The sequence below is a fragment of the Lutra lutra genome, chromosome X, assembly GCF_902655055.1.
Source record: "Lutra lutra chromosome X, mLutLut1.2, whole genome shotgun sequence".
NCBI classification, from domain to species: domain Eukaryota; kingdom Metazoa; phylum Chordata; class Mammalia; order Carnivora; family Mustelidae; genus Lutra; species Lutra lutra.
The window spans coordinates 48,738,236-48,809,483 of record NC_062296.1 but is presented as its reverse complement, the minus strand read 5'-3'; the positions used below and the strand labels follow the sequence as shown (position 1 = coordinate 48,809,483).

Below are 71,248 nucleotides of genomic sequence, written 5' to 3'. Positions count from 1 at the left end.
TTGGATACAAGACTTGGTGTGTCTCTAAGATAATAAACCTGTGAACTTTGGTGTTGTCTTTCCTACGGGACAGAAATAACTTTCCTTTCTACCAGAAAAAAATCCTTCACAACTTGCCAGCCTTCTCCAAGGTGACTTTTTACTTTACAGAGTGGACCGTAGTCAATAGTGAATAGTCAAGCAGCTTCATGGACAAGAAGTTCATACGTTCTTGAAAGAGTGCTCAGCCCCCTTGACTGCCTTGTTCTCAAGTTTTCTATCATATTTTAACACCTTAGGTAATACATGACAAACCATGCTCCCATGTGCACCTCCATGAAAGAACCTTAACTTCACTTGAAATTTGAAGCCCGATGGCATTACTGTCTTGGTGGCATCTTCTGTGTGGCAGCCAGCAAGGGTAGTACCAGTCCACACATCAGTCCCCAGTCAGTCCATAATGGCATATTACCACCAGACCCATCTTTCAAAGCACAACTTTCATTGTGTTCCTACCACACAGAATTGAAATGACTTCTGGTCTAGCCCGCACTTTGCACACTGGCTCATGGAGGCCTCTGGAATCTAGCGGGATAGAGATTTGGAAAGGAGCTTTCAAATCCCATTGCACTCAGCCCCAACCAGGGTGGTCTGCCCAACTCTTTGCTCTGTCTCAGACCTTTGCTCAGACAGATACTCTACCTTTTCATCCCTGGCCCATTCTTATCCTTTTTTTTTTTTAAAGATCTTATTTATTTTTGACAGAGAGAGAGGGAACACAAGCAGGGGGAGTTGGAGAGGGAGAGGAAGAGAAGAGAAGCAGGTTCCCCGCTGGGAGCCCGACGCGGGGCTTTATCTCAGGACCCCGGGATCATGACCTGAGCCAAAGGCAGATGCTTAACGACTGAGCCACCCAGGTGCCCCCATCTCTTATCCTAATGGGTCTACGGCGTTTTCCCAAATTGTATTCATCCATATGCCACTGTCATAAATTTTGTTTGCTATCTGCTCTCTATTCTCTTCTCTTCTCTTTTTCTTTTCTTTTCACTATCTACTCTTGGGGCACCTGGGTGGTTCAGTCAGTTGAGCGTCCAACTCTTGATTTCAGACCAGGTCATGATCTCAGGATCGTGGGATCAAGCCTCTCCTCAGGCTTGATCTCTGCGCTCAGTGCCGAGTCTGCTTGTCCCTCTCCCTCTGCTCCTCCCCCCTCAAATAAATAAACAAATTGATAAAGAAACAAATAAATAAATCTATGAAAATTAAAAATAATGTACTCTTTCAAAAAAACTTGGGGGCGCCTTGGTGGCTCAGTCTGTTGAGTGTCTGCCTTTGGCTCAGGTCACAATCCCAGGGTCCTGGGATCAAGTCTCACATCAAGCTCCTTGCTCAGTGGGGAGCCTGCTTCTCCCCCTTCTGCCTGCAGCTCCCCCTGTTTGTACTCAATCTCTCTCTCTCTCAAATAAATAAATAACATCTTTTTAAAAAAATCTACTTGCCCAAAGCTGCAGGTTTGATGTGCTTATTAAAGAAAAAGCTTATTTGTGTACTATCTGAAATCACATTTATTTACTGCTTTATTGCGTTGTAATTGTTTGGTATGTTTGGCCTCACTTGAAGATTGTAAGTTCCTCAAGGACAGGTACCATGGCTTTGGCATCCCTCCAGCACACAACACTGATCTAAGCCCTTGGCATGTCCCCACCATGTACCCTTTGGTTGACTCAATGTCCCATCTTCTTTGGTAAGCTTCTCATCAGAACACAGATGGCTTTCCTTTATGTCCCTTCGATGTGCACAGAAACATTGAAGATGTACTCCCAGTCCTCCAGGGACTGATATTCTGGCTGGGGGAACAAAAGCAGGTGTTTGTGTTGAGACAGGCCAACCTAGCTCCCTCTTGGCCACCCTCCACGTGTGTGACATTGAATAAGAAGCCTCCCTAGCCGTCAGTTTCCTCACGAATGAAATGATGACAATAATGATAGCACCTGCCTTGCCTACCTCCTAAGACAGACCGGAGGCTCCAGTGAAGCACTAGTCATGTAAGTGAGTTGTACACAAGAAAACGATACCCATAGTTTAGTCAAATGACTCCATGAAAATTAGTTCGCAGCACAGGATGGCCAAATAAAGGTCACAGGGCAGTTTCCCAAGCTCCAAATTAGTCCCTGTAGCACTCATTCACTAATGGGCGGAAGGATTCCAAAAAGCTTGCTTGAGATGGGTTGTGAGGCATGAGTGGAAGTTCAGTAGAGCTGGGAGTGGGGAGGAGTGGCCTATCCAGGTATGGAGGATGAAGGAAGCAAACTGAGTAAGGGAAGAAAGATGGAAACCTGCTTGGAGCTGGTGAGGAGGCTAATTGGGCCACACAAAGAGAACTGGGAAGGGGCAGTGGGAGAAATGCAAGGTGTGCCCACCTTGTGGAGGCCACCAGTGCCAGGCTCAGGTGTTGGGCCTTCCAGCTGAGAGAAGTCACTGGGTAGCTCTGGAATGAAAGGGCATGTGAGGAAACCACGCTGTAGAATGCAGATTCCTGGGTGCCTCGGTGGCTCAGTCAGTTAAACATCTGACTTTGGTTCAAGTCCTGATCCCAGGGTCCTGGGATCGAGTCCTGCATTGGGCTCCTTGCTCAGTGGGGAGTCTGATTCTCACTCTCCCCCTGCTCCTGCTCTCTCTCTCTCTCTCTTTCACTCTCAAGTGAACTTTTAAAAATCTTGAAAAAAGAAGAATGAAGATTCCTCTAAGATCAGACTTCTTGTCCTCCTCATCATCTATGTACAATTTATGGGTTTTCTTGTGAAATAAAATTCAGGCTCGTTAGACAAAAAAAATCAAAAGTAAACCAACAAGTATTTAGAGTGAAAAATGAAAGTCCACCTTTTTTTTTTTTTAAATAGTGTAGTTGCACATTACACAATGTAGGTTTATTTACTTATTTATTTATTTGACAGAGAAATCACAAGTAGACAGAAGTAGGCAGAGAGGCAGGCAGAGAGAGAGAGGAAGGGAAGCAGGCTCCCTGCTGAGCAGAGAGCCCGACTCGGGGCTCAATCCCAGGACCCTGGGATCATGACCTGAGCCGAAGGCAGAGGCTTTAACCCACTGAGCCACCCAGGTGCCCCAAAAGTCCACCTTTAACTCACCCCTCCCCTCTGCTGGCCAATTCCAGTCTCTTACAAGGACTATACCTGTTATCAACATATTGTGACTCATTCCAGATCTTTTCTTATTAATATACCTACTTGTGTGTATGTGTGTGTCTGTGTCTGTGTATATATGTATCCTTTTTATACAAATGGGTTTCTACTGTACCTTTCACACAGAGCTTTGATGTTTTATAAATTTAATATATCAATGGACATCTTTCTATGACCGGATATCTTTTCTTTCGGAAGGCTGTATAGCATTCCTTAGTAAGATTATGCCACCATTTATTTAACCAGTCCCCTATGGATGAAGACTTCTGCAATTAATTGTGCTTTTTCTTTCTACCTTTATGTCTTCAAAGTAACATATGCACATAGCAAGGGAAACTAAACACTAGTAGAGTACTTAGTGAGAAAAGTAATTCTCCTGCCTATCCCTAACTCTCCACCCAACCTCTATAGCCTCTCTCTCAAGAAGCGTCTATGGTTACCAGTTTCCTGTGTGTCCTTTTGGAAATTGTCTATGCATATACGTGTGGGAGAGAGTATGCGTGCACGCATATGTGTGTATGTGTGTGTGGAGAGAGGGAGGGAGAGAGCAGAGAAAGAGAGAACATTCCATATAAGCACATATCGTGGCTACATGAGTCTTCTTTTATTTTTACATGATTCTTCTTAATGGCCACGCTGCAATATATCGAACCTATCTTCTGTCGAAAGGGCTTATTGCCAGTACACAGCCATTTTGTGTGCTACTGCCATGTATGTCTTTGTTCATGTATCTTCCTGTGCACTGCATCTCCAGTGTAAATTCCTAAAAGTGGCATTGTTGGGTAAAAAGGAATGTGCGTTTATTTATTGTTTTAAAGATTTTATTTATTTATCTGACAGAGAGAGAGATCACAAATAGGCAGAGGGGCAGGTGGGGTGGGGGGAGGCTCCCTGCTGAGCAGAGAGCCCAATGCGGGGCTCAATCCCAGGACCCTGAGACCATGACCTGAGCTAAAGGCAGAGGCCCAACCCACCGAGCCACCCAGGCGCCCCAGGAATGTGCATTTAGATTTTTGACAGGTAACGCCAAATCGGCCTCCAAAGAAGTTGTTCTTGTTGATCCTCCTAATGGCCATGAATGAAAGTTCCTGCTGCTCCGTACCTTCTCTCCCTTTCATGGCACATAATAAAATCTTTCATCCACACTGGGAAGAGGGGGAAAACCTGAGCTGGTTGTGCAGGAGTGTGGTCAGGGAAGGCAGCGATTGCATGGTTGTCCTCCATGAGTATGTTGAGACTATCCGAACAGCCCAATGGTAGACGTAACTTCACAAACATTGTGTCCCCAGGAACTTGCTGGGGGTACCTGGGAAGGACTCATGATCTGCATCCCCACATAGCACAGGTCCTTGACTGCCAAAGAGGTTCTTTTGTTTCCTGACACCCTCTTTCAGCTTCACCCAGAACCTCTTCTGGATCACCTTGTGTGCATCCCCAGCCAGGACTGGGAAGCCTGGATGGCATTCTTCTGGAGGCCCGGCCTCCAGCAAAATGCATTTTCACGACTGTCCTCATGTTCACATGCACACACCAAAAGGATGGGGATGCGGACCTCAAGACCCAGGCTCAGAAGCTCAAGGTCAGGCCTTCTGATGCACAGTCCTTTCAGGGTCTGGGTTCCCAGAGTCTGTAGATCAGTTGGCCTCTTCCAGGTTGCAAGAAGAAGGATGTGCTTCAGTGTCCTTGGGTGGCAGGGCATGAGTATCAGGAGTCACCGGTAAGTGAAGGAGAGGAAGCCATCTTGCAGCCATTATCCTTCACGACTGATGCCTCAGGAGCACTGGACGAGCCAAGCACAGTGCTGCCACTTTGACCACTCATCTCTCTGCCACTGCCTCTCCTGCCACTTCCTGTGGTCTTGCGTTGCACGCTCCCCATGGCCTCTGCTTTTTGCTATCTCCCTGGGCATCTCCTGGTTTCTGGGCCAGCCCACCGCATGGGCTCCTCCATACATAATGCATCACATTGTCTCCCCCAGGAAAGGACTCTCATGGGCTCAGTTGGTCACTCCGAGGTCTGGAACATCCCTATCAGTCTGGGTCCTCATTGCAGAACATTCAAAGACCACTGGGCACTCTCGGTCCCAGCTGAAGATGGCTACCACTGACTCAGGCAAGGGCTCCCTAGTCCATTCAGTCATGACCAAATGCGCAGTGCCGGGCACAGTGTAGACACTCAACATAATATGTATTGAATGAGTGGATAGGAATCCAGAATCAAGGAATCACTCCTGTCCACTTTGTTCACAGGGGGGCTGTAGGTGAGGCAGGCACACAGAGCACTGTAGGAGTCCTTTCTGATCCATTAGGCTAAAGGCCAAATCTGGCAAGTTAATTACCCGGGTTTCTGATATACTTGTCTCCAAATATAGAGGGGTAGTGTAGTATATGGAGAAGAATGCAGGGCAGGGCACCTGGGTGGCTCAGTAGTTAAGCGTCTGCCTTCAGCTCAGGTCATTATCCCAGGGACCTGGGATCAAGTCCCAAGTCAGGCTCCCTGCTCAGCGGGGAGTCTGCTTCTCCCTCTCCCTCTGCCCACCCCCCACTGGTGCTTTCTCTCTCTCAAATAAGTAAATAAAAGCTTTAAAATAAATAAATAAATAATAAAAAAACTTTAAAAAGTTAAACTTTCTGGCTTTATCCACTAAGCTCCCAGTAAATGAAATTACGCTCGCATTTCTAGAGATACATTTGAATTTCTCATGTCAAATCCTATCACCTCCAACACTTCCTCTTATTGATGTTCATTACCAAAGGGGGAAAAAAAGCCTTTCCTTTCTTTTCTTTCTGCTCGTCCTTTAGCTTCGAGACAAGGCAAGCCATCTCATCAATTTGGGAACATTCCTTTTAAATACTCACAAATTCGGTCTCGCTCTGTTAGTGCCACACCTGAGTTCTATTTTATTCCCTGGACTATTCCCCTATTTTTTTTCTTTTTTTTTTTTTAAAGATTTTATTTATTTATTTGACAGAGAGAAATCACAAGTAAGCAGAGAGGCAGGCAGAGAGAGAGGAGGAAGCAGGCTCCCTGCTGAGCAGAAAGCCCGATGTGGGGCTCGAACCCAGGACCTGGGATCATGACCTGAGCCGAAGGCAGCGGCTTAACCCACTGAGCCACCCAGGCGCCCCTATTCCCCTATTTTGATTGGAATTGATTACTGGGAAAGGCACCTCCTCTACAGACATGGGGCTCTGGCCAGGACCCCATGTGGTGGTAGGAAAAGTATCTCTAATACACAGGCAGTTACAAGTCATGTCCCGGGGAAGGGCCTCCTTACACTGCTTTCTTCCAGAGGCTAAGGTATTCTCTAGAGAGTGTGTCCCACAGGTGATTCACCTCTCCACTGATGGGTGTTGAGATTTAGTTCTTAAAATTCATTCTTATGGGGCGCCTGGGTGGCTCAGTCAGTTAACCTGCTTTTGGCTCAGGTCATGATCCCAGGATCCTGGGATTGAGTCCCGAGTCAGGCTCTTTGCTCAGTGCAGAGCCTGCTTCTCCCTCTGCCCCTTCCCCCTGCTCTTGCTCTCTCCCGCTCTTTCTCTCAAATAAATAAATAAAATCTTTACAAATAAAATAAAATTCATTCAACAAATAAGTACCCACTACACGACAGGCAGGAAGTCAGGCCTGGGGATACAGAGGTGAGCAAAACAGACGAGGTCTCCCATTTCCCCTGATTACCAACAGTGTGGCAGTGAGTGTTCTTGTCTCATGTATCTGTGTGTACATGTATGACTATTCCCCTAGTAAAGCTTTATGACAGCGCAGATACTGGATCAAATAGTGTGCCAGTAGTTACTTTGGAAACATACCAGAATATTGCCCTCAAAAAAGGCTTAAAACTTTACATGTCACCTTTTCCCTCGCCCATTGCTCTGCTAGGTATGTATCCTAGAGAAACTCATGCAGGTGAACAGTGGCACATAGATCATGAGTATTCACGACAGCCTTGTTGATGAGAGCAGTCAAGTTGAGAAACAATGGGAGAATAGATAAAGGACGTTATTGTACATCCAAACAGTGAAAGGAAAATGCCTGACCCAGAGCTACCTGTATCTACATGAGTATTTCTCACAGACCTGAAGGTGAGCAAAGAAAGCAAACCACAGGGCAGCTGGGTGGCTCAGTCGGTTAAGCGTCTGCCTTCGGCTCAGGTCACGATCCCAGGGTCGTTGGGATTGAGTCCCTCATCGGGCTCCCCACTCAGTGGGAAGTCTGGTTCTCCCTCTGCCCCTCTCCACCCTCTTGCTCTCTCTCTTGTGCATTTTATGCCCAAGTTTTCATATCCAAGAGACCACCAAAGAGCCAAGCACCGATGCAATCGCACGAGGGTTTATTTGACAAGCTTAAGCTTGGGCCCAAGTATACCCAACACAGCGGAGTAGGGACTTGGACCCCAAACCAGATTACAGTCAGAGTTTTTAAAGGCAGAGTAGGGGTGGACTCAGCGGTGGGTGAGGACAAAGGGGATTAGGGATGGCATAAGTCTCTAAGGACTTTCTGAAGCAAGTTCTCCAGGACCTTGAGGGGCTAGCTATTGTTGGGAGAGAGGTTATTTATTACCAATAATAAAAATCTTCTCTTGAGACCCTTTAGATGTATATCAGTGGGCCATTTACTTGGGAATGATTCTCGACACTATCTTGGAGGCTTAGAGATAAAGTTTCCTAAAGGAATTGTTAAAGTAGACTTACAGGATTCTGGTCGGACCTGTAGGGGTAGGGGGTCGGTCAGGCTAGGATTATCCTTAGTAAAACCTCAAGATGAGGGCAGTTAAGTCCCCAGGGGAGAGCCACTCTGTCTGTTTCAAGGGCTTGTCAGTAGGTGAGGAATTTTAATGATTTTCTTCTGCCTCTGTTTCCCACATCAGCTAAACTTGAGGTGGGATGGCCTTAATTTTCTCGGCCTCCACAGTGCACACACAAAAATAAAGAAATAAAACCGTTAAAAAAAGAAAGCAAACCACAGAAGGATATGTATAGTTCTATAGAATGTATGTGAAATTGAAGAATATGCAAAACAGTACTGTATATTGTATTTTGTTTATGACAATATACAGAGTGCATTTGAAAGCATTCATGTACATCATAGATATCCGATTCAGGAGGACAGCTACCTCTGTGGGGGAGGGAAACATGACTAAGGTACGCAGTGGGCTTCCACTGAACCTGTAATATTTTATTTCTTTAAATAAAAGTTCTGGGGGGCGCCTGGGTGGCTCAGTCAGTTAAGCATCTGACTCTTGGTTTTGGCTCAGGTCATGCTCTTGGGGCTGTGAGATTGCACCCCACTTAGGGCTCAAGATTCTCCCTCTCCCTCTGCCCCTCCCTCACCCCCCTGCTCATGCTTGCTCTGTTTCTCTCTCTCTCAAAAAAAAAAAAATGGAAAGAAAAGAAAAGAAACGTTCTGGGACAAATATAGGGAAATGTGTTTGTTCCTAATACTTTTCTGTGTGCTTGAAATAGTTCATCAACTAAAAAAAGAAGAATAAAAGCAGGGCAGAGGTTCCTGCTGCTCCTTTTTGCAGATGAGGAAACTGAGGCTCAGACAGGTTCACTGCCCAGCACCTCTTGGAGCCCACCCTTTTGTCCAGAGGCCTCATACAGGTACATCAGAAAGACCTATAACCTCTGTGGGAAGAGACCTTGTACCCCGACTCACTGAGAATCCCCTTCTTTCCCAGACTCCAGTATAAATCCTTGGAATGGATTTATGATTCTTTGCTTCCAGGCCCAAGAGGATGACCACTGAATTTTCTTTCTTGCCACTCTGATGCTGGTGCCTGCCTGGCTGTCTGGGGCTTCTCTGGGTACACTCGAACCAAGTGTGATGAGTGCTTAGGGCAAAGGTCAGATCGAATTCTGATTTGGCAATAGCCTTTACCATGAGCCCACCATTGCAACATAGGTACGGTGAGAAGCAACAGCATTGCAGAGCACTTTCTGGAACCGCTCTGCCTCTGGCCAGAAGCATTACCCCAATGAAGTGACACAATGGGACCATCAGACCTTATCAGCAGCACTTGGCCTAAAACAGAAACTAGGAGGGGTAGGAAGGGCTCTCCTCGGTGCTTGACCCTGTTGCCATGGCCCCTGTTGCCATGGTCCCCAAGCACTTTTGCTTATTATTTCTTTCAATCATTTGTGGTGTCCATTAGCAAGCAAGATCTAGAGACTCTTTGAGGCAGACCAGGAAGAGAGTGGTTAACAGCAAAAACATAAGAGAGAGTAGGGCAGTAATTAAAAAAAAGTGTGGGTGGAAAGAATTTGGTGCATAGAAACAGGAGGCCCAGAAAACAGGTTTTTGTTTTGTTTTGTTTTGCTTTGTTTTTTAAGGAATCTTCTTGAGATGTCATAGACTGAGGTGGCTGGGTGAGAATCAGCTCAGAAGTACCCATTTTGGAGCTGCCATATGTTACAAGAACAGCAACTCCGTGCCCTGGATTTTCCAGAAAAGTCCTAGTTTTGAGTATTTGGTTCTGTTTGTCAGACCGGGAATCCTGCTTTGAGATTCAGAAAATAAGGTCACTGTGGTTATAGGAGCTCTATAAGTCATCCAGGAAAGGCTAATTTAGAATTCACTCTGCCCGAACTAGTTGGCAGGGAATCCCCCCAGGGCCTGCCCCTGGGTCCCAAAGACCCGAGCAAAGTGGCCCTTTAAACCAGCCAAGGAATTTCTAAGTGCCTCTGGACTCTGTGCCCCTCCACACCCCGATAGCCCTCCAGGGAGGGTGTAAGCAAGAAAAGCCTAGGTTTGGACCCCCTTGAGCCCCGAGTTTCAACATGCTTTGCATCAACTCCGTCAACTTGGGCAATGCTCTGAGCCTCAATTTCCTCCTCTGTAAAATGAGAACAATACCCATGAAAGAGGGTTTTTCCGAACATCAAATGAGGTGTTAACCTTTCAAGCCTGTACAGATGTTAGCTGTTACAATTCATTCCCCCATTCAACAAATCAGGGTGCCTGGCCAAGGGATACAGCCCAACCCAAGGCCCACACGAAAGACAGGGTCGAGTTTCTCTTGGTAAAAGTTGAGTCTGACTGCCCTGTAGAGTGAGAGCTGGGGAGACGGAGCTGGAGGCCCACTGGGGGGCTTCTGCCGGCCCCAGTAGCCTGGACTTGGGGCGGTGGCAGCGCTGGCGAAAAGCGGTCAGATTCTGGATCTCTTTTGGAGGCAGAAGAAATGGAACTTGATGATGGACTGACGTTTGGCAGCAAGGAGAAGGCGAGTAGTTTAGCTAATTGTGTGCCTAGGGCTTGGGCCACTGGAGACAGAAAGACAGTCCCAAGGCTGCTAGGGAAACCACGTGGAGGCTGCATTTCTCCTCTCCTCCCCTTCGGTAAAGCAGGGCAACTGAATGGTAATGATTGCGAGGCTTCCATCTGGGTGATCTGCCCAGGGTCCTTAAGTTGTGTTCACTTCAAACTTTGGGGTCTGTGTTTCTGGTTCTGAGAGGCTAGAAGAGAAGAGAGCCCGCAAGGCGATGGGAAGACGGGAAGGGTCAAAGACAAGGCTGGATTTGAGAACACAAGTTAACCATGCTTTAGGGTTTTCAGGGGAATTTCACACCAAGTATGTGGGGTCATATTTCGCTAATTCGGGCCCAGAGCCATGTCCTGATTCCCCCAGTCCAGTGCTTTGACTGTTTACCGCACTGCCAGATCCTTAACATTTGGAGCGGCGGGAGGGGGAGGGAAGCGCTTCTCTCCATGAAAAATAAGTTCTAATAGACATTCCAGGCCCTTCTGAATTGCGTCGGTTTGTTCCATTTGCATTGAGAACGATGGGTAAAAGAATATTTGTTCTTTTCCCACACTACTCGTCCCCAACCCACATCAACAGGGCTTTCATTTCTCCATCCTAGCAGGCCCACCCTCCAGAAGCTATTATCTGCTTGACAATCGGGTGAGACCTCCTGTCTTTTTTTCCTCTCTCAATTAAACTCTAAGGACTGAGGTTCCCATCTGCCTTGGAGCAAACAAATCTTTTGTTCTGTTTCCCAGAAACTGGAGCTCTTTCTTTCCCCCCTTTCTCCCACCTCTATAGTTCTCTTTCTCAAAACACTTCACCCTCTTAGTGATTTTTAACTGCAGATGGCAAATTAAATGGGTTTCCCAAACCTAGATCTAGCCGTCTCTCCGAAGCCTGCTGCTTTCACCCTGCCTCCACCCATTCCTGAACTAGGAAAGAAAAAAAAAGAAAAGAAAAGAAAAAACCACACGCACGTTTTCTTAAGTTCTTATTTTTCTCTTTGTCAGCTGTCTTACCTTAACAGGAAGGTAGCCAAGTTGCTGGGGAGAAATGGCAGTGCGCAGTCCCACTGGGGCTTCTCTCCCCACGGTGGATAATGATGTCTGTCCCGGAGCATCGTGCATCATGGCACCTTCCTCCCCTATGTGAAGACAGGGGTAGGGGTAGCGGGAGACGCCAACGTCTCTGCTGAAAGCCGAGCCAGGAGCCGACAGGAGCGGAATGGCTCTCCAGTCACACATTTCTGTGGGATCTGAAGATGACAGGAAGGAGAAGGTGTAGATGGAAGAGTGCAGGAAAGGGGGGGTGAGGAAGTGGAAGGCGAGAGGGGTGTTTGCGAGCAGAAATAAAACTGTGAAGAGAATAAGAGAAACTGAGGTTTTTTTGAAAACCATTCATAGTTTTATACTATCATATAAACTGTTAGAATAAACTATTCCAATATGTAAAATAGAAACCTAAGGAAGGGGGTGCCCAACTGGGTTAGTCGGTGGAGCCTGCGAGTCGATCTCCGGGTGCAGAGGTTACTTAAAATTAAATCCTTAGAAACATAAAATAGGGGTGCCTGGGTGGCTCGGTCAATTAAGCATCTGCCTTCGGCTCGAGTCACAATCCCAGGGTCCTGGGATCAAGCCCTGAGTTGGGCTTGAGCCTGCTTCTCCCTCTTCCCCTCCCTCTGCTTGTGCTCTCTCTTGTTCTCTCTCTCCCCATCAAATAAATAAAATCTTTAAAATAAATGAATAACTAAGTAAATAAATAAATAAAATATAGGTAAAGTTTTATTTTGTAAAAAAATATCACATTTGTTGTTAAAACCTCAAATAATACTGGAGGATTTCGAGTGAAAAGTACAAGTTAGCGTCCTTTCCTCTCCCTCTCAAAGCCCTCCTTTTCTCCCACCAACCCCCGCCCCGGGAAGCCATCTATGGTAACAGTTACTTGTGTGTCCGCAGACTTCTTCAGTGCATATATAAACATATGTGTGCTTTCTTTTTTATTTATAGTTTAAATTTCAAGTAGGCTCCGCGCTCCACGTGCGGCTCACCATCCTGAGATCAAGAGTCGTATGCTCTGCTGACTGAGCCAGCCAGGCACCCCTTGTATGCTTTCTATATGCACAAATGAGATCATACTGTACATGCCGGCCATTCCTTGTTCTTGGTTTTTTTTTTTCTTACACTTAACAATAACACTCTGAAGTTTTCCCAGTTCTGCTCATAGAGATCTACTTCATTCTTCATAATGGCTGCATGGCATCCCATTGGATGGATACCCTGTGGTGTGTGAAACCCATCCTCTGTTGATGGACATTAAAGTGAAATTGAAAGTCCAGCACAATACTATCCAATAGAAATGGAATGTGGACCACAAATTTGAGCCACCTACGAAATTTAGAATTTTCTAGTAATAGCCGCATTCCTCCCCCCTGATTCAAAATGCCACCTTTATTCTACGTTACCCATGTGTAATACACCTATATTATACATTTAGAAACACCCATATATTGGACACCTGGGTGACTCCGTCCATTAAGCGTCTGCCTTCAGCTCAGGTCATGATCCCAGGGTCCTGGGATCCAGTCCCGCATCGGGCTCCCTGCTCAGCAAGAAGCCCGCTTCTCCCTCTGCCTGCAGCTCCTCCTGCTTGTGCTCTCTCTCTCTCAATCTCTCTCTCTCTGACAAATAAATAAATACAATCTTAAAAAAAAAGAAATGCCCCTATATACATGAATTTGTTTTGGACAATTTTATTTCATTTACTGATTTGCCAGTTTTGACACCAGTAACCTGCACTTCCAGCAATAACATGTAAAAAGTAAAAAGAGAGTGATGAAAGTATTTTTAATGACATGTTACATTTCACCCAATATATCAAAAATATTATTTTAACATGAAATCACTATTAAAAATTATCAATAAAGCATTTTTACATTTTTTTGTTTCATATTGTCTTTTTTTCCCCGAAGATTTTATTTATTTATTTGAGAGAGAAAGAGAGAGAGCCCGAGCAGAGGGGAGAGGGAGAGGGAAAAGCACACTCCCTGCTCTCCTGGGATCATGACCTGAGCTAAAGGCAGACTGAGCCACCCAGACGTCCCTAAGTCTTTATTTATTTTTATTTATTTGTTTTTTAAGTGGGCTGCATGCCCAGTGTGGAGCCCAGTGCAGGGCTTGTGCTCGTGACCCTGAGATCGAGATCTGAGCTGATACCAAGAGTCAGATGCTTAACCGACTGAGCCACCCAGGCACCCCTCATATTAAGTCTCTAAAATCCGGCGTTTGTTTTATACTTACAGTGCATTTCACTTCAGACTAGCCAATTTCAAGGGCTTAAGAGCCACGTGTGGCTGGTGGCTACTGTACTGGACGGTAGAGGTCTGGTAGGCAGAGGTCCAAAGCGTCCCCACGTTTGCGGTGGGTGGGAATGGATTAGAAGGGAAAAGGCTGAGGACGGAAACCTCAACTTCACCACTCAGGGCAGCTCATGGGGCCTCTTGGGGCTGTGGTATGTGGACCCCCGGTCCACAAGAGCACAGCTGAGGTGAGCAGGAAAGGGCCTACTCCTGCAGCCATTGTGGGCTCTAGCTCTGTGGGCCACTGAGATAAGGAGAGGGCCCTGAGTGCTCAGGGGGTGATTTTCTGGAGGCTGTCCAAGATTACCCTCCCTTTTTTGGCCTCCAGAGATGTCTCTGTTCACAGCTTCTCTTCGTACTTCTCACTGTACTCAAGTCCCAATGCCCCATTTCCTTTTTTTCAAAAACAAAGCCGTGTGGCAATGGCTGTCTGAGGAAAGCCTGGTGCTGGGGTCGGGGAGGGTGTGGTGGGAGGAACCCACATCGCGGCTTACTCAACTTCGAGGTCTCAACCCGTGGCCCCAGAGCTGCCACGGTCTCTGGCGACAGTGGTGGCAGCCATGGCGGCACAGCCCAGAGCGGGGAATGGTGAGCATGGGCACGATCGCGGAGCACGAGGGGATCCGTGGCGGGCTGTGAGTGAACTTGGGGCTGACACCCGGCTGGGTGCTGGCAGTGTGGGAGGAGGCAGGTCGCTAGAGAGGGCTAGGGACCAGTTTGGGCCTGGCCTGAACATTTGCACTCCGCAGCGGGCCTGAGGGCTCGCTCGCCCCTGCCTTGGCGAGAAGCTGAGGAATGTGATTATCCCCTGAAGGGCAGCATGCTGTCCCTAGGCAAAGGTGGTGGCCACATGCCCACTGCCTGACCGATTTCCAAACCTGCCCTACCCTAGCCTATCCCTCGTCCACTGGCCGGCTGCCAGAACCAAACCCATGGCAGTGGGCTGGACCAAGGGCTCAGAGTGGACTCAGGTGTGGAAGAAAGGAATCTCTTCCTATGGCAGCTTGGGAGGGAGCCCCTCTTTACCAGCCCACCCCCCGGTTTCTCTTTGGTGGTATCGGTGGAGGGGGGCGTGCACCAACATTCCTCTTTCATTCCTACTCCTGCCTCCTCCAGCTCTGTGGCCTAGAAACTCTTCACAGTATCAGACTTCTGAGACACACAGGAGAACCCGGCTGCTTTCTGGCTGGGTGCAGGAGCTGGAGCCTCCCAGCGAGTCGAGCCTGGGCCAGGGGAAAAGGACAAGGAAGACAGAGCCACTTCACAGCAAATGAAAATCCCATATGCATGTCAGGGACTCACCCTAGCTTCCACTGTTCTATCCCCCTCCCCCAGCTGGCCAAAGGGTGGGACCTCTGCTGACTAGGACTCTTCCCCGAATGCTGGTAGCTCAGCACCCTATACAGTTCCCTTAGATGGATGGATGGATGGGTGGGTGGGTGGATGGACAGATGGGACAGATAAGGCAGATAGGTGGATGGGTAGATGAATGGATTAACATGTTCTAAATACCGTCTTTGCTGTACCATGTACTCCCAGTGCTCTAAAACTCAAATTTTTCACATCATCACATCACATCTAGTCTAGGCACCTAATCACTAACCAAGAAAAGGTGAGGAGTATAGCCAGTCAGAAGGTTCCTGAGCATAGGCTGGGGGAATGGTTTCACAGCCTTGCCTCTCCTCATGTTACCGCTATTAGGATCTTCTGGGCTGACTCAACCTACCCTGAGAATCGAGAGCATGGGGGTTGGTTTCAAGTCTCAGCCCCCCTATTGCCTATCCATGTTGGTTCACCTCTCCGAGATTTAGTACTTTGTTCTGTAAAACGCAGCTAAAAATACCAGCTGGGATTGTGGGAAGGAATAAATGGGAGAAAAAATACACATCAGCACATTAGTAATAGAATTTCCATCTTGTGAAGGGAAGTGAGAAATGGGGTTGGGGAAAGAATAGGATAATTTGGAATAGAAGTGATAGAGATCTTTGAGTTTTAGTTTAAATACCTTTATGTATTTTAAAGGTATTGCATATTTTGCAATATGCATATTTTTTTCATTACTCATTTACACTTAAAATAATATGTTTTGTTGCCAAAATTTAAAATCTGATGTATAGTCTTATCATTGTCATGTTTTATCAATTGCTTATTTTCTGACCTGTACTGGAAACTTGTGCTCATATTGAAGTTTAGTTTAAATGCCAAAAAATAAAGTATCATGTTGAATACTCTGAAATTGCCCTGAAACACTTGAATATCAGCAGTTTTGGATGGTTCAACCTAATACGTAAAGTGCTTTATAAAGTGTGAAACACTGTAATAAGGAACCTTCTCTTAGTCTTCGTTATTCATAAAAGATGTGATTTGAAAGTCAGAGTATTATTTTAGCAAGAAGTGACTAATCCCTTTCATCAGAATACGGGTCAAACCAATGGAGGCAGCCACTGCTCCACAAATCACAGATACAGGCATTTCCTGGAGCAGTTTGGCCTGGGAAATGGGGACCGGGTATTTTCAGGAGGCTAGACTGGCTCTTGGAAAGCAAAGGAGGGGAGGAGCAGGAAGACTCGTGGCAGCTCCTCCCCAGAAATGATTTACCCACAAGAGCACGGTGGGAACCGGTACCTTCTCCTAACCTGGGTGGGAGTGCCCACTGCCCCGCTCAAGTTCTAAGGCAGAGATGGCCTAGGATGAGCCTTCCTTCCCACCGACAGAGCCAGGGACTGGGAGGAAACAAAAAGCAGCTGCCCATCGGCCTTCGTCTCCCCAGTGGCAGCTGTAAGCCCAGCTCCTCTTGATCCAGCAAAGATCCAGGCCTGCCAAAGCTCCAATTTGTGGCTGATGGCCACAGTGGCCATGGTGGGGGGTTGTGGGGTGAGGACATCTCCCACTGTCTTGTATATCTGGTGGTCAATCCCAGCCCTAGCTGTACAAGTCACTGAGATTTCAGGCCAGTGACTGACTCTTGACTCTTGACTCTTGTGAGGAGTCAAGAGAAATGCCCATCGATGGACCAAAAGACCACTAAAGCACCAAGCAAACATTTATAGAACACCTGTTCAGTGTTTCCTGGCGAGGGCGTGATGGTCATTTTGCGCGGGATTTCTTTGCATTTTGTGCAATTGTCCTTTGTACAAGACCGTCCCACACGCTGCAGGACATTCAGCAGCAAGATAAAGGTAGGGTGCGCCCCATAAGCTTGAGAGCTGAGTCTGTTCCCCTGCCGGGGCTCCGGAACTATGGGTTGACTTGATGGCTGGGAGCTACCTCATGAGCCTGGTGCCTGGGTGATCGATCCTAGCTGGGCCAGTGGACTCATGTGATGTTGCTTGGACAGGGCCTGGGACCCGAGGAAAGAAAAGCCAGGGTAGGGGCACCTGAGTGGTTCAGTTAAGCATCTGCCTTCAGCTCGGGTCGTGATCCTGGTGTCCTGGGATTGAGCCCTGTGTCGGGTTCCCTGCTCAGCAGGGAGTCTCTTCTCCCTCTGCCCCTCACCTCACTCATGCTCTCTCTCTCTCTCTCTCAAATAAATAAATAAATAAAATCTTTAAAAGAAAGAAAAGCCAGGGAAAACATCCCCCAAGAGCCACCCAGCTGGGGTTTCTGCCCCTGGTGGGCAGGGGCAGGACCCCAAGTCCTGGCCAGCCTTGGCCAGAGAATCCACCCAGAGAGTGGGGCCAACTCAGCAGCCCAGTGCCCGAGTGTCAGTTTCCCGGTGTCCACCAGGATGCCTGACGTGTTCAGGGAAGTGCAGGTCTCCCAACTTGAGCTGCAACGGAAGCTCCCCCTAGCACAAAGGGATTTGACCATTTGTGTACTTGGATGAGGAAAAAAAAGACAACTGTATCTTCACAAGGCTCTATTTGCACCTTTGCTTCCATTATGAAGTCAGGCAGCACCCCCACAGTAGTATCAGCAGTACCTGTGACTCTGTTTCCAGTAGGAGCCACAGAGATTTTGATATTTACCATTACCATTGGTTACCATGCTGCAGACATCTTGAAGTACTGTTACACTCGTGTCTACTTCAAAATATGGCACTTCCTGGACCCACCACTAGATCGTGCTCCTTTATGTGCTAATAATGAAACATGTATTCCAGTGTTATAAATTTTAAAACAATTCTTTTATTGTTACATTAGTCACCATAAAATACATCATTAGTTTTTGATGCAGTGTTCCAAGATTCATTGTAAAACATAGATGTTTTTTAAAAGATTTTATTTATTTATTTGAGAGTGAGAGAGAGCATGATTGGTGGGGGGACACAGGGAGATGGAGGAGAAGATTCCCTGCTGAGCAGAGAGCCCAATGCAGGGCTCGATCCCAGGACCCTGAGATCACAGCCCGAGCTGAAGGCAGATGCTTAACCAACTGAGCCACCCAGGGGCACCAATTTTAAAACATATATTAATAAATGTCTTTAAGTATCATTGACTTCCTTTGTAATCCTATGTATCTTATTTTACGCTCTCCATGAAGGGATCCATAAGTCTCCTCTGACTCGCAAAGGAGTCTAGGCTATAAATACGTCACAATTCTTGTATTAGAGAGTTGGCAGGAAATCAGGCCGATCGGGGTTAACAGGGAAGGCCTGGAATGCAAGGAGAGGCACCATGGATGTGCGCTCATAGGCACCAAGGGGTTGCTAAAGTTGTGTGTTTTTTTTTTTTAAGATTTTATTTATTTACTTGAGAGGAGGAGAGAGCACATGCATAACACATGAGTGGAGGGGAGGGGCAGAGAAAGGGACAGACTCCCCACTGAGCAGGGAGCCCAACGCAGGGCTCTATCCCAGGACCCTGGGATCATGACCCAAGCCAAAGGCAGATGCTTACACAGTGGAGACACCCAGGCACCCCCATGCTAAAGGTTTTAAGCAGGAAGCTGTCCAAATGATGCTGAGGTTTCCAGCCTGGGATTCTAGAGAGGGTGGCAGCGTTAATAGAGAAATCAAGAGGAAGGGTTGATTAGGGTAGGGGAGAGGGTTCTGCTTTAAACATATTAAAATGAGGGCTGAAGAAATGGACACCCAGGTGAAATTGGCTCTGGGAAATGCAAGAGGGCAGACTGGGAGAGTTGCCATAGCAACAGAAAAGATGTGGGGCTTATCCTTTGGAGTAATTGCAGTCATCGGTTATCGAGGGAGAAAGGGCAGCGAGAGAAAAGAAGCCAAGGCAAGGGGCAGTCCTAGGCTGACTTCCCCAGGAAGCAGAATCTGAGACAGAGCTTTGCACGTAGGTTTGTTAGGGACAGTTCCCGTGAGGGAGTGAGGGAAGCAGGGCTGGTCAACAGCAGGAGTTGAACTGAAATCCACTGGACCTGGACACCTCGGCTGATCCCATGGGGAGCTTGGAGTTGGGCTGGTCCTTCAGATGGCTCCAACTGAGTCTGGGCAGCTGGGCCTTTCTCTTCCCAACACTCTTCCCCTCCCCAATCTATTGGCGAGTCTGTGGATGTCCAGGCCAGGGGTGTTATCCTGGAGGGGACCCAACTGTGAGCCATCAGTCAACACCTCTGGCAGCTGGGGAAACGAGTGCCTTGGTCCCGATAGGGGTGTCGGGCAACTCAAGGTCTCCCGTCCCGCCCTTGCAGAAAGTACAACTGGCTCCCCCCTCTCCCCCCCCCACCACTGTGCAGGCCCCCGCTGGTTACGGGGTTCCAGGGACAGGGAGCCAGGACCTAAAAGGAATTTGAGTCCTCCATATTTTCCCATGTGGGTCTCAGCTGGGCAGGTGCGGGGGAGGGAGAGGTTGGAGGGAGCTGAACCACTGTGGTCCTCTGCAATGTTTTTAAGAGATCACCACACTCAGCAAACCTAACACTACAGAAACGTTTTCTGTGGTCTCTGAGTCCCTCCCTTCTTCCCGGGGTGACCCACATCTCAAAGAGGTGGATGTCACTACAACCGAGGTGGGAGCCCTGCTTACAGGGCCTGCGGGCTCCCCAGGAAACGATAGTGCGAGAGCTGCCTTTGAAAGGAGGTTGGGGCTTCCTTTTGAAAGAGGGCGATCTGAAAACTTGACTTTTGATTTTGACTTTCATGTCCTTACACCAAAAAAGCAAACGAAAGAGGCTCCTGCACTGACCAGGCTTAAACTTTGAAACTGAGAGAAGCTGTAGGAAACTTGAACCTAGGAAAAGTCCTTCCTTTCTTCTTCCCTTCTTTCCACAAAAATATAACAGGTTCTGAGTGTGCAAAATGATCAGTCAAAAAGACCAAGTGTGGCCTGAAGGCCAGCTGTTGAGGTTTTCTGTTCCAAATTGTTTTTTTAAAAATAATTTAGGTTAGTTGTCAATTCACTTGCTAAAAAAGAACAAAAAACCTTAAGATCTGACCAAAACAGATATGTTGGCTAATACTGAGGAGTGCTGCCCCCTTGTGGGGCGGGCATGGGGCTCCCCAGTTCCCCTTGGGCCCCAATTCGGCCTGCTTCTCTCCTTAGCCTGGGCCCTGTCAGGTCAGCACTTGTGTTCACAAGGGCTAGACTCCGCAAAGCTGCATGCTGGGCTGTGACGGTGGCCGATGTTATGGCTCTACCTACAAGGCTGTCTCCTCTGCCCTCCGCGCTCACCACCTAGTGGGGGACTTGGCCTCGCCAACCGAGACCTTGCAGACCCATGTGTACCAAGGGACAGAGAGACAAGAGTCCCATTGGGCCTTGGCGGAAGGAGCCCCAGAAGTGGTCGAGACAAGCTGGGAAACGTACCGAGATTCTAGAAGGGCAGATGGGCTTCCGCTGGGTGAAAGAGGGCAGGGGTGCGGGGGAAGAGGCATGTCCGCACAAAGGAACAGTAGGGGCCAAAGAATGGCGCTTGCAAAGGCGATGAGGGACATGTTCCAGCTAACACTGAGGAGTGCTGCCCCCTGGCGGACAGGGGTGGAAGGCAGCTTGAGGAGGACTCTTCGGCCGGGCGGAGGAACTGGCCCCTTCCCCTAGAGGTTCTGAGGCAGTGGCACGAGCTGATCTGACCTGCGTGACTAGACGATGACTCTGGTGGCCGCGTGGAGAGCAAGATCTGAGGCAGCGATGGCAGGCAGGAGGTTTTCGCAGCTGTTTAGGTGAGAGGTCACGGCGCTTTGATTTGGGAGCTGCCAGCGTGTGGGGGGGAAGGGACGGATTCAAGAGGGATTTAGGAGGTCAGATTGATGGGTGGGGCGGGTGTGTGTGAACACAGCCCAGGTGGTCAACATCACAGGCAGTGAAGGAGAGTAGTCAGGTCCTAACCCTGGCCCTGGCCCAAACCGTAACCCTCCAACAGCTTTCAGTCGTGCTGAGGATCAGATTCCTGGCAGTGACCTGCGAGAGCCTGAAGTCCATCTGGCTCCTGCCCTCCTCTCTGACATTTTTCTTACTACACTCCCCCTCCCTCCTTAGGGTCATTCTTTCCCACTGCAGGGCCTTAGCACTTGCTGCTTCCCGGGCCAGGCATGCTCTCCCACCATGCTTTGCGTTGTTCCAGTCTCCTCTGCTTCAGTGTGAAGTCGGTGAAGGCAGGGGCTGTGTCTGTCGCGGTCACCATGGTATCGCTCAATGTTTGTGCGCCCAGTGCAAAGAAAGGACCCAATAAGTATTTGTTGAATGAACGAACTAATTATTTTGGCACCTATCGTGCATCAGGTTCTTTGTAAATATTAATTCATTGACCCTTCAATACATCCCAGTGATTTCGATGTGATTATTAGCCCATTTTGTAGATGAGGAAAATGAGGCACAGAGAGATAAATTGACTTGCCAGAGGTCACGAGGCTTAGGAAGAGAGGGTTGGGATTTGACTTCCGATTTATGCTGGCTCCCCTACAAACACATTGGTTCAAAGTGTGCATTCAAATAGGATCTTTTCTTTTTTGGAGAGAGAGAGAGAAGGAGCATACATGCATGTGAGCAGAGGACAGGGGCAAACAGAGAGAGACTCTCAAGCAGGCCCTCTCCACCCTGACCCAGGGCTTGATCTCAAGACCCTGAAATCATGACCTGAGTTGAGATCAAGAGTGGATGCTTAACTGACTAAGCCACCTAGGCGCCCCCTCAAACAGGATCTTAATCAAGAAGGTCTAGAGTGCAGGGCACCTGGGTGGCTCAGTGAGTTAAAGCTTCTGCCTTTGGCTCAGGTCATGATCCCAGGGTCCTGGGATCGAGCCCCGCATGGGGCTCTCTGCTCAACGGGGGAGCCTGCTTCCCTTCCTCTCTCTCTGCCTACTTGTGATCTCTGTCTGTCAATGAATAAATAAAATATTTTTTAAAAAAAGAAGGTCTAGAGTGCTATCCTTTCACATACACTTTCACATGGCCTGACTTGGGCTTCCCCAGGAAGGAATTGAAAGCATTCTGGTAGCTTCTCGGCTGGGGTCAGCTACACAGCTCATCCCACTTTTTCATTCTTATTTCTTAAAAACCCCACAGATTTAGAGAAGTACCTCAGAAAGTGAAGCAGAGTTTACCTCAGTGAGAAAGTCATCCCACCCCAGTGGGAGCTACAGCAGAAACCCGCAGGACTGAGCATCCCCTGGAGGATTCTGGGAACAGAGAAGAAAAATGCCTCCCTCTGGTCCCACTCTTTTTTCTCTCCCAACTTCTTGCTCTGCAGAGTATGGCCTGAGAAGCAGCAGCAACAGCAGCACCTGGAAGGCAGTTAGGAACACAGAATCACAGCACCCACCCTCTCCCCACTCACTGATTCGAACCTGCATTTTAGCAAGATCTCCAGGGGGTTCAGATGCACAAAGTCTGAGAAGCGCTGGCCTAGAGGGCAGCCTCTGAGCCTGACATGGCTCTCACCAGACTGGAGCTCCCTGGGGGTACTCGCAGTGGCGACTCAGTCAGTAATCACTGAATGACTACATCTGTGAAGGAGTCTAGTCACATACAGCCAGCTTAGGCACAGATAGAATCATTTACTAGGGGCACCTGCGTGGCTCAGTCGGTTAAGTGTCTGCCTTCGGCTCAGGTCATGATCTCAGGGTCCCGGGATCGAGCCCCACTTTGGGCTCCCTGCTCAGTGGGGAGTCTGCTTCTCCCTCTAACCCCTCCCCCTCACTCCTGCTCTCTCTCTGTGTCTCTCTCAAATAAATAAATAAAATCTTTAAAAAGGGAGACAAAAGGAATCATTTACTAGGCACGTTGGGCAGCCCTGCCCCCTCCTGTCACCCACTCCTGCAAGCCACCCAACGCAGAGGTCCAGCCCTGGGACTCCCTCCTGGCCTGTGGTCCCATGAGGGAGGCCCAGCGACAGGAAGTTTATCCAGATAGGCCTTAAAATTTGGATAGGATGTTGAACGGGCTTGTCCCTTCCTTGTTCCCTCAATCTTCTCCCCCCTAAGAAGGAACTTCTGAGGTGCCCATGCTCTGTTTGTTGCTCATCTCCCTGAGGGCATGGCTTCCTCAGCACACATTGGCCTCCCCAGCCCCTGTGTCACTTCTCAAATGGCCCCCTGGAAGTTGAAGTCCCTTCCAAGGTGGAGAAGGTGCTGCCAGGTGCTGGTTACCAAGCCTCTCTGAGTGTGGAACCAAAATAAACCCCTGTTGGTATGGAAACGGGTCGAATTATTTTAAGAAAAAAATTGCTCCTTCATTAAGTCTCGTTGTTATGGCAACCGGGATTAGGAAAGTAACTTGGCCAAGGAGGTTATGTGCAATGTTTTGGGACTGGGAGCTTTGGGAATAGTGGAAAACAATTTGGGAGCTCATTCCCGCCCCCCCCACCCCCGGTCACCACTCCCCTTGGCTCTGCCCAGATAAGACTCAGCCCGTTCCTCCTGGTGTATTTGTGCTGCGTGGCTGGGGGGCCACTGGCAGGGGAGCTGCCTGTGGTGATCCAGACCAAGGTCATAACTGATATGTGGGAAAGGAACTGAGCTGGGAAGAGGATGTCTTGACCAGAGATCCAGCCCTGTCTGAGTGTGCACTCGGGCCTCCCACTTAGCTGCAGGAGGAGTGCCTCGACTTCCCTGCACTAGGGGGGAGGTGGGAGAGTTGAAGACAAATTCCAGTAGCTACTCTGATTGGGTCTTCACTGTGCCAGTTACCGCGCCAAGTTCTCGACACGCTCACATTCAGTCCTCAAAACGACCCGGCCAGGTGCTATTAGCTCCATTTTATAAATAGGGAGACTGAGTCTTAGGTCAGTGGCGTGACTTGCCCAAGGTAACACGGTAAGTACAGACCTGGGATTGGAATCATAGACTCTACTTGTGTTCTCTGCTGAAAAGTCAAGGGACTGTTAAGGTGAAACATGGACCCAAGCCATTATCTTCTGCCCTCCTTCAGGCATTCATTTATAATTCATGTCACCAAAAGTCCTTTACTGAGTACCTACTCTGTGCAGGGTCCTGAGGAGAGTATGGACATATTACACTTCCTTTTTGCTTTTTTTTTTTCCTCCTTTTTTTTGAGTGCAGGGACCATACGCTGTTTTAATCTGATTGTCTGGTGGCAATATAAATCATTGATTTCATAAACATTTTTTCTAGTGTTATTGAGAAATAATTGACATACGTCACCATGTAAGTTTAAGGCGTACGTATGGCGTGCCTATATGGATTGATTTACATATATATGTCATGATCACTACAGTAAGTTCAGCGACATCTGTTTTCTCATATCCGTAACAAGGAAAAGAAAGAAGAAAAGAAGAAGGGGGACACATTTGTTCCTTGTGATGAGCGCTCTTGGGATTTACTCTTAGCGGCCTTCCTCCGGCCACGCTCACCACGTGCTGCGTTCGTCCCTCGTGCTTCTTTGTCTGGTACCTGGAAATTTGTGCCTTTTCACCACCTCCCTCCAACTTCCCCCCTCTCTCCCCACCTCTGGTCACCACCAGTCTGATCTCTGCTTCTGCGAGTTTGGTTTTGTTTTGTTGTGAGATTCCACATAGGAGTGAAATCAGATGGTCTGTGCCTCTCTCGTCTTTCTCGGTCTGACTTCTGTCGCGGAGCATAATGCCCTCGAGCTCCATCCCATGTTGTCGCAAAATGGCAGGATTTCCTCGTTGTTTTTACGCCGAATCGCGGTCCGTCGTGGATGCATCTCCAGCTTCTTCGCCCACCCACCCACTGATGGACCCCGAGGGTGTTCCCGTGTCTTGGCTATCGCGGATAACGCTGCTACGAACATGGGGGTGCAGATCTTTTCGAGTTAGTGTTTTTGTTTCCTTTGGATATATTCCCAGAAGTGGAATTCATGGATCATATGGTAGTTCTTTTTTAATTTTTTGAGGCTCTTCCACAATTGCTTTTTGCCTTCAAGGAGCCCAAGGAAGAGTAGGGGAGAAGTCTTGCAATAAGGTGGGTATGGACTCAGGCAAGGCTCCTGGCAGCGGGGGAGGCATAAGTGCCCCTAGACAGAAGGAGTAATGAATCTGCCACTCCTCAGGGGAACCCTGTTCTCCTTTCAGATTCCCTCTTCCTCTCAGATATTCTGAAGGGCTCCTCAAACTCAGGAAACACTGGCCTTTGGAGGGGGCAGCAGAGAGGTTGGAGGGCTTAAAACGACAGAGGGGAGGGGCAGTGACGCCTGGGGGATTCCATCGTTAAGCGTCTGCCTTCAGCTCAGGTCATGATCTCAGGGTGCTGAGATGGAGTCCCACATTGGCCTCCCTGCCTCAGCTGGAAGCCTGCTTCTCCCTCTGCCTGCTGTTCCCCTGCTTGTGCTCACCCGCTTTCTCTAACAAATAAAAAAATAAAATCTTAAAAAAAAAAAAAAAAAAAACAGAGGGGAAGGGCAGAAGGGGTGGATATTCCAAGAGTTAGGAAGGGAGAGCAGTCAGGGGCCCAGCCTCCGTTCTAGTTCTTCCTTCCTACCCTCGTAATCTGGAAATGCGTCGTGAACCCTGGAAGCTGCAGTTTAGAAGGCTGCTGTGAGTGTCTTGGTCCTACTGGAAAAAGTAGGCTATAATCCGCTATGTCCGGCCCATTGTGTGCCGAGCTTTGTTAATGCATAGCAAATCTGATGCTTTTGAAATTGCCAGTTAGTATTAAATAAATAGCACTGGAGCCCTTTGCCCTCTTTTAAATCTAGACTCCAAGAGGCTATTGTTGTGAGATTATTGCCACCCTGTTGGGTGCTAGTTTGCTTTGTGTCATGCAGAGAGTGCCAGAAGCTGAGGCCTCTCGCTGAATAACAAAGGGCCTATTAAGGAGCCCCTCACCCACCTGGAGACAGAGCAACCCAGGACCCAGCAGGGGCACCCTGGCCCCAGCATGCTCCTGTCAGTTCTCACCACGGAGCACAAATAGGGAGACGCCTGGGTGGTTCAGTCGGTGAAATGTCGGCCTTTGGCTCAGGTCATGATGCCACGGTCCTAGGATCGAGTCCCATATCGGGCTGTCTGATCAGTGGGGACCCTGCTTCTCCCTCTGCCTGCCGCTCCCCCTGCTTGTGCTCTCTCTCTTGACAAATAAATAAATAAAATCTTTAAAATTTTTTTTTTAAAAAGAGCACAAATAGGGTCCAGTCCATCCACACTCAGGAGACCCAGTGAGGAAGCAACCCCCCCTTCACACACCCAGATGCAGTATTGAGGAAGGGAGTAAATTTGCTGTCACTTGAACATCTCCACCCCTGTGTAATCTACACTGTAAGGTAGATTGCTATTTTTTTCCATCTTATGGAAGATTAAAAAAAAAAAACAACAAACCGAGGCTCCAGAAGGGTAGTGACATGCCCATCCATTGTCCCACAGCTGGGAAGTGACAGAGCTGAGATTAAGAACCACAGAAGTTCTCAACCTTCACACCTTCCTGGGCGGGAAGAACCATCCAGAGAACTGCAGTATGACTCTGTTGACTGCCTTAACACTCCAAGCAACTGTTTATAGTCAGCCCTCTGCTTGCAGTCCCACTGCCCCCTGAAATCACTGGGGATACAGATTAAGAAATCCTATCTGTTTCCTCAGGCTAGACTAAGAAATTAACTGTTAGATCTAAATTTCAGTGGAGGGCTATTGTTTACTAGCTGCATGGCCCGGACAATTTACGGAGCCTCTCGTCTCCTTTTTTTTTTTTTTTTTTTAAGACATTTTTTGAATTGGGGCACCTGAGTGGCTCACTTGGTTAAGCAACGGCCTTTGGCCCAGGTCATGATCCCGGAGTCCCTGGGGATCGAGTCCCACATCTGGCTCCCAGTTCTGTGGGGAGTTTGCTTTCCCTCTGACCTTTTCCCTCTCAGGCTCTTTCTCACCGTCTCTCTCTCACATAAATAAGTCTTTTTTTAAAAAAGCCTTTTTTTTTTTTAATTTGAGAGAGGGGCACCTGGGTGGCTCAGTCTGTTAAGCGTCTGCCTTCAGCTCAGGTCATGATCCTGGGGTCCTGGGATTGAGCCCCGTTTAGAGCTCCCTGCTGGCAGGAAGCCTGCTTCCCCTCTCCCACTTTCCCCAGCTTGTGTTCCGTCTCTCGTGGTCTCTATTTCTGTCAATAAATAAATAATCTTCTAAGTATATAAATAATTTGAGAGAGAGAGATAGCAAGAGAGAGCACGAACCGGGAGGAGAGGGAGAAGCAAGATCCCCACGAGCAGGGAGTTCAACACGGGGCTCGATCCCAGGACCCGGGATGATGACCTGAACCAACGCAGACACTTAACTGACTAAGCCACCCAGGCGCCCCTCTCAGTCTCCTTTTTAAGATGAACGTTTGTTCTAGGAATTAGAGATTATGTATGTACAGGGCTTACCTAAATGCCTGACATATAATAGGGAATCAGTACAGGGTTTTTAAGAGGGAGCCAGAGGCTAGATCTTGGTAAGGACTTTGCATTTAGTCTGGTATGATGATAAGCAATGGGGGGGATATACTGGGGAGCAATATTTTTTTAAAGATATTTATTTATTTATTTATTTATTTATTTATTTATTTATTTATTTGACAGACAGAGATTACAAGTAGGCAGAGAGGCAGGCAGAGAGAGAGGAAGGGAAGCAGGCTCCCCGCTGAGCAGAGAGCCCAATGTGGGCCTCGATCCCAGGACCCCTGAGATCATGACCTGAGCCGAAGGCAGAGGCTTTAACCCACTGAGCCACCCAGGCTCCCCTGGGAGCAATATTTTAAAAAAATATTCTTTATGTCAAATAACAGCTTTATCGAGATAGAATTTACCGTGCTGCATACTTCAGCCATTTAAAAGCTTACAATTCAGTTATTCTTGGTATATTCCCAGGTATGTGCAACCATCACCACTATCTAATTCCAGAAACATGTATATACATTATCCTCTCAACCCCCAGCCACTGGTAACTACTCATCTACTTCCCATCTCTATGGACTTGCCTACTTTGGACATGTCATATCAAAAGGAATCCTGTAATGTGTACGCTTTTCTGACTGGCTTCTTTTCCTCAGCATAATGGGTTCAACGTTCGTCCATGTTCCAAGATGTAACAGAGCTTCATTCTTTTTTATTGTCCGGTGACGTTCCATTGTGTGTGTACACCACCTTCTGTTGATGTGTTCATTCATCCATTGAGGACAGTAGGTCATCTCCCTATTGGGACTGTCATGCATAATACTGCTATAAGCATTCATATACAAGCTCCTGTGTGGACAAAGGTTTTCCATTTTCTTGGGTACAGACACCACAAGTGGGATTGCCGAGTCACTGTAGTTACTCTCCGTTGAGTCATTCGAGGAACTGCAGCCTGCTTTCCATGGAGGCTGCACCGTTTTACATTCCCTCCAGCAGTGTATGAGGGTTGCAATTACTTCACATCCTCACCGACACATGTCATTATGTGATTCTAGCCATCCTAGTTGGGTGTGACGTGGGATCTCCTTGTGGTTTTGGTTTGCATTTCCCTGGTGCCTAGCGATGGCGAGCATCTTTTTATGTGTTTATTGATTATTTGCATATGTTCTTTGGAGTAATGTCTATTCAGATCTTTTGCCTGTTTCTTTTTTTTTTTTTAAAGATTTTATTTTATTTATTTGACAGAGAGAGATCACAAGTAGATGGAGAGGCAGGCAGAGAGAGAGAGAGAGGGAAGCAGGATCTCTGCCGAGCAGAGAACCCGATGCGGGACTCGATCCCAGGACCCTGAGATCATGACCTGAGCCGAAGGCAGCGGCTTAACCCACTGAGCCACCCAGGCGCCCTTGCCTGTTTCTTTTAATTGGGTCGTCTTTTTCTTTAAAAAAAAAAATTTTTTTTTAATTTATTTGAGAGAAAGAGCATGAGCAGGAGGAGGGGCAGAGGGGAAGAAGCAGATTTCGCACTGAGTGTGGAGCCTGAGTCGGGGTTTGATCTCATGACCCTGAGATCAGGACCTGAGCTGAAACTAAGAGTCAGACGCTTAACCAACAGAGCCACCCAGGCGCCCCTTTTCTTACATTTCTTTCATGCAGATCCATTTCCTGTTATTCCCCTGGTCTGAACCTGGTTGGGCAACTCAGACATCTGGAAAGACAGGCTCGGGGCCAGGTCAGAAGGTGATCCGGATGGCCTGGGCTGGCTGGGGAGGAGCCCTGTCACACTTACTCAGCATGGGACCCTGAGAAAAATGTCTCTTTCAGGGCCTCAGTTTCTACGTATATATTATCTGAGGGGATTGGACTAGGGTCTGTGACTGCCCACAGTTTTCTGAGCCTTCACTTCCCCATTCTCAGACAGTAACTTAACATGACTGGCAGAAACTATTTATTGTGGGAGTGAGAGAGAGAAAGTTTAAGCAAACCACAAAGTGATACTACAAGATGACCCCATATTTGTTTGGCACAGGAGAATTTCTGGAAAGATATATCCAAGGTAGCAGCCATGCTTGTCTCTGATATGTCGGATTATATGTTGTTTTTCCTCTTTCCGTTTGTATGTTCTGATTTTTCACTGTGATAAACTTATTTTGCTTTTGTAACAAGAACAAAAAGGCCTATGAGAAAGAAATTAAAGTTGACTTTCTTTAAAAAAATTTTATTTATTATTTGTCGGAGAGAGAGGAAAAGAGAGCTCGTGCACATGAGCGGGGGTGGGTGAGTGTGGGGGGAGGAGCAGGGAGCCCAATGAGGGGCTTGATCCCAGGACCCCTGGATCATGACCCGAGCCAAAGGCAGATGCTTAACCGACTGAGCCACCCAGCTGCCCCGACTTTTGTTTTTGTTTTTGTTTTGTTTTTTTTGAAGAGAGAGTTTGCCTGGAAGCCATGAGCAAGGAAGGGGAGCGGGAAAGGTAGCAGCCCACCACATCTCTGTCAGAGCCGACGGGAAGATGCATTAGTGCACCTTCTGCACCACAGAGTGCCCTCCCTGCCAAGGGAGGTTGGGTGTCCTGGAAAGCAGACTCTGGGATGGAGATGAGTACGCAGGGAGGTGAGGAGGGAGTCTCTGGGGATCACTAGCTGTGGCAAGTGGGTAAGAAGCAGGATCGTGCAGGGCGGATGCAGAGCCTTGAACCGAGGTCCTGACCAAGGCTTCATTCAGTCTGAGGGGGGCTCTCTGGTGCTGGGACAGCCCTCTCAGTCATTCTTAGCTGGGGTGAAGGAGCCACCCCAGGAAGGAGGTGTGACATGGGGCAAGGCAATCCCCAAGGAGGTCTTAGAGTACATCGCTGCCTTTAAGGCCACGGCGCCAACCCTTAGCAGAGTAAGTCGTTTTCTCTGTGGTAGGATCTGGGTGCCCCTTGCAGCACCCACTAGAGGGAACCGCCTGGAAGAGTTGTCCTCCACGAAGGACAAGGTATAGGCAGATATTAGGGGGAATTTTTCAAAGAGGAAAACGTTTCTCACTCAGAGGCCCGGCTCCCTCCATCATTTGGAGCTCCGAGCTCTGGTCCTGATCTGTCTCCTTCGGCAGTGACCTTTGAGGCCCATAGATGGGCCGGCCTCTGGTTTAGATGTTTCCTAGGATCCAAAACATTGCTCCGGGCTTTGTCTACTAGGATCCTTTCATTGCTCTGGAATGCTGAGAGGGTGGGCGTATTATCGGTCTCGTTTTATGATAAGGGAAACCCAGATTCAGAGAGAAGATAGAGCTGCGTCGAGATGAGGCAGAGTCTCAGAGCCCGCTCTGTCCAAACCTAGGTCCCCTTTCCCTGGTAACACAGCTCCCTGGACTTCCAAGTGGTTTATTCCATGGTCAAATGGACCAATCTTGTTCCTTATTAACGCTGGACCAGATGGTTCCCCACGCCCACCCACCAGTCTTCAGTAGGACCCACTCGCACTGCTGCAAACCGCTGAGTGGGATTGGACTTCCTAGGTTCCACACAAAGGGCCACTGACTCTCCTGGAAAGCTGCTCTCTTTGGAGAGGGAGCAGAACTTTCTTGCACCGGGGACAGGCCTGAGCCTCCCCAGTCTGGGGGACCTGTGGAGGCAGGGGGCCACCTGGCCGAGCTGATCGAATTAACCTGTGAGATCCGTGGGCTGCAGACACCAGGCGCAAGAATTCAGCAGCGGGCTGCACAGCCTGACTGATTTATCAATCCTTGAATGGCTGATGTTCCATTTAGCTAATCAAGTCTGACATTGGCAGGAATGGGCCCTTTTTTTCAGGCAACCCTTTTGGGACATGGTACTCCTTGGTGGCTGCCCAGCCGGTGCAGAGGGAAGGGCGAGGGAAGGAGAAGAGGAGCCCCATGGCAAGTGACGGCGCCCTTGCTTACCCCTCTAAGGACTGGTTTGGGGGTGGGGTCCAGGGATTTCTAACCTGTGGGCTGCTGCAGGCAGGCGGTGCCATGCTGGGTAGCCATTCTCAGACGTGATCCTCAGAACCCTCAGCAGCTTGGGAATTTGTGAGAAATGCCAACTCTGGGACTCTATCCCGGATCTATTCTATTAGAAAGAAACTCCGGGAGCAGGGCCCAGCAGTCTGTGTTGTAAGAAGCCCTCCAGGGAATTCTGAGGCTCACTGAAGTTTCAGACCCACTGTGGAGGAGTCATGAGCACAGACTCCTGGCACCAGCCTCCTGGGTTACTGACTGCATGACTTTCAACAAAGCCATCTAACCTCTCCGTGTCTCAGTTGCTCACTCTTATGTTCGATGAGGGAAATGATAGGACCTGCCTTATAGGGTTGTTGTGAGGATTAAATTTGCAAAATGCCTAGAGCAATGCCCAGGACAACTGTTATTATTGGAAATATGGAGCCTAGGACTTCTGTCTGCTCCCTTAGTGTGACGGTTATTCTAAGTAAATACTAGATCGTAAAATTCCTGTGATTTTATAAGTAAAAAAAAAAAAAGTACAAAACTGTATCTTTCCTGAAATTGTTCTTATCTAAAAATATGTGTGTATGTGGACAAGGTAAAATCAGAGGTGATTTCTTTCTCTAATCACCGACTTTTGAAATGTGGCTGACTAGGATATATCTTTGGAATCAAAACTTTCGATACATTCATATTAAACACCCACATTAAAAACCATTCATTTGGGATGCCTGGATGGCTCAGTCAGTTAGGCGGCTTCCTTCGGCTCAGTTCATGATCCCAGGGCCCTGGGATTGAGTCTCACGTAGGGCTCCCTGCTCAGCGGGGAGCCTGCTTCTCCCTCTCCCTCTGTCCCTCCCCCTGCTGTGCTTTCTCTCTCTCTCTCAAATAAATAAAATCTTTAAAAAAATACCCACAAAACTTAAAAATCATGCAATTGAAAAACACTCCTAGAGGACGCAAGATACAGGACAGCCATACCTGGGTCCCCATCTCTACCCAGGGACAAGAGGGCAGTTCTGGGCTCATCAGGTCAAGTCGGAGCAGAGCACAAGGTCCCTCAGGGTTAGAAGGGAAGAGATGTGAGCCAAAGTCTGGTCCAACTGAGGAACCTCAACAACAATACCAAGGATTAGGGTGCCTGGGTGGCTCAGCTGGTTAAGCGTCTGACTTCTGCTCGGGTCGTGATCTCGGGGTCCTGGGATCAAGCCCCATGTCAGGCTCTTGCTCAGTGGGGAGTCTGCTTCTCCCTCTGCCCCTCTCCCTGCTCATGCTCTCTCGCTCGCTCTATCTCTCTCAAATAAATAAATCTTAACCAAAAAAAGTACCAAGGATGGTTGGCCCCAGGGAGGATGCTGAGAGTTGGGCATGAGGACTGGGCAATGGACTCATCCTCAGGAAGGGAGAAAGAGGCCAGCTGAGAACCAGCATGGTCCTGGAAGCTGTGAGACAGCTATGGAAAAGTCTCAACATTCGATGAGAACTTCAATGGGATCTTCGTCTCTAAAAGAACTGAGTACAGCTAGCCAGCAGGGTCCGTATCTCCATCTTGCCACCTGCATATCTCTAGGTATCAGAGGACTCCTGATTGGGCTGTAAAATCCTGCCATAGGTCCAGGAGAGCTGGCTTCAAGATCATGATCCAGGTCAGGTTATTGGGGAGAGTGTGTGGTAAGGCTAAAGCTCCAACCAGGTATGCCACTCTCACCCCATTTTCCTCTTTTACTTTTTATTTATTTGTTAAAAGATTTTATTTATTTATTTGACACAGAGAGAGGGAACACAAGCAGGGGGAGTGGGAGAAGGAGAAGCAGGCTTCCCGCTGAACACAGAGTTAGATGCGGGACTCGATCCCAGGACCCTGGGATCATGACCTGAGCCAAAGGCAGCTGCTTAACTGACTGAGCCCCCAAGGTGCCCCTCATTTTCCTCTTTTATTTTTTATTTTTTTTTAAAGATTTTATTTATTTATTTGACAGAGAGATCACAAGCAGGCAGAGAGGCAGGCAGAGAGAGAGGAGGAAGCAGGCTCCCCGCTGAGCAGAGAGCCCGATGCGGGGCTCGATCCCAGGACTCTGAGATCATGACCTGAGCCGAAGGCAGCGGCTTAACCCACTGAGCCACCCAGGCGCCCCCATTTTCCTCTTTTAAACTAGAACAAAGACACTCCAGGAAGAGTCTACTAAGATCTGACTATGTGCTTGTCTCTACAGAGTGTTTCCTTGCAGCCCAGGAAACAGTTTCCTTTTCAATGGTAGCCCACCTACTGATACATGGTCACTGTGGGAATATTCTATGATGCACTAGAATTTCTGCAGTGTATCACAAAGCTTCCCTGATCTCATGTCGTGGCCTTTGTTTTGGTGCTTGAGTATGATACCATGGTATGTTTCTGACTTTCCAAATTTCTTTTCTGTATTGATCTTTATTTTTTAAAAATTCTGTTTATTTGTTAGAGAGAGAGAGAGAGAAGCATGAGCAGGGGAAGGAGAGCATGAGCAGAGGGGAGAGGGAGAAGCAGACTCCCGTGGTGAGCAGGAACCCCGACACGGGGCTCGATCCTAGGACCCTGAGATCATGACCTGAGACAAAGGCAGATGCTTAACCAACTGAGCCACCGGGCTGTAATGAGCTTTATTAGACCTAGTGCATGCATATACCGTACTATCAACCCACTTAAAATGTACAGTTCCATGGGTTTTAGTATATGTAAAGAGTTGTGGGCTATCACTACAATTTTAGAATATTTTCAGCATCCCGAGAAGAAATGGCTGTACCCCATTTCCCCCCAACCCCTTCCCCAGCCCTAGGTAACCACTGATCCATTCTCTCTCTCTCTCTCTGGATTTGCTTATCTTAGACCTTGCTTATCTTAGACCTGTCATATAAATGGAATCATCCACTATAGGGCATAGTGTGATTGGCTTCTTTCACGTGACCTGTTTTCAAGATTCATCCTTGTTGTAGCAAGCATCAGTCCCTCATTCCTATTTATGGCTGGATAACTTCCATGGTATGGCTACACCATATAATGGCATCTTGTCGATTTCTCCATTCACTAGTTGAGACACATTTAGGTCGCTTCCACTTTTTGGCCATTGTAAACAACGCAGCTGTGACCATTTGGGTACACGTTTTTGCATGGATGTGTGTTTTCATTTCTCTTGGGTATATGCCTAGGAGTGGAAGTGCTGGGTCTTGGGACAATTCCATATTCAAATACATCGTGGAACTGACATTTCCAAAGCAGCCGCACCATGTCACATCCCCACCAGCAATGTGAGAGAGCACCAGTGTCCTCCACGTCCTCATCAACATCAGTCTGACTCTTTGATTCTAGCCATCACAGTGGGCGTGAAGTGGGATCGTGTTGTGCTTCTGTTTGCATTTTCTGAATGACTGCCAATGTTGATCATCTTTTTATTTGTTTGTGGGCCATTTGTATATCTTCTTCGGAGAAACGTCCTTTGCCCATTTTTGAATTGGATTCTTTGTCTTATTACTGCTTTGTAAGCTGTGTTTATATGCTCTAGATACAAGTCTCTCTGTCATTCTGTAGGTTGTCCTTTTGCGTTTTTCGTGGTGTTGTTTGTAACAAAATTTTGTTAAATTTTGATGAGTTCCAATTTATCTATTATTTTCTTTGTTGCTTGTGCTATTAGTGTCATATCGATGAAATCATTGCCTAATTTGGGGTCTCAAAGAGTTACATATATATTTTCTTCTAAGTTTTATAATTTTAGCTGTCATGTATAAGTCTTTGATCCATTTTGAGTTTAATTTGTATGAGTGTGAATAAACTCAACTTCATTCTTTTGTGTGGGGAAATCCAGTTGTCCCAGCACCACTTGTTGAAAAGACAGTTCTTTCTTCTTTGAATGGACTTGATACCCTTGTCAAAAACCAATTGGCAATAGATGTGTAAGTTTATTTCTGGACTCTCAATTGTGTTTCACTGATCTATATGTCTATCCTTATGCTATTAACACACCAGTTGGATTACTGTAGTTTGTATAACTTTATTTATTTATTTATTTTTAAAGATTTATTTATTTATTTGACAGAGAGAGAGAGAGGATCACAAGTAGGCAGAGAGGCAGGCAGAGAGAGAGGGAAGCAGGCTCCCGGCTGAGCAGAGAGCCTGATGTGGGCTCGATCCCAGGACCCTGAGATCATGACCTGAGCCAAAGGCAGAGGCTTAACCCACTGAGCCACCCAGGTGCTCCTGTATAACTTTATTTAAAGATTTATTTATTTATTTGACAGACAGAAATCACAAGTAGGCAGAGAGGCAGGCAGAAAGAGAGTGGGAGAAGCAGGCTCCCCACTGAGCAGAGAGCCCTAAGTGGGGCTTGATCCCAGGACCCTGGGATTATGACCTGAGCCGAAGGCAGAGGCTTTAACCTACTGAGCCACCCAGGCACCCCAAGTTCCATCTGTATAACATTTTGAAATCAGGAAGTCTGGAGTCCTCCACTTTGTTCTTTTTCCAGATTATTTTGGCCATCCTGGGCCCCTTGGATTTCATATAAATTTTGGTATCAGCTTATCGATTTCTACAAAGCATCTAGCTGGGCTTCTGATAGGGATTTCATTGACTCTGTGGATCATCTGGGGGAGTATTGCCATCTTAACAATATTAAGTATTTCCACCCATGAAAATGGGATATCTTTCCACTTGTTTCAGTCTTCCTTAATCTCTTTCAACATGTTTTGTAAGTTTTCAGTGTACGAGTCTTGTACCACTTTTGTTTAATTTATTCTAAGTGTTTATCCTTTTGATGATATCTTAAATTATTTTCCTAATTTATTTCAGATTGTTTATTGCAAATGTATAACAATAAAAATTTTTATATTGTGGGATGGCTGTGTGGCACAGTTGCTTTTAAGTGTCTGACTCTTGGCTTTAGCTCAGGCTGTGATCTAAGTATGGTGAGATCAAGCCCTGCATGGGGAATCCATGCTCAGCAGGAGTCTGCTTGTGACTCTCTCTCTCCCTCTCCCTCTGCCCCACCCCCCTGTGCTCGCTCTCTCTCTCTCAAAAAAATAAATAAAATCATAAAAAAATTTATATTGACTTCATATCCTGTAACCTTGTTGAACGCAGTTATTAACTCTGTCTTCTAGCAGATTCTTTAGGATTTCTATATGTAAGATCATGTCATCTGTGCAGATAATTTACTTTCTTTCTTTGCAATCTTTCCAATGCCTTCTAATTCTTTTTCTATCAAGTTGCTCTAGCTATAACCTCCAGTACCATATTGAGTAGAAGTGGTGAGAGTGGACACCCTTGTCTTATTCCTGATTTTGGAGGGGAAGAGCTTCTAGGGTTTCACCATTATGATACTATTGTGGGTTTTTCATAGATGCTTTTTGTCAGTTTGAGGAAGTTCCTTTCTATTACTAATGTGTTGAGTGTTTTGGGAGTTTTTTCATTTTTATCATAAAAGGGTGTTGGATTTTGTCAAATCCCTTTTCTCTGTCTATTGAGGTAATTGTGTTTCTGTTTTTTATTGTACTGATATGCTGTATTTCATCATTGATTTTCAGATGTTACAAGTTGCTTTCCTGGGATAAATCATGTTGGCCATGGTTTATGATCTTCTTTATCTATTGCTGGATTTGGTTTGCTAGTGTTTTGTTGAAGAATTTTGTGGTCATATTATAAGAGATATTGGTCTGTAGTTTCATTTCCTGTGATGTTTTTGTCCAGTTTGGGTATCAGGGTAACATTGACCTCATAATGAGTTGAGAAGTGTTAGACTATGAATGAGTTTGTGAAGAACTGATGTTAATTCTTCTTTCAGTGTTTGGTAGAATTCACAAAAGAAGTCGTATGTATCTGAACTTTTCTTTGAAGGTAGTTTTTTTTTTAGATTTTATTTATTTATTGAGAAAGAGAGAGTGAGCAGGGGAAGAGCAGAGAGAGGGAGGGAGAGAGAGTCACAAATAGACTCCACGCTGAGTATGGAGCTCTACAAGGTCCACGATCTCACGACCCTGGGATCGCAACCTGAGCTGAAATCAAGAGTCAGAGGCTTAACCAACTGAACTACCCAGGTACCCTTCTTTGTGGGTAGTTTTTTTTTTTTAAGATTTTGTTTATTTGAGAGAGGAGAGAGGAGAGAGTATGAGAGAGATCATGAGCAGGGGGGAAGGGCAGAGGGAGAAGCAGACTCATTACTGAGCAGGGACCCTGGGATCATGATCTGAGCTGAAGGCAGCTACTTAACTGACTGAGCCACTGAAGGAACATTTTGTGGGTAGTTTTGATTACTAATTCAAGCTCTTTACTTATTATAGATTTATTTGGAGTTTCTATTTATTCTTCAGGCATTTTCAATAGTTGTCGTCTTTCTAGAAATGTATGCATTTCATCTAAGTTACATAATTTGTCGTACAGTTGTTCATTTTCCTTTAAAATCCTTTAGATTTCCAGTTTGACTGTAATGTCCCCTCTGTCATTTCCGATTTCAGTAGCTGAGGTCTTCTTTCCTTTATTCTTAGTCAATCTGGCTACCCAAATATCTTTTGTATCTTCATTTGGTCCTCAGTCTCCTTCTGCCTTGACCAACTGAAGAACATACACATATTTCTTTTATAGTAAATTTAAGTCTTCTTCACATTCCAGTATATGGAGCTCTCAGCCTGCCCCCTGTCCCAAAGCATACTGTTCTGTTCCCTTGAATAACTGAGGTAGATTCATTTTTTTTAAAGGTAGATTCATTCTAAACTGGCTTCTCTATTAGCCAATGGCTGTAGTTCATAAGGCTATCATAATTGACCCTCTCACTTTGGAAAATGAGCTGCAGCCTTTTAATGCACATGGCCATTGACCAAGTGTTGCTCATTTCTGAGTACATATCAGGGCCCAGGGAAAAGAAGAAGGCAGCTGACCCTGGCCTGCGGGGACCCCCAAGCAAGGTACTGTGAGTAGGCTTGGGGCCTGGTTTTTCTGAACGTGCTCTCGTCGAGTCTTGAATGGAAATAGAAGCAAGTTAAAAAGGCAGAAGCCTACTGCTGTTCTGACCATTTGTCTCCTTGGCCACAGCGCCCAGGACTGTGCTGCCGTGGTTGGCGCAGACTCAGCTGACAGGTGGCAAAGTCAGGAAGTCAGGAAAAAAAAAGCATTTGGTATTTTGGGAAAGTGTCGATCCTGACTGTTGTTCTGGGATTCACGGCACAGTTAGTTGTCTTTCCCCTTCCTCTCTGTGAGCCCTAAAGCCTGGCCGGGATGGTAGGGCAGAAGAATCCATGAGCTCAGAAAATGTCTTGGAGCTTATTAAATAGCCACTGAAAGATTATTTCGAGACTAATGAGATATCTGTGTGTGCAAGTGGGTCCAAATCATAAAATGGAACAAAACCCACCAAGATTTCACTGGTAAGGAAGTGGCCACAGATCAAGTCTTCGGGATGCGTGTGTGGTGAGCTTTAAACTCAAACCAAGTGTGACAGCCTTGGCCCCACCCTGGGCTGCTGATTCAGGACCAAGAGGAAGAGGGAGCTGCTAGACTTCATGATTTCTGTAAACACTTCTTGAAAGAGAAACCACACATTGTCTTTCTGCCAGCCCGCAGCTTCTCCTCACCGCTGACAGTCCAGGCATTGTTTTTTCTCTGACATCCGAGGGCAGGGCTCCTTAACTTGAGCTCCGTGCCCTTCAAAGGGCCGCGTGGAGAGAATTTAGGGGACATCTATGAACTCGGATGGGAAAACTATTTGATCTTTTTTTCCCCACTAAGCTCAAACGGAAATTTAGCACTTCCTCAAATTTGGAGTGTGGGCAACAAGCCATAATAGTATTAGCAGTATCTGTTACTTTAGTGCCGATAGAAACCACAAACATCATGTCACATTACAGTCGTATCTCCAAAAAAAAGTTATATATGCTCATCATCTCTTCGAAACTTCTACCTCTAGCCATGCCACTAACTCTTGTGATTGGATGCCTTATTAAAGCAGTCGTATAGCTCAACCACAATTTCTTTTTTTTTTTTTTAAGATTTTATTTATTTATTTGACAGAGAGAGATCACAAGTAGACGGAGAGGAAGGCAGAGAGAGAGAGAGAGAGAGAGAGAGAGAGAGAGAGAAGCAGGCTTCTTGCTGAGCAGAGAGCCCGATGTGGGACTCGATCCCAGGACCCTGAGATCATGACCTGAGCCGAAGGCAGCGGCTTAACCCACTGAGCCACCCAGGCGCCCCTCAACCACAATTTCTTAAAAACATTTTAGAACTGTTTCAGTATGATTGGTTTCTTTTGTAATTCCATGTATTTATTTTATGCACCTGAACACATTATCCTGAGAAGCGGCTTCACCAAACTGCTGAGAGGGATCTTCGACTTGAAAGAGATTAAGGCCCCTGCCTGGATCTTGGCGCTCTCCTGCTCTGCTGCCTTGTATTACTGGAGGGCTCACATTGCATGCTAGTGCTATGGCATTGTGCAAGTTAAACTATCCATGCCATTTCTTTTTTTTTTTAATTATTATTTATTATTTGAGAGAGAGAGTGCACGAGTGCATGAGCAGGGAAGGGGGTCAGTGGGAGAGGGAGAAGCAGGCTTCCCGCTGAGCCGAGCAGGGAGCCCAACGCTGGGCTCGATCCCAGGCACCAACCCCAGGCCCCTGGCATGATGATCTGAGCTGAAGGCAGACGCTTGACCGACTGAGCCACCCAGGCGCCCCCATTTCCAAACCATTTCTTAACCCGCCAAATGGGGACTAAGACAATACCTACTTTATATGGTTGTTGTAATCATTCAGTGAGATAATAAATGGAAAGCACTTAGTGCCCAAGAAGTAATAAGTGCTAATAAGTATTAGCAATTTTTATTGTTGTTGGTTCATATCAATTATTTTGCCAGTGTATACTATTAGTATCTCTAATTTCAGAAAATGGAAATGGGGCTTAGAGGTGAAATAACCAACCCAAGGGTATCCAACAAGGAAGTGGCAGAGCCTGGGTTCAAAGGCAGATCTGTGTGATCCTCAAGGCCAGTGGAGGCGCCTCTCCACCACACCACTGAGAGGGAGCGAGATGGGGGCCACCAGTAGGTGGTCAGTTGGGAATGAACAACAAGCTTTGCAAATACTTGCTTTCTCTTATTCAACTCGTTCCAACTGTCCGCACCTCCAGCTTGATTGGGATGTGGGGGAACACAGTGCTTGCCTACCCTCAGCCCTCAGCCAGGACTTAGGAGACCAGTACTCCTTCCAAAGTCTACCGCCAAGGTAGCCCCCACTTGCAAGGGGGATGAGTGCATGTTCTCACACTAAACAGCAGCCTCGCAGCAACAAATCTACTTGGGATCATGAACCAGCCTCCACTCCCAGCTGGAACTTGAGCTTCACAGAAGGGTCGGGGGCAGGGAGGCAAGGGAAGGCTCAGAAGGGCAAGAGTTTGTCTGGGAAGCGAAGGCAGCTTTGTGGCAGAAGTGGGCTTTGAGCTGAGAAGATAGCCAGTTGGAGTGGGGCCAGGAGTGCTGATGAATTCTTAAGGCAGAGTATAGGGCATGCAAAGGCCCGGAGGCATGAAAGGGCCTGGTACATAAGGAAAGAAGGAGTGTAACTCAGATCTCTGGGGTTTGAACTGAATGTAAGAGGGAAGAATGATGGCATGGGTAGTTTACGACCAAGCAATGAAGAGTGCCAGAATCAGATCCCCAAGTCTTCTAATAGAGGAAGGAGAGCCCTTGAAAACTTTTTGAATAGGAGCAACAGGATCAGATTTGTGTGTTCCAAAGAACCATGCCCACCCACCCCTGAAGTGTATGGGAAGGTGGATTGATTAGAAGGGGTAGAGACTACTAGAAGTGGTGAGACTGGCTGGGAGGCTACCTCAGTAGTCCAGGTGAGAGATGAGGAGAGGCTGCACTGTGGGGGAGAAGTCTGGAACTTCTGGACATTCTCTCTGGTTCTTGTGTCCATAGTTAAGTGGTGAGAAACAGGTAGAACTGCAATTGCTGGGGGGCACTTGCCCTCCTCAAGTTTGGTTTGTGTGTTTGTTGGGGGGGTCTCATGAAACAGGGCTTCCTTAGAACAGAGGACAATTGCCATGAATTCACACTCTGACACCTTCCCCTTGAGCTTCTTTCTCCTGTTAACAGCCCACAGCAAGAGCAAAATAAAATAAAAAGTCGGGACCCTACTTTCTGGCACCCCTGTCTCAGGGGAGTCGCTGAGGTGAGCACCCCCCCACCCCGTTTTGGGTGACAGGCAGGAAGAGGAGAGAGGATGTCAGGAGCAAGTCAGAGCCCGCTCTGTCAAAGGAAATATCCACCCTCCCGGAGCTTTTCAGCAGACTGTTTTCTTCCAAGTAGGTCCCACTGTTACCATGGCAACTGAGATCCCTGGGCTTTGTGTTTTCTGTGTCTATTGAGTCCCTGGGGAGAAGTGGCCTGCTGAGCTTTCTCTCCTCTCCTCAGGATACAGGAAATGCTAGCCAGAGGTGGAGCCTCCCAGCCCCATTTGGGGGTAATCTCTTGCTTCCTTAATGCCTGTCATACCTGGGGAGAGGCCAAGGCTCCACACAGAGTCAGTTCTGGTGGTCAAAGTTAAAGGCTTAGGCTCCAGTGAACCAGATTTCTCAAGGCTGGAATTCTGCATCCATCCTACAGCACATCTCTTTCAAATGTGCTGTCTGAGGTCACCTGAGTGACTCAGTGGGTTGAGCGTCTGGTTTCGGCTCAGGTCATGATCCCAGGGTCCTGGGATCAAGCCCCGCATCGGGGGCTCTCTGCTCTCCCCTTTCTCCTGTTCGTGCGCTCCTTCTCTCTCTCAAATAAATAAATAAAATCTTAAAAAAAAAATACAATCTCCAGAAGGGGTGAGCTCACACCAGACCATGGTATACGCTGGGGGACTGTTGCACAAATATTTCGTGATCACTTACTATGGGCTAGTACGGGATGTCCAGGCTGGTTTCTGCTCCAGGGAGCTCTAAGAGAAGGCTCAAAACCAAACTGGCCATTAAATGTTGCCTGGGATAGTTGTCCCCAAGGCTCTTTTCTGCAGGAGGCTAGGCATTAACATTACATTAACATTGCCTAGGGAGCTTTTTAGAAATAGAAATTCCTAGAGATTCTGATTCCATCATTGTGGGCATGAGTGGAGGGTAGAGGTGAAGAGTTCTGGGTATCCAGCTGCTGGAGCTCACAGTCCAAGTCAAATGAGTGACCTTGAGCTGCCATTCTTCACAGAACGAATGATGGAACAGTGGGGCCTGCTTTACAGGCAGCAAGATGCTCTCTGCCTTCTTCCACCCCTTGGCAACAGGGTTTTTAAAAATTTTAATCCAGAAGCCCATTTATTCACTCAAGCTATGCATCAAGCTAGGTTTGAGATCCTACTGTGTACCCAGACTTGTGCTGGGCACAAGGGACCCCTCAGTCACTAGACAGATGAGGAAGCTGTGGCCTGAATAGGAATGGGATTCATGCAAGCTCCCAAAACGAGTCCGTGGCAGAGCCGATAAGGAATCCTGGGCTCTTTCCCCTACACTCACAGGGCTTGTGGCTGCAGGGGTATGGAGCAAGTCTCCCCCTATTCTTATTTCCCCCCCACCCGCTCTGATGGGCCACAACACAATCTGGGCTCACCTATCCTTACTTGTGATGGCATGAGAAACTCTGGGGGTGCTAGAGACCTTATCTGGCCCCCTGAGGCAGAATGGGCAGCCCCAGGGCTGACTAAGGCAGCCCACGGTGCCACGGCCCTGTCTCTCCCCCAGAAGGGGCAGTCAGTCACACACTCGCACATACTTAGCACCTCATACTCAGCACCTTACTCTGCAGAACTTTCCCTGCTGGGCAGAGCTGGCCACGCGGCTGGTTCTCACAGAGCCCCCCTAGAGACAGTGCCCCTGATGCATAGATCTGGCTGCTTTGGCAAAGACCCAGTGTCCAGTCAGGTTGAGACCTGAGCTCCTCAGCGGGCTTCCTTGGAATCAGCATGGCGTTATTAGAGGTGAGAGGGTATGGCTTTGGGAGTCACAGAAGCCCGAGTCCCCGCATGGAACCTAATATCGCTGAGATTCAGATCCTTCAGCTCTCAAAGAAGACACATTAACCTGCTGTACTGGCTTGTGGGAATGAAATGAGATTTGTTGTCGAAAGTGCCTGCTACATGCTGGTTTCCCGCTCCCTCCATGCCTTCCTCTGTCTTAAAGGGGCAAAGCAGATGTGCTTCTGAAACAGGGCTTTGTTTCTCACTGTGCTCTGTAAGCAGGGGAGGCCGTGGGACCGAGGGAGTGGAGGCAAAGAGCTCTGACTAATGGGCGGCTGTGGAGCTGTGGGAAGGCCACTAGCCCCTATAAACCTTGGGCCTGTGACTGCTCCCCTCTAAGCCTTTGTTCCCTCATCTGTAGGAGGAAAAGACAGCGTGGCGGATGTGAGGTGCCTGGTGTTAACACTGGTACCTGGGAGGGGGCTCAGTAAACATTCCCACCCACTGTCCCAGGGCTGGGGGTGGGGAATTCCAATTCATAGCTGGGAAACCTTAGTAAATCCAAGAAGGGGATTCAGTTTCTTCTGACCCCAGAGTCTTGGAGGAGCAGTGAAATCTTGCTGGGGGGGGGGAGGGTCTGTGTGTGAACTTTTCTGGGCTAGCGGATTCAAGAATCGGCAGCCGCCAGCTCGGTTATGTCCGGTAGCACCACCTAGTGCCCCAAAGTGGAAGGGCCCTCCCGCTTCTTCACCAGCCCTGGCCTCCCACCCTCCCTTCAATGTCGCTTGCGCGTGCGTGCGTGCGTGTGTGTGTGTGTGTGTGTGTGTGTGTGTGCATTTGTGTGTGTGTGTTGGCGGCCAGGAGAGGTGCCATTATAGGATGATAGGACCAGGGGGGAACTAATGCTATTTTTCAAGATAACTAGTCTTTTACCTCCCTCCCTCCCAACAACTGCCATCCCCAAGTGCGTAGGACTCTCTGCAGGTCCCTGGGGCCTGGCTGGGCCTTAGCTTCCTCATCTGAAGACTGCAAGGCTTCGGGCTAGGGTTGATTCAGGCAAGGTGCCTGGGAAATTATCTCTGATGCCTACTGAGTGCCCGCCTATGTCTGTTTGCTCAATGATCCAGAGAGACACGGTCTTTACACACCCTTTATATTTTTATTGAGGAGAAAGCTTTAGCATACAGAACAATTTCTTATTTTCACAACACAGTAATGCAACAATAACACAATAACGATAACACATTTGTTTCAAACGGGTTTCCTCCCGAGTCTCTGGGAATCCTTGGGCTGCCTTTGTACCCCTGCATGCATTCCCCCCCCACCCCCCACCCCCCACCCCACCCTTCTTTCAACCCAAGAAAGCACCCAAAGCCCATAGTTCCTCTTACAGCTCCTGTGGCTGTTACGTCACAACAAATATTAAAGATCTAGGAAAGGTGGGGGAAGAGGGTCAAAGGGAAGCCCAAGCCCCCCTGCCACCAAAGGGCCAGAAACCAGCTCACTGCTCATCCGCTCTTTCCCTGGCTGAGTCTACAAGGGCTCAGGGTGAGAGGCACCACGGGAACAGCAGGGCCTATGCCGAAGGGTCCCTGGAGGTAGGGGTGCAAGGCACCTGTCCTTTGCACTTCTCCAGCAGGGATGCAGGCAGCAGGCCCAGAGCATCGACCGTCAGCAAACAGGATCCACAGCCTTGAAGGATAGCCGTTCCCGTTCTGGAACTCTCTCCTGAGGAAATAGCTGAAAAACAGACAAAATTTTCTTTACATGGTTGTTGACTCCTATACTGGCAGGAGTGGAGAAAACCAGGCAATTAAAATGTCCAACAAATTAGGAGACTGCTTAAATAAATTATTCAGTATGCATGACTGCATAGGTGGCAGCCATTTTAAATCCTGCTGATCAAGAGCTTACAGCATGATCTCAGCTTTGAAAAGATAGAGGGAGAACATGCTAGAAAGGCATCAAAGTGTTAACAGCACTTGCGTTCGTGTGGCCAGATTCTGAATGCCTGGGGGTGTTCCGTCCTTAACAGTTTTCTCTATTTTCCAAAATTTCTGTAATGATTATCTGTTACTTTTCTCCTTGGAGGAGGGGGGAGCCTTTTTAAAAGGCAGCAACAGGTTCTAGGAACCCGGCTCCCCGTATTCCCCAGGCTGCCAAGCGTGTTATAAGCAAAAAGGGCTTCTTACCTCCTACTGACGAATAGAGACCTCACCAGAAACCAGCCGGAGGACTGGGTTTCTCTGTGACTCCTCTTCCTCCAGCTCCTTCCGCTTGTCTCCAGGCTCAAAATCTTAAGGCTGGGCTGAGGTTCTATGTCAGACTCCAGTGAGGAACAGAGGCATAATTTACTGTTTTCTTCCCTCTGGCCACAGACACTGTGGCTGCACTCGCCCAGCTGCCAGGCACTGTGCACGAAGCTCAGTGCTAAGGGCAGTTCAGGCCAGCAGTGGATCTGGCTGGCATTCTGGGCCCAGAGTGACATAGTATATATTTTTCACTGCTGAAACAGTGTTTTCTGGACCCAAGAGAAGCAGCAGGATTCTTGGGGGGGGGGCTGGGTTTGTACCCAGAAGTCCCAGGAGTTACTAGGAGGCAGTCACCCTCTTAAGCCTCATTGTCTACTCAAAGCCCGGCACCTGGCCATGGCTTGGCCCCCATGTGAGAAACAGGAGGACGTCCCAGCTGCAAGGCTGGAGACAGAACCTTCCTCTCTCCTCTCAGAACCAAGGAATCCTTGAAGTCGAAGTTAAAGAGCAGGCCTCAGGCCCTCTCTCTCTTTGGCAGTCCAGGAAAGAAAAGTCAGTTGGGCCTCCTCTGGTACCTCAAGGATAGCGAGTCTCCTGCAAAGACCTTTGGCTGGGGGCTGCAGTCCAAGGCCTGGCCGGGGAAGGAGACCACCGTCCCTAAGGAAAGAGTCACTCCTTACAATGTCAAGCTGAGTTGTTGCTGCTGCTTCGTCGTCCTCCTCCCTTCCTCCTCTCCCCCCTCCTCCCCCGCCCCTCCTCCACCCTTTGGGCAACATGGAGAGAAGGGTTAGAGCCTGTAACCTTGGGCTCTGTCTCCTGGGGATGCCTGGGAAGGCAGTGTGGTAAGAGGAGAGGGTCCCAGACTTGGTGAGTGGGTCCAAGGGCCCTGATACAGGAGTCTGTAGGGAGGAGGAACCAGCTTGCTGGGTCAGTCAAGAGCGGATCTCGGCCATGTTGTCCATTTGACATGTGGCTTTGTGCACGCTCACTGGGCTGGATGTAGGGTTCTCTTCAGGGCCCTTCTGCTGGACGGGGGACTTGAAGCCAGCATCGGCTTTTCGTACATCTCTTGATACCATCCTGCTCTCCTTCAATTATATCGTAAGTGGCCTCAGTGGCTTTAGGAGTTCGGTATGGCCTGTCCTTTAGCTTATGGGGGCAGTTCAGTGAGGCATTGGGTGAAGTCCTGGTGAGCCAGTCCAAGGATAAAACCGTAGAACACAGGGTGAATAAACGCAGGAGAGGTGAGGGTTAGGAACAACTAGAAGGGGATTACAAGAGGTGACCAGTTCTTTTATGGGAACAGGCCCAGAACCTTGCTCTCTAGCTTGTTGCAAGACTGAGCAGAGTGTGCTCCAAGAGGACAACTATTGCTGACCCCTTCTTTCTCAGGTGGCCTTGCTTGGACACGGGTCCCTCTCTGGTCATGGCTGCAAGACGATCTGGAGTTCTGCAGGTCTTCTGCGGGCTCTACAGGTCTGGAACTCCCTCAAGTACTGGTCAGCAAATAGGGCAGGTGTGGCAGCGATAGCAGGGGCAGGGGACGCTGTTGAAGGGTGTGTTCTGCACGGCGAGCTCGCCCCAGCGCTCACACGCGAATTCGGCCACGTGCGGCCCGGTGGCCCCCCTGTCGCGGAGTGAGGCGGAACAGCACCGGCGGGCGTCTTCGAATTTGGCGTTGCCCCAGGCGACCTGCGCGGCGAATCAGTGGGGGCGAGCTGTAGAACGGCGAATTAGTGCCCGGAAGGCCCTCCAGAAGCGGGACGCGATTCTGGTTCCTCCTCCGGCTGGGCTGAATGATGGGAGGCGATGCGTCTAGGAAATTCTCATGGTAGTAGCCAGTGGTCTGAGATGAAGCGTGGGCGACAGTCGGCTCCATCTCCATTATCTCATCCAGGTCATCGTCTTGGGTCTCATCCTCGGACTCCGGCTCCGGCTCCTGGTCCCCATCCTGGTCAGCGTCGGGGTCTGGCTGCGGGACCGGGCACACAAAATCGCCCTTATTCTCTTCATCCTTGACTGTCTCCACGTCCACCTCCTCATCCACGTCCACCTCCTCGTCCTCGTCGTCGTCCTCCTCCTCTTCCTTCTCTTCCAGTTTCTTCCTCATCTCCTCCATCTGCTTCTTCCGCATCTCTTCCTGCTTCTTCCTCCTCTCCTCCTCCTCCCTTGTCTCCTCCTGAACAGCTCTCACGCGCCTCCGCTGCTCCCTGTCGTAAAGCCTGCGCTTGCGTGTCTCTTCATCTTCGTCACTGTGGAAATCTTCATCATCAGTGTCTGCGTTGGGGTCCGCAGCGAAAGGGAAGAAGATGTTGCGGACTCCGGGGAGTGGGATTGGCTTGGGCACGCGCACTTTTCTTTCTATTTCCACGCATTCGAGAATCAGCTCGTCCAGGTCGGCCATTTCAGTTGACCATAAGAGCTCCTTGCGGAAGAATTCCGACAGGCCTTTAAGGAATTGGTTTTGAAGGCGGCAGTCATCCCAAGACAAGAACTGGGCCAGGAACTGAAAAGCATCTGCATAGCTACCTAGGGTACAGTGCCCCTGCTTGAGCTTGCGGATGGCCTTTTTAGCCACGCTCGGGGGGATGGGGCCGCAGAATTCCTTGCGGATCTCATCCAGGAAGCGTGGGAAGTTGGCACGCAGGGGGCTTCCCTCCCGGGTAACAGAGATGGCCCAGTTCTTGGCTTGGCCAACGAAAAAGGTGATCAGAAAGGCCACCCGCTCAGCGCCCCCGGGGAAATGATCCTCGTGGTCCGCTATGAAGGTCTCTAGCTTCATCAGGAACTCGGCCAGGTAGACCGGGTCGCCCGAGAAGGGCTCTAACTCCGGCCGCACCAGCGGCAGCAGAGGAGTCTGCGCGGGCTGCTCCTTGGCTGGGGGCGGGGGCAGCGCCGGCGGGGGCGGAATGGCCCGTGGGGGAGGGTCGACGGGCGCGTCGGAGGTACCGCAATCTTGGATCACGCTAATCAACAGCTCGTCCGAGGCGTACTCGGGCTCTGCGCGAGGGGGAGGCCAGCACAGGAAAGGCAGATCCCCCTCGGGAACTGCGTCGATCTCGCTGAGCGGGAAGTCAAAGTTCTCCTCGGCAAGGACGGGCAACACCGGCACTGGCCAGCGGATGTAGCTCGACACATTGCCCCGCAAGGAATTAACCTCGGCTAGGGCTCTGCCGAGCTGAAGGCCCAAATTGGCATTCTCCCCGCGAAGGGCATTTAATTCTTCTCGCAGGGCCACGTTCGCCATGCGCAGGCTGTTTAGATTTCCTGTGGCCTCGGACATTAGAAGTAGCTCAGGGGCCCTGGGTCTGAGGGCGGGGGTGGGGGTGGGAAGCTGGAGGCCGCGACGGGAGGCTGAAATGCCGCGGTGGGGCGCGTGCGGGGGGAGGGGACCGAAGTGTCGCGGCGGGGCACGGGAGAGGCCGAGCCACACCCACTGGGGCGAGCACGGAGGGCGGGCGCTCCGGCCGGAGGGCCCAGTGGCTCAACCCCGGGCGCTTTACCTCGTCCCGGTGATCAGAGAGGGCGGGCGGCGGCGGGAGCCGGGAGGCGCCGAGGACGCGGGCGGTAGGCGGCAGGCGGCAGGCGGCAGGCGGCGGCGGGGCGGGCGGAGGCTGGCGGAGCCGGAGGGAGTGGACTGCGGCAGGATCTGTCGAGGAAAAATCTTGCGGCTGACGAGTCCCCGCCTTTTAAGCGCAGCCTCGCACCGCCCCCCCGCCCCCGGCAGGGCGGGGCTTAGGGAACCGCGGGCGCCCACTGGCCACCGCGCGCCCCCCTCCCCGCGTCCCCCCACCTCTCCGCCCCCCGCCTGCGCCTCTCACTGACTCTCTCCTTCCCTAGCTGCAGCTAACTCGGGTCGGGAAAATGCGACAGCGACTGCCCACTCGAGGTCGTCATGGCGACAGCCAGTGAACGTGTTCCTCTCCTCGGGCAGGCCCCCGAGTGTAGAGGAGCTGCTTCGAGAGGCGCAGCTCAATCTCCAGAGCCTGTTGCAAGGTACTGAGAGGGAGGGGGGCTGCGGCCGGAGCCCACAGGCGAGATGCGCAGCGGCTGGAGGGAGGCGAAGAAGAAAGAGGACAGGGACCAGCAAGAGGAAAAAAAAAAGAGAGAAAGAGAGAACAGTTTAAACCCCACTGAAAAACAAAAAACCACACACATCTCCCCATCTTTTTACCTTCCAGACTAAATGATTTGAGAGGGCTCAATTTCTCGGGCTGTTTACTCGTCACCACCACCCCACTCCACCCCCACCCCTTTATTTTTCGGTTCAGGAGGCCACGAGGGAGAAAAGGGCAGAGGCAGAAGCAGGGCAGTGGTCAAGCCACTTACAAAGGGAGCCGGGGGAGAAATTCCCACAGGGTGGGCTCACAGACCTTCTAGACCCTCTCTTGCCATGTTGCCCATGCCTTTGGAATCCTGGCACCCAAGGACAATGGAGGCATCTGCAGGGTCTCTCCCCCTCCGGGCTTCACCCATTCTGTTCTTGCCACAACCTGTCCATGTGTCTCCTGGGGAGCAACTGCCTCATGAGAGTAAGCCCAACTTTCAGTTGGTTGAGCTTGAACGACCAACTGTTGATCTCAGAGCAGGTCTTGATCTCAGAATTGTGGGTTCAGTCCCTGCGTTGGGCTCCATGTTGGGTGTGAAGCCTACTTAAAAAAAAAAAGCAAAAAAGAAGTAAGCCTGATACACAGCACCCAGAGTCTCCTCATCCCCAATTTGCAGCCCAGTGTCTTTGGAGTATACAGAGGAGCATGCTGTGCAAAAAGCTGGGTCCACACCACCTGGACAAAGAGCCCAGTCATGGTGCCTGAGCAGTCAGACTACATACACTGGGCAGAGTGAGAAAATCCAATCTCTGAAATCAGACAGAGCTAGAATCTCATTCCCATCCCTCACCTAACTAGCTGTGGGACATTATGCAGATTACCTAAAGCTTCCGATGAATCAGTCATCTTTAAAGTGAGATTCTAGCTTCCCGTGTGGCACACAGTTTTGTGAGAATTAAAAATGGTATGTAACTTGCTCAGTAAGAGTATCTTGCTGCTGGAGAGACCCCGATAAGATGCACTGTCAACTCCCAATACGTGTCCTTTGGAACACAGGCTTAGCTGGGCGCCGTATTAAAGTTAACACAAAAGAGAAAACAGTGCGGTCGCTGATAGGACCTTACAATACAAAAACCATACACATTGAATGGAAGGATTAAGCCAATGTAAGTCGCAAAGAGATTAAAACTCGGTGCTGTGAAAGAGACAACTGGGGTGTTACAGTACCTGGACGGAGGTTACAAGGGCCGTGCATATGTCAGAATTCACTGAGCTGTGCACTGAAGTTGTTTGTACACCTTACTGTAGGTAAGTTATATCTCCATGAAGTAATGAATACAAATAAAATTTCAGTGGTAGTCACAAACTTCATAGTTACTCCAGGCACTCGCTGTCCCACTGAGGCCTCTCTTCCAGACCCAGAAGCCCTTCCTCCATGTCTTCCTACTTCCAGTCCTTACACTTTCTTCACAGTTCTCTTCTTGCCTCATTCAAAATGCTCTAACACTAGTTCTACACTTTGCTCATTCCCTTCACCAGTGTTCCTGTGAGCCACCTTGGGCCATCCAGCTCCAGAGGACTTATATAGTTCTGAACTGCTTTTTATATCATTTGTTCATTCATTAACTCATTCACCTACTGGTGCTGGGCTTATCGTCCGTCCACCTAACCCGACCGACCAAGCTTCTTGACAGAAAGAATCACATCTCTTAGTACCCTCGTGTTTCCAGAAGCACCCGGCACAGAGCTGGATTCCCCAAGAGGTGCTCAGTAGGCATTTGTTGAGTGAACGTTAAGTGCAAAAAGAAGTCTTGTCAGCTCTTGTTTACCCATACCAACAAAAGTCAACTTTTATGGAGAGTAGAAAATGGTAGCTGGGCCACCCAACTGGACTCTAGCCCAAACCCTCGCCTCCCTTGCCAGGGCAGTGGTAACCTTAGAGAAGCAAGATTCCAAAGGACACCACGAGCCTTGTGTTCAGATAAGAGAGGAGCTGCCATACAGAAAAGGAGTCAGTGTGCTCTATGTTGCCACCATGGGCAGATTTGGGACCAGTGGGTGGAGGAAACATGGAGGGAGGCAGATTTCACCTTGAGATAAGGAAGAGCTTTCCTGCCACAGCCCCAACTGTCCTTGGATGGAATGAGCTGCCTTGGAGGAAGGCAGCTCCCCTTCTCTGCGGGTCTGTGTGGAGGCTGAAGAAGCATCTAGAAGGGCTGCTGAGGAGGAACTCTGAGCCCAGAATGGGGTGTTGAACCAGAGGACTTTTGAGGCCCCTCAGCCTCCAAGTTTCTGAGTCTTAAAGTCTTTGTTCAGATGAGCAGAGAGCCCCACCCCCGTTGGTTCTTTGCTCTCTCATGTTCCTCATCTACTCATCGAACTCATCACTTCAGTGAAGGCCATTCAAACCTTGTGCATCCCTCTTATTCGCTGGCGATGCCCCTCAACTTCTCCTTCCTTCTCTGCCACTACCTCTGCCTTCCCTCTCCCTCACCTTAGCTCTCCTGGACCTGACAACCACCCACAGTGGGACGAAGGTGCAGGGAACCAGGCCCTCGGAAGCTCAGCTGAGAGTTCTTGAGACCCAAGGGAGCACTGCATGTTGGACTTCCCAGTGCAGATTTCTTCATGCTTCCGACAGGTCCTTTCCCTGGTAGGCCTGCAGAAAACCTGAGGAGCCGCAGGGCTTCAGATTCAGAGAGAGGATAAAGGACCAAGAGGTGTCTGCACCCTGAGCCTCTCCTCCAAGTCAAGCACCTAAGGTGGGGACCGTCAAGACACAGGCTTGGTCTCAGAACCAGCGCAACTCGACTCTACCGACTTTTCTCCTCGGCCCTTGTAGTCCTGGGGAGTAGGCATTTTTCCATTTCCGAAGCCAGAGGCTCGGACACTGGGCCAAACCACAAAGAAACAAGGCAAGTCAGGCCGGGCAGCTAGAGCAGGAGCCCCAGCTTGCGGTCCTCTCCCAGCGCAGTGCTTGGCCGTGGCCCCCTAGAGTGTGTATCCACTGTGCTATTTTTCAGAAGAATATGAGGAACAGTACTTGGAGGCCAGACTTCTGGGGCAGACCTTCCGCTCTGCTGATGAGGCCCCTGAGCCCACTCCTAGCCCAAGGCCTCAGGTGGGCAGGCGTCTGGAGTTTGTATCGATGGTGAGTTGCCTCTTCCCCCACCTGTGAGAGCCAGCAGGGCAGAGCTCTCTCTGCGCTCATTGATGGGGGACCTCGAGCCGCGCACCTTACCCACCGGAAGCTGCTGCTCACCTCTCCTCACCAGCACAGCTACCCTGAGACCCTGCTGAGAGGGGCCCTACCCAGCAGGTGTCTGGCCTGGCAGCCCGTCCACACTTCCCTGCTTCCCAGATGAAGCCTCTGACCACCCTGTCTAGACAGCCATCCCGTGGGCATGGCTCATCTCGTCGGGAGCACACCCTTCCCATCACCTTCTTTCCCAACAGCCTACAAAATGGCAGCTGAGTGAGGATGAGACCACCACCCAGGGTGTGAGGGCCTCTGAGGCCTCCCTGAGCCTGTTGACCACAGCCGACAAGCAAGCTGCCTGGAATAGCCCCTCCCCTCTGCCCATCCTAGAGGAAAAGCGGTGGCTTCAGCCTTGCTCCACGCACTCTGACATTGTACCCATCAACATCTCCGGTAGAGTCGATCAGCACCACCTCCGTTTGCTTCCCTCCATGCCAACTACAGACCATCCTCTCCAAATGCACTGGGGACTGGGGGAGGGAGCGAGACTTTTTTCTGCTGCTGGCTCACCCTGAACTGTCAAGGTCATGGCTCTCGCGGGGAGAGGGGGGCAATGGAGGCATGCAGGCGAGGGGGGCTCTGGCTGCTCTTTCTTCACTCTCTCCTGGCACTGCCACACTAACCGAGCCCATTTGATAGCAAATTCCTCTTAACAGAAAACGCTACGACTCTGTGAATGCGTGTGCTCTTCGGAATGTCCATGGGAACTTCAAGTTTGTGAGTTAGGTTTGGTTTGGCAAGAGAGAACTTCTTGTGCCGGAGGCAAGGTTTGTAGCACACAGATAGGAGTCGGAGTGGAAGTGGGAGGTTTGTGGTGCTGGCATTCAAAGGGAGGCTCCCACCCGGGCCACAGAGCCAGGGCCTCGGGGCACGTTCAGTAGCCACTCGGTCTGCCAGGGAGGTGGGCGTCTTCACCTTGTGCAGCAAGTGTTTGAGAAGGGACGTAATGGAAAGAGACCAAGGCAAATGCGGCTCAGCTGGCTGTGGCTTTGGGAGCCCAGGGCACCCTAGACCATGCCCATTATTAACTCATGTTCCACACTCCACCAGCTGTACGTGGAAGAGGAGGAGGGTCAGTCATGTCAGAAGGAGCTAGGGCCAGTGACCTGATGACGGGAAACCCTCCTAACTTGAAGGGACCAGAGGCCCCCTGGAAGCCAGCACTGGTCCGTGGTATGCTGGAGAAAGCTGCTGAAGGCCATGAGGGCAGGTCTGGCCCTATGTGGTAGCACTCCATGAATATGGGGTCATTGGGCACCCCCGGCATCCTCTTGGCAGGCAAATCAGAGGCAGAGCCCAGAGCCTAGGGAGATGTGCCAAGGGGAGTGAAGGCCTGGAAGAGAGACTCATGAAGGGAAGGCGGGCACTTTGTCTCTCAACTTCCACCTCACTCTCAATGAGCCTGGCCCTGAGTTTTGCCCGCAGAGCCGCTTGCTGGGGGCAGGGCGGGCAGTGGGTACAAATGCAGCCATGGGGCTGAGAGGGCGGGGTCTGGTGCGCCCGCTGCTGCTGCCGCCGCCGCAGCGGAATGAGGGACAGCACGGGGGGCACGGGGTGGGGAGCAGTGTGCCTCACCCCACCCTTGCCCCAGCAATTCCCCTAGAGAAAAGACTGACCCCGGGTTTCAGGAGAAATAGATCTCAATCACTACATAGGAGTGAACATTGATAAGATGTGATCAGGTGACTGGAGGACAGCCTATCGGGCAGCTTCCTGGCTGGTGGGGGGCGAGTGGGGCAGCTTTTTGGAGGCCCTGTCCTTACTGTCCCATACAAAGGCTTTCTTTGAGAAACGATTACAATCAAACGACATCTAGTCTCAACCTGTCTCTCTACACCTGTGGTTCTCACCCCGGGCTGTACATCTAAATAATCAGTCGCCCGGGAAGTTTCAGAAAAATGCTCCTGCCGGGGCCCTACAGCCAGAGATTTAAGTGTCCTTGATGAGGTTGAGGTCCGAGGGTTTCAAAAGCTGCTCAGTTGGTGCTCTGTTCATGCTCTCTGTTCATGCTACCGCCATCACCCCTCCTGTGTGCCTCAGACCGATTTCCACTGCACTGTAAACAGAAACCAGGATGCACCCAAGTGTCTTTATTTTGGCTACAGGGCAGCAGTTTGATAAACATGCAAGTTTGCGACACTCGTTGTTTAACACAGAGACAGCCGTGAACCCCAAATCCACCCTGAGGCGGAGGCGGACCATTATTGGATTCTCTAACTTTTCCCAGCGAGACCAAGGTGACCCCATCACAGCTGATGCCCCAGACCTTTCCCCTTTTCCCTTCCACCAGCCCTGCCACCCAGGAGTAATTCAGTGTGTGTGTGTGTGTGTGTGTGAGGGGTGGGGGGTTGGGGGGCTTTGGATGTCCTAAAAAAAAAAAAAGCAGATGTTGTAATTAAGGATAACCAAGGGCCCTTTGTCAAGGGCATCAACTGAATATGGAAAACAGGCCTCCCAGACTGGTAAATTCATTAAGTTATTGCCTCCCATTCTACATGGAATAGAGGCACATGTGTCAGGTTTAGGCAGATGGATCAAGGCAGGAACCACTGCAAAAAGCATTCTCTTAACAGAGCATTACTGCCACTAAATGGAAGCCAGCCAAGGGGTGCAGACCAGAGAGATATGGATGCGAGTCCCGGCCTCTCCACTTAATAAAACCATGAGGCCTTGTCCAATCTTCAAAACCCCTCTGAGCCTCAGCGCCTTCGTCTGTACAGTAATACCAAGCTGGCGGAGCCATCACGCGGATTAGAGCTGTTACATGTAAACGGCCTGCCGTGTGCCTGCTACATGGTGGGTGTCAAGCAAATGGTGGCTGCTCTTATACATTTATTATAGTCATAGGAGCAGCAATGATGTGACAGTAATGATTGTTGTAGATGAGAACATCTTTGGGGACTTTGGACATCACAGTGGTTTCCCCGCATCTGTGGTCACCCTAACTCTTTTGTGTAGGGGTAAAGCTAGAAAGTGCCAGGTGCCAAAAATGCAACCAGGCTCTGAACTTGCCAGCTGTGGCCTACTCCAGGTTCATTGCCAGGGCTGCAAGTCCCACACACTGTCCTTTGGCAATTCCACAGCCCCTACTCTCGTCTCAGGAGAGAGTGAGCACTGAGATCTGGGATGGTTTGTGAGCCTGGGCCGAAAGCTCCAGGGCGGGGGGGAGCCCCAGGTAGCCCCACACGCCATTTGAGCTCCAAAAGGAATAATTAAAGCCAGCAAGGCCTTGGCAGGCTCCTGGATAATTCAAGGGCAGGCACCCCGTGACTCACTGTGTGGTGATGGGCAAGGACCCAACTTCCCCAGCATCCTCATCTAGGGAGAGGAAGAACCAAGGAATCCCGACCAAGCTGTTGGCAGATGCTTCTTGGCAAAGCTTTGGTGCTCCTGTCTCGAGAGGACAACCTCGAGGGGGATCCCCGGCGGCAGGACTCACTCTCTGTGTTTACCTTCTCCAGGTCACAGCAGCAGGCTGGCAGGCGGCGTGGCCCGCGCCACCACCTCGGACATCAGGCCCAGTCATTCCGCCCCAGAAGGTGTGCATGGAAGAATTGCAGTTGGCCAGGAAGCTCAGTTCCCAAATCTCACCTCCCCAGTACTAAGGAGTCCTTCTAGTGAGCCGGAAGAACCTCTCCAGGTGTGCAGTGCCACAAACTGCCCTGGCATGGAGAGCGTGGGAATGGTGTACAGCATCCCCAATTCTTGCAACGGGCCAACAGAATCGACATTTTCTGCTTCCTGGAAGGGAGATACTCTTACCTACATGACTCCAAGCACCGCCAGCCAGAGCAGTCGAGTCAGCGAACACGGAATAAATCCTTCCTCAGGCAATGCTTGGGTCTCTCTGCACTCGCTGCCCCCTCCGGTTCCTAAGGAGGCCGCTGCCCTCTTGGTCACTCGTGATAACCCTGCAGGATGCAGCGGGTCGGCTGCCTACTCCGAGCACCCTTCTCGACGATGGCAAGCGTCCGAGCGACCCTCCAAGATGGGCCTTCTCACTAGTGGTACCTTGAGGCTGGAGACGGGCCCACCAGGGGCCAGCAGGTTCCGGGAGCGGTCGCTGTCTGTGCCCACAGACTCGGGCACTGTGGAGGTGGCCTACGAGGAGGAGCAGAAGGCCAGTGAGGCCTGTGCCCTGCCTTGTGCCAGTACGAGTTCTGAGGGCAGTAACAGTGCCGACAACATCGCCTCCCTCAGCGCCCAGCAGGAGGCCCAGCACAGAAGGCAGAGATCCAAGAGTATCTCGCTCAGGAAGGCCAAGAAGAAGCCTTCCCCACCCATGCGCAGCGTCTCGCTGGTCAAAGATGAGCTGGCCCTCTTGCCAGAAGGTGGGTCAGGACTGCCCAAGGACCAGAGGCCCAGGAGCCTCTGCCTGTCCTTGGAACACCAAGGACGTCACTCGTCCCACCCCGATGCTCAGGGTCACCCAGCTGCACCAACTTTCAAAGATCCGGAAGGTCCACAATTCTCCCACCACTGGTATCTCACTGACTGGAAGTCTGGCGACACCTACCAGTCCTTGTCTAGCTCCAGCACTGCCACTGGCACCACAGTCATTGAGTGCGGCCAAGTTCAGGGCAGCTCAGAGTCTCTCGCCTCCCCTTCCACGTCCAGAGCCACGACACCATCTCAGCTCTCCATCGAGGTAGAGGCCAGGGAAGTATCCTCCCCTGGAAGGCCCACTGGGCTGATGTCACCCTCCAGTGGCTACTCCAGCCAGTCAGAGACCCCGACGCCCACTGTGTCCCTGTCCTTGACCCTGGGCCACCTGCCACCTCTGAGTGGCGGCGTCCGGGTGCGTCCGGTGGTCCCTGAGAGGAAGTCATCGCTCCCCCCAACCTCGCCGATGGAGAAAATGTCCAAGTCGCGGCTGTCGTTTGACCTGCCGCTCACCTCTTCAACCAACCTGGATCTGTCTGGGATGAGCATCTCCATTCGAGGCAAAACCAAGGTGAGCCGGCATCACTCAGATACCAATTTTGGGGCCAAGCTGGCCCAGAAAACGAGCCCCAACCAGCCCGTTATGCCCATGGTCACTCAGTCGGACCTCCGTTCCGTGCGTCTGAGGTCTGTCAGCAAATCTGAGCCGGAAGATGACGTGGAGAGCCCTGACTATGCTGAGGACCCAGCCGCGGAAGTCTTCACCTTGCCCGAGAGGAAGATGAAACCTCCCATAGCCGAGAAGCCCCCCGTGGCCCGAAGGCCTCCGAGCTTGGTCCACAAGCCACCATCCGTCCCCGAGGAGTGCCCACTCATCTCGCCAACCTTGGCTATGACTCCCAAGAGCTCAGCTCAACCCACGCGGCCACTCCCTCCAGACATCTACACGGTGGTAGTGCGGAAACCAAAGTCCTCCAGCTTCCCCGAGGGCAAAAGCCGCGGGGAGACGCCAACGCCCTCCTCTCTCGCTCTCACACCTTTTGCCAGTTCCTCTGGTGCTTTCTTCTCAGGAACACAGCAACCTCCCCAGGGCATGATGGAGGACGGGGGCCCCAAGGCGAGAGCCCTGCCTGAAAGAATCAGCCTCCAGAGCCAGGAGGAAGTGGAGAGAAAGAAAGGCAAGATCCCACCTCCCGTTCCCAAAAAGCCCAGCGTGCTGTACCTGCCTCTCACCTCACCCACGGCTCAAATGGAGGCATACGGGGCTGAGCTGAGGCTGCCTCTCAGCCCCATCATCACCCTGCAGGAAGAGGCCAAGGGTCCCCCCACCAGTGACCACCTGCAGTCCCCTGGTACGAGGACAACTTCACCACTGCTGGCTGAAGGTGAAAGGGAGGCCAGTCCTCTAGGTTAGTAAACTGTCTGTTGGCTTTTCCTTTCAATCCCAGGCAAGATGAGAGTAAGCACAGAGTGCCAGAGACAGAAGCAAATGTCCCTGCCCCCAGTAATGATCCTGAGTCCCGGACAAGTGGGTCAGTAGGAGGCATCTCTTGAGGGTTAGGGTTCTTCCAAAGAGAACTCACTAGCCCTTGGGATCAGGAGTGACCCAGGAAGGGGTGGATCTCCAAGGCCCAGTTTGGGTCAGTCCACCCTGGAACCCCCAGGACTGAGAGAATACAATCAAACTAGGTCTTCGCACCCTAGGACCTTAGGAGTCCATCTGCCTGGTCAGGCGCACATCCCCCGCCCTGGGAACTCTCTCTCTGCCTCACTGGACAGCACTTTTCGCTAGCCACACTCATTTCAGTTTCACGCACAGGACTCAGTACGTTCCCAGACTGTGATCCGGTGCCACTGCCGGCTCACAGGCCTCTGAAAACAATGGCATAGGTTTCCAGCGGCACCCTTTCTTAGTGCTTTCTAGAGGAAAGGGAGCTCACTTGCTTGGATTCTTTGAGGCTGGCGCTTCCCAGGACAATAAGACTAGGCTAGATAATCTTTCTCATCCTTTTCTGGGGTCGTTGTTTCATGTCCCCTTTTTGTTTTGTTGTGGTCAAATACACATGACTTGAAATTTACCATCTTCACCACGTTTCAAGCATTCACCTCAGTACCATTGGGTACATTCTCGATGTTGGGCCACCATGACCGCCCTCCCTCTCCAGAGCGCTCTTCATCTTGCAACACTGAAGTCTGTACGCACTAAACAATAACTCACCACTCTTCCCTCCCCCTAGCCCCTGGCAACCATTCTTCTACTTTCTGTCTCTAAGAATCTGACTCTCTCTAGGGAGCTCATGTAAGTGGAATCACATCGCACTGGTCTTTTGTGGACTGCCTATTTCACTTAATAGATTGTCTTCCACACCCATCCGTGTTTCTCATCCTTTTTTTGAACCCTTAATACCAAACATCAAAATCTTATCACCTTCCTGGGGTGCCTGGGTGGCTCGTCAGTTAGGCGTCCAACTCTTGGTTTCTGTTCGGGTCATGATCCTGAGAGGTCGGGGTGCTGGGATCAAGCCCCACATTGCATCATCAGGCTCCTTGCTCAGCGCAGAGTCTGCTTGTCCCCCTCTGTCTGCCTCTGTTCCTACCCCCATGCTCGCTCGTTCTCTCAGATAAATAAGTAAAATTTTAAAAAAATCTTATGACCTTTTGTAATTGATTTGGGCTTTCAGCACAAGTTAAATCACACAGACTAGAACAGGCAAACAAGTAAAAGCCACAGGTAATTTTAGATTATGCTTTGTCAAACTCCACAGGCTCCTCTGAGATTCAGCTCGGTCCCACTCCCACCTACTGCTTGAATCATTGCTTTAGATTACTCTCAGCTTCTTGATTTTTGAAAAATGATGCATTCAAAGCAAGAGAATGCTCAGGGAACCTGTTGTAATGGAAAAGGCATGAGAAAACAAGGACCCATGCTGATCTTCACCGGTCAGGCCACCTTGGCCAAACACTAACCTCTGGAACATCGTGTTCCTCAGCGAAATGGAGACATTAAGGGTCTCTGCCCAACAGCCCTTTTGGAGTTGCTTTAAACATCGAATGAGATTCATATGAGAATGTGCTTTGTCCTAACTCTTGTGGTCTAAGTATTTAATTCCTTCTGGTTCTTATGCCTAGGGAGCTCTGTGGAACCGAGCACTGCAGAAAAAAGTGTCATTAGTGATAAAACAGCCGAATGGATCGCCGAAGATGACGATGACGTGTTTGTGGCTTCACGCACAACAGAAGATTTGTTTACTGTGATACACAGGTCGAGACCCATTTTCTTAATTCTTATTGGAAATGCCTACCCTGTTGAGACCTCTAAGCAGCCATGAGCACTGAAAGCTGGAGACTAAGTTCAGATACCACATGTGGCAATGGCGGTCTGAGGCCTCGCAGATGCAATTTGCTGACATCTTTGGGTGAAGTGGAGGAGGGGCCCGGGAAGAGAGGACCAGGTGCCGAGTGAGAGGCCTCTCGTCTCCTAGCAACAGCACGGCCTATTGTGGCTCCATCTGCTCTCTCGCAGCTCTGTCTACAGACAGAGACATTTAACCCTTCACAGCCTTCGTTGTACCAAACAAATCTTAGCAAGAAGTGCTGTGGGGATGGGGTGGCTGGGTGATGGACACTGGGGAGGGTATGTGCTGTGATGAGCGCTGTGAATTGTGTAAGATGGATGAATCCCAGACCTGTACCCCTGAAGCAAATAATACATTCTATGTCAATAAAAAATAATTTAAAAGGAGAAGTGCAGTGGGGCACCGAGCCGGGTATCAGAGCAGGAACGGAGGTGAAAGGGGACCGGATGGGGACTCTCTGTTCTTGGACAAGGGCAAAGAGCAGGGGCTTGGTGGTGAGAAAAACTAGAAAGATCCCAGTTCCCAGAGGTGCAGGAGCATCAGTTCCCTCAGGCTGTCTTGAGTCAGAGTCACTGAGCAAATAGCCTTGACTCCTTAAATTCTTCCTCGGTCCCAGAACCCTGCAGGCACTCCAGCTGTGGGCACTGAAAGGAGGGTACAGCCAGGGAGCCAGACAGGGGACTCTGAGGACTTAGCAGTGAGAGAGAGAGAGGGAGAGAGGGAGAAAGCTGGTCAGTGCAACAACACACGAGGCTGCTGTGTAAAAGCTTCCAGATCATGTCACTGGCCTTTGTGAAGTTATATGAGGCATTAGGAAACATCTGCCGCGTTGAATTCGCTCAAAGCAAACTTTTTCTTATTTAGGTCCAAAAGAAAGCTGCTTGGTTGGAAAGAGCCTGGGGAGACCTTTGCAGGCGGCAGCAGACCAAGCTCCCATTCACCAGGGAAGAATCCAGCTGATTCTCCAGTCAGTGAGTCAGCTGCCTCTGCGGGGTCAAGTGGCAGTGCTAACCTGGATGCTGGCAGAAACGACGAATTCAAGGCCTTGCTACAGAAAAAGGGGAGCAAGGCAACCCCAAAGTCCCGGCCCTCAGCAGCCGAACTGCTGAAGACCACTAACCCACTGGCTCGGAGAATTATTGCACAATTTTCAAAAGACTACGAAACCACCGATAACCCCAGTACCTAAGGCCAGGGTTCAGCAAACAGGGTTTAGTCACTAAACTTGAGTAGACGAAGGGGAAGAGAAAGGGTTTTAGAAAGGAGTCATGGAAATAACAAAAGAGCCTACATGTCCTTTCCATCCATTCACCCTCTGGACCGCAGGAGAGAGGCCACTAGACCTAGAGCTAAAATCATCAGGCACTTTAATCACCTTCGGACATTTTGCATTTTCACACTTAATAATCTCGCCGTTACTGACTACCGATTTTCTCCTTCTTTCCCCCCAGTGCTGTGCCCTGAGGAGAAATTCTGAGGCGCAAGAGCACCTGCGCCATCTTTTCGGTCACTGACCGAGCTGCTCCGTCCCTGACTTCTGTCACTGAGGAGCAGAGTGAGAGGGCCGACCGGCGCTGCCAAAGCTGGGGGTCATGGGGTGCCGTTGCCGATGATTCACTTTTTGGGCAAGGCCTTGCTGGCCCCGTGTGGAGAAGCAGAAAGACTCTGAGGCCTCTTCAACTACAGTCTAGCTCTCTGCACCCCGCCCCCCAGAGAGGTTTGGGGGTGTACACTTATTTCGGCATGGGGTTGATTGGCTGGCTTTTGTCACGCAAAATATGAATGTGACTCTGTCTTGAAATTCATGCCTTTTTCAGTTTGATTGTCTATGCGGAGAACAGGGTGATGAGTTTCGATGAACCTGTAGCCCCTCCCCCCACCCCTTTAGCTAGGAAAAGTCAGGACTGAGTTGCTTTGGGTGAACCAAGTTCAGCCACCAAAAGAGGCAGCCATGTGTTCTCTCAGATCCCGCCAAGGCGACTCGCGCATGCCGACTCGCGCATGCGCCTTGAGATTCTTCAAGTGTCTGTCAACAAGGATAGCTAGGATCGGTGCCCAGCTCATGCTGCATTCTAAGAACCCTCGTTTCATTTGCATATAACCTTCATTACAGGAAGTAATTAGCTGAAGGAACAGCGTCATCAAAGTCTCAAGGAGGAGAGAAAGTAAGTGTAACTTGTCCACCTCCATTCAGTTTAGACTGTGGTGTGTGGTTGCTTTTGTTCTGGTTAAAGGAAGTCTTACTCTGTTCCAAAACTAAGAATGTATGGACTAAAAAGGATATATCCCAAACCTAAAAGGCTGCCTTGCAAGTTGCTGTGGCCCATAACGCCAAAAAAAAGGGCTATCTTTTTTTTTTTTTTTTTTTGCCATTTATGTTCCACCATGTGACCAACTTTCAATTAACTATGCTGTGGGGGGAGTAGAGGGGTTGGAGGAAATAGGATGCTGACAGAGCCCCAGAACAATCCCTGTGACACCCCCCCCCCAACACACACACAAGCTTATAGGCACTTGTCAGTTCAATTTTCTAAACAGGGCAAGGGGAGTGATTCATTTGACTTTCATACGTCTGGTTGCTGGCAGTTTGGGGGAAAAAAACAGACAATGCATTAAACAAAAACTGGCTGACCATTAATGGAGGGTTAATTGTCCATGTTCCCAAGAAGGGAAAAGCAAAGTCAAATGAGATTGTAGCCTGGTTCCTGGACCCCTTCCTCCTTCACCACCGCCATCCGCCCCCCCCCCCCCCACCCGCTCCCACCCTCAAACGGATTCATTGGCCAACCTCCTGGAGGATGCAGAAACTGCCCCAGAGACAAGCAGTTCTTGATTTCGATAGGCCGCCTCGCTCACCAATGAGAAGCAAGCTCTTAGCTCCACTGCCCACACTCTAGCAGACTGAGCAGCTGAAAATCTACACTGAGAGCTGAGGAGACTTGGGCCTCTCGCTTAGAAGCCTTAGGCCTAGGCCTTTGGTTGGTACAGTTCTGAATTCTAGACTTCTGGTTACAGGGCAGGCTCACCAACTTCTTCGCAATCTGCACTTGCCCTTGGTTTAGGCAGAGGCTGCTTAAAATAATAAGCAGCGAGTACCCAGTTGCTTTCAAAAGCATCCCAACTATTTGGTTTGAAGGTCCTGATCAAATTTCAGAGGGGTTGCCTGACATAAAATAGACTCATTCCTGGCCTGAATTTATATACGGATGCCACACTTGGTCTGCCCCAGCCTCAGAATTCCAAAAGACGGAAACATTTTCCTCTGCAGGGAAATGAAGGGGTGTTTGTGCCTTGGCCTAACAAAAGTGAAATGCTGCCAGGGCCTTCTCCTTGGGAACCACTTTGAACAGCTGAACTCAAGTCGAATATGAGACTCACATAGTATAGGATTTGTTACATCTGCTGATTTTTCTGGAAGCTTCTCATTTGCTGCTTCTAAGTGGGTTTTGCCTCTCCCCTCACCTTGCTATTCCTGATGGTTTTCCCAAAATGTTCTAAAGCTGAATGCCCAGACACTTTTATGTTTTACACTGCCTTGAGTCTTGCTTTCCTCTGCAGCAGTCTGTATACCTGTATATGGGATTCTTAGAACGTCTTCTGCATCATTACTATGGCCCTCAAATGCCCAGTGGTGTTTTCATTAGCACAGGAGGATTTGGGGTAGTGATGGTGTGGCTAGAGAGAACACCAAGGACTAGAAATATTCCTTTAATATTTTGCAGCAGGGGACCTAATCCCAAACAAACCACCAAACTGTAGACTTCATTAGTCAGTGAGGACCATAACACCAAACATCTTTCCTGCTCTTAACAGTCAGCCTGTCTCACGCCCGTGATTATCGTAACACCAACTCGCTCTCTCCCACCGAGGCCCATAGCCCAGTGTTCGCTGCCTTGTACACCTATTCTGCTAAGACTGGAGAAGACAGGCTGAAAGCCCCTCCAGGCAGGCTTTCAGAGAACCTCTTCCTACCACTGTTACTTGTGTAGATAATAACGATAACAAGTGAAGTGAAGTTGACCCCAGGAGGTCAGCTTCCAATTCAAGTTGTTTCCATCCTTCTTGCTTGCTCTGATTCCAGCCAATAGCAGCAGGATGCTCTGCTGACTGACCTCAGTCTAGTCACGAGTAGAGGGAGTCATCCCCAGGATTGGTTAGTGGGTAGCTAGGAGTGCTTTGCTCTAGGTGGGCATTCATTACATGTTTGTGGTTCAAATGTTGAGGGGAGATAGCAAGCCATTCTTGGTACAACAGGAAGTCTTCTTGGTGCCTCCTCTCCTTTGCCTGCCTTATCTCTTGCCTGGGTCCCGCCCCCCCCCCCGGTCCAAACTTGTCCCTCAGTCCCAACTCCCATGACCGGCATCCCTAGCCTATAGTGTACGCTTTGAGGAGGCGGGGCCACAGGCAGCAAAAGAGTTTGCGTTAGCCTTATGACCATAAGTCGACCAGTTAGTTGGAAGGCATTACCTCGAACGTGCAAAGATGGAGGAGATTCTACAAGGCTTACAAATCGCATTTCACCGGATATCCATCTTAATTAACTCTCTAGACGACACAGATCAGCTCGCAATCCCGCTGTACCTATCTGTCTGAGCAGATGTGCCCATGCACCTGCCCTCTTCCTCACAAACCATCCCTGAGAAAAGATGAGTTCGTGGCCAGGGCTCTCTCGTCCTCACCGGGGCAGCCTTCCATCCTCACCAAGTGTGTCAATGCAGTAGCAAGCTTTCACTTTAACCGGATCTGCCAGGGCCAGGACCAGAGTGACGTGAATAAGGCGCCCACTCTCGGGAGCCGCGCACATGCCTTACCCTCGTCCCAGCCCTGCACTTTGCACTCTATAAATATCGGTTTATCTTCTATCCGTGCACAAGTGTGGTTCCATCAACGACTCCCTATCTGCCGTTGTACCAAATATTTTATTACCATCTCTTTTTCCATTGCTCTCAACCTTTGTATGCCTGTATGTCAAAGAGCCTTCACTATGATCAGAAAACATGGTTGATTTCCAAGCAACCTGCTCCGAGTGGCAAGCTAGCCCTCATTTCGGTAGGGATGCAGACAGGGGCTGCCCTTCAGCAAGACGGTGAATGAGTTGGAGGCCTGCCACTGGGACGCTCTCTGTCCTCTTTCTGGTCCATGTTCTCCAGACCCTGGTTCCCAGCACCAACTCTCCTGAGTGCCTCCTCGTTTGTTCTCCTCACTCAGAAAACCATGCTCTCAGGAAAGGGATGAAGTCCTTTACGATGACATTGTAAGGCTTAATGCTACCTTTATTGAGGGTCACTTGCATTGTAACAGGGGAAAAGCCTTAAGCCAAAGGAATTGAAATTCTACTTGTAGAATGTTAGGCACCAATTAGTTGCCAAAGTGTATTTTTCACCACGGAAATGCCGAATTCCCTGACAGCTAACTCCAGAATACAGAAAATACCTTAGTCTCCTGGAATTATTTCATTACATTGCCGGTGGTTGGGTATAGAGTCCTGATCCCCGGAGCTGTCCTCTTGGACAAGGGACGAAGGGACCACATCTACCAAGAGGCTCTCGGAAATGGCTCCTGAAAGCCATGGAGAAGACTGAGATTCTTCATATTGTACAGTGACATTTTGACACAAATAGAAGTCATTCGAATCATTTTAGTGAAAGAACACAAGGAGTTAGAGTTTGTGAGACTGCGTCCTGCTCGTGAAAGGTGAAACTGTCCAGTCAATGTCTGATCGATGTCGGTTGCCCAGTGTTGGTAGTGATTATTAAACTTCCTGGAGGTACAATGTTACTGAAATCAAGCCTCTGCTTCCCCTACCCTTATTTATGTTTTGTGCTATCACTTCCGCTTGGTGTGAGAAAGACCAGATCTCTGCCAGGGCATGCAGTCCCTTCAAAGCCTTTGCCTGTGTTTCAGCCATAAGTCACAAAGATATTAGTGATTTAAGAGGACAAGAGAGTGGGAAAGGTGTACAAACAGCTGCCTTCGTCAAAGGACAACAAGAATTGTAATTTAAACGTGAAATGAAGTCCTAGAATATTCTGAAACAGACTTACATAGGAATACAGGAGTAAATGTTTAGAGACAAATATTTGAGGCGCTTTTAATAAGTGTAGCAAAAATACATTTGCATAAGTAATGGGTTGTGTGAAATGCGTGTATATGTTTGTTCAGCAAAGCCCAAAACCGAGCGTGATCTCGGAACTAGCAGCAGCAGCAGCCCTGGGATGTGTGTGTGTGTGTGTGTGTGTGTGTGTTCGCGCTCGCGTTGTGTTTATTCCAGTGATGTTACTTCTTCATGCCCCTGAATCCCTAGCGCTCCGACTGTCCAGATGGTTCCAGCCTTTCCTGTCGTTTCTGCTGTCATTAGAGTGATCCGTATCTGGCCAAGTGATGTACATTGTCGTGTTGGTCTGGTGTACATTTATTTGGTGTTAAGAAATGATCAGACTGAATCAACTACTTGCTTACCCTGCAAAGCCTTTGATTTGACTTAGCTGGGACATCTGGCCTGTTTGGGGTTTAATTTTTTTTTTGTAATTCACGAATAGGAAAAAGGAAGAAGTGTTCTATTTGTTTGGTATTGCCGATCCTTAAACACCCATCTTCACCGTGGTGGCTGTTCTCGACGAGGGCTCTGATTTTAAGATTTTTGCCTACGTAGTGGAATTTGATATCAAAAGATCCACCAACAAAATCTGAACTGGAACAACCAGTTAACCCCTCTCAGCTTCTCCTTCAAGCCAAGCTTTATAGGAACTTATTCCCTACGTGGTGTTCAGCTTTTTATTTTTTAACGTCCAATTTTATAAGATGTTATGCATGCGGACGCAGCATTGTGCTCATTGTATAAGTCGCCCCAAACTCATTTTCAACTCCGTATGTATGGTGGTGAAGAAATATCAATCTGTGTGTTCGTACCTCTCCTGATCAACTGTAAATGACAAATCTTTTCATTAATTTTTAAATGAGATATATTTACTCTGGCTAGTAGTTAAATTTTTCTTCTTTTTATTATATTTCAGTGCTACTGTTTTCTACTGATTCCAAAGCTTACCTTGGGGAATATTTCTTATTTCTAAGTTGCTGTATTGTTCTTATTTCTAAATTTATCTGTAATCCTGGAATGTTAGAACTGAAAGGGACCAACCTCTCATTTTACACATGAGGCCCAGAAAGGTCAAATAACTTACACAAGGTCATGTATACAGTAGCAGGGTCTGGCCTCAATCCCAGGTCTCCTGCCTCTGGGGCCAGTGTGTTTGCGTTTAAAGCACTGCATTTAGAGATAACCCACAGCTGGCTTCTACTTTTACAACATATGAATTTCCCGGATAGTTCAGTGAACTAATTATCTATGCTTTAATGGAAAATGCTCAAAATTTCTTTAGTTGAATCTGAAGACAAATCTCATTTTCAATTTAGAAACAAAATTCATTTCCCCTCCAAATTCAGTATATATTCCCTACTTTGTATATGTTTTCCCTAAGAGATGTTTGAAAATGAATTTCTGTAGATCAAATTCCAGTTTTTGGTAAAAAAAAAAAGTCTCTTATGTGGGGGAATCTTCTGGTGACTTCTTTTGAAAAACAAAGAGTCCAATGTCCCCTAATGCCTCTACTTCTTTTTAGTGTGAACTTTTGTAATTGGTATTTACTTAAAGTAGGGAAAACCGACATAGGCTTTCCTAGAATCTACTTTATCCTTCCCTTCTTAAACTTTATGAGGTACTTTCAGGCTGTTAGATGCTCATGAGGTCTTTAGTTGTGTTCTAGAAACTTCACCTAGCTCGATGTTATGTCAATCCCTGGGCTCAAACTCCATCTCCATCTTATCCGAAAATAATAGAATTCCCTAATCAATACTGAGCTCTGCATGCACTCTCTTTTCTGGAACATTTTTTGCCCAGTGTGACTCTCTCTTTAGCTATTTTTGGGCCTTCTTTTATGGCTCATGCATACCTTATTATTCGTGGAACTGCAGGCGGTGTCCCTTTAGGGCCCTGCCAGTCAGTTGGAGTGGTATTTCCAGTTATTTCCATTGTTCCCTTGTTTCTACTGGACCTCCTCTGGTTTCCATTTTCAGGAATGCTCAGAGATTAGTGGGATCTCAACCCGAAGGGTTGACACACTTTTTTGGTAAAGGGCCAGAGAGTAAGTATTTTAGGTTTTGGGGGGCCACATGTGGGCTTGCTGCCTTCCCATCTAATTACTACACTGTCACACCAGTCGGCACAGAAGTGGGTGGAGGAGGGCTGCGTATGTCAACCCATGAATCTTTAGAAGGGTGCTCTTCATCATGGTGTTTTTCTCTCTCTCTCTCTGTCTCTATCTTTCTCTCTCAGTGACTATCTTGGTGTAGAAACCCTCATTCATTTTTCCAGACCTCCCGTCCTAGTTATCCAATGTGCCTCTACTTCCTCAAGTTTAGGGTAAACTGGCAGGGAAGAATGGATTTCTGAGTTTTCTTATTTCTTTTGCTCCATCACTGGTCTCCCAAACCGTGGCTGGGCACCCCTGCCCTGGGTCATCTGGCCTGCCCTGCCCCATATTACCATTATGAGTTTAGGGCTGTCTCTGGAAAGTCTGGTGGCCCAGGTTGTGAAGTTCCAATCCAGTCTACAATTTCCTAGGAAAATCACCAGCCCTCTTGGTCCCCATGGCTGGTTTTAAAACCCAGAATGTCCGTGTGTCCATTTTCTATAATTCCATTTGGATCTGTTCTATATTTAGGCCCAGCAAGAAAACCAACAAGGTATAAAAAGTATTCTGCTCCCACAGTGTTTACCTGCCTCAACCCCTTGCCTCTTGGGTTCCCAGTTCCAAGGGGGATGGACTCCTTGGGATGCCCAGTGCAGCCTCCCCCCCCCCCAGCAAACATGTGACACACCACCACCTCCTGTTTTCTGAACCTTTAAAAAGATTCCCTAGGGGTGCCTGGCTGGCTCAGTTGGTAGAGCATACGACTCTTGATCTTGGGGTTGTGAGTTCAAGCCCCTTACTGGGCCTAGAATTTACTTTTAAAAAGAAGAAGAAGAAGGAGAAGAAGACTCCCTAAAGCTTCTTCACAACTCTCTCCATCTCATGCCCATCTCTACCTCTCATGCTACTTGGAAGTCTAAACCTCAGATTCACATTTTCCCATTTGCTCACATAAGCCTTGAGGGGCATGAATGAGGAAGGCGTGTGCCTGTGCATGTGAGCATAGTTTCTCCACTGAGACTGTGAAGGCCCCGTTGACTAAGTCTCTCTCTGTCTCTCTCTCTCTCTCTTTCACACATACGCACACACACACCATGTGCATAAGCACACACTCCATCCAGTGTTCTCATCAGGTCTCTGGTCCAGCTCTACGTCTGGTCAACGAGAAGGGGATGGTTGGGGCTCCAGTGGCATTTCCCTTTTTCTTGTCTTTTGAATACTTCTTTCTGCTGGTTTGCGCTTGCTTCTCTTAGGAAGCCATTAGAAGAAACTCCTCTGTGACAATTGTGGACAGGCTGACATACAGAGTGCTAGAACTTTCATTCAATAGGCACTCGGTCACTCAGACATACCTCTGAGGCTGGAGTTTTTCCTATCGAAGCAAATTGCTTTTTAGGACCTTTCTACTTGCTTCCTGTCATTTGAGCCCAGGGGTCTCCCCCATTACTAGAAACTAAGTTTTTAAAAAGTCAGAGGCATGAGCGAGTACCTTTCAGGATCTCCCTATGTGAAAGCATCTGCAAAACAGTTTCTTCCCACCTTTGGTTTAAGATTGCCAGACTGAGGAGAGGAACCAGGCTTATACCTTGATCTCTAAGGCAGGAAAAGAACTATGCACCTGCCGAAAGCAAAATAAGGAAGGAGGATTGACTAGTCCTACCGTGCATAGTCAGGAGACAGACTTTTGTCACGTCCACATGCAGTGCTTACTAAATGCCAACAACGCACTTAAGAAAAATAAGGAAGACTGGAATTTACAGACCAATGTCCTAAACTGGAAGGTGGAGATAAGGCCATTCCCCCAGTAAAGAGACAGTGTCCCTGGATAAAAATTTCAGGAAGCGGCAGAAACTAGGAGAGATCAACATCCCAGTCTTTTTTAGAATTCTAACACACAATGGAAGGAAGCCCTCTGCGGGGAGATAAGACAAAGGGTTTTTCTTGTCTTTCTTTTCTTTTTCTTTTCTATCTTTCTCTCTTTCTTTTAAGCATTCCATACTGGGTTGCTACCAGCAATTGAAGCGTATTCTTTATATAGCTAGAGCTGTTTGTGTCTTCTCAAAATAAATTGTTTCTGTTAAAAATCATTTTCTGTCTCACCCTCTGGTTTTCATTGTAGCAGTGATGCCTTTATTCAGACACTAAGCCGAGGTCGTGAGCCTCTGTCACTGACCACACAAGTGTGGGACCCCCACACAGGGGGTTTGATTCTCACAGACCCCTGAGAGCCCAGAGCCAATAATGCAGGACATGGTGTCTCGCAGGTACCTGGCCCACCCAGCAGCGAACCTAAGCTACACTGGCAGGTAATTTATGTTCGAGGACTTCATCTCGGGTATTCGAATACAACCGCTTATGGCCTGCAGACGAGGTGAGGTTCTGGTGAAGTGGGCAGCCGTTGCCAA

The 71,248-nt window shown here is 49.1% G+C and overlaps 1 protein-coding gene across 1 annotated transcript; it reads left to right on the top strand.

The window, feature by feature from the left end:
* Positions 1-20,782: 20,782 nt before the first annotated feature.
* Positions 20,783-70,930, top strand: NHSL2 (NHS like 2; the record flags this gene model as incomplete). Its single annotated transcript, XM_047715315.1, has 8 exons — positions 20,783-20,846; positions 49,448-49,603; positions 52,680-52,807; positions 53,113-53,308; positions 55,021-55,152; positions 56,377-58,707; positions 60,428-60,560; positions 61,519-70,930. Coding segments are annotated over 8 exons (3,465 nt in total), but the record flags the coding sequence as incomplete, so codon positions are not given.
* Positions 70,931-71,248: the final 318 nt, after the last annotated feature.